The sequence below is a fragment of the Tubulanus polymorphus genome, chromosome 5, assembly GCF_964204645.1.
Source record: "Tubulanus polymorphus chromosome 5, tnTubPoly1.2, whole genome shotgun sequence".
Lineage (NCBI taxonomy): Eukaryota > Metazoa > Nemertea > Palaeonemertea > Tubulaniformes > Tubulanidae > Tubulanus > Tubulanus polymorphus.
In genome coordinates, this window is record NC_134029.1 from 8,771,425 (window position 1) to 8,843,513 (window position 72,089).

Genomic DNA, 72,089 nt, shown 5'->3' on the forward strand with positions numbered 1-72,089 from the left:
GCTTCGTGGTTCATCTTTCAAAATTCAATTTCCCTGTTCGTTAAAAGGATAACAAATCAATAAGAGCGAAATCCCGCAAATCAATTTTAAGTGGATATCAAATGATTGCTTATGAAATGGCAAAGGCGTATCAGCGCCAATAACCTTTGAATTTTTGGCGCTGTAAAAACAGTTACAATGTTTATAATCATTGATACCTATAGGATGCATTAAGGGGAGGTCGATATGCACTACGTCATCGATATTGGTTTTTGAAAATAACAACTGCAGTTGTGAATTTTGGCGTTAATTTTGTAATTAGATATACTTCATGACTCTAGTTTCATTTTTGATCAATTTTAATGATTGTTTTTGAGAGGATGTGTCTACTACGTCATCTATATCGGGGCTAGACTGGTTGCCGGTAAATTCAATTCAATTATCGATGTACTCAATCAAATCCACTATAAGTTTATTGATCCTTAGCATTATATGATTTATATTATGTCAATCATTGCCGACAATATAAAGCAACATATATGTGTGGTTTTTCTTGAGGCGTCAATAAACTTTCAAGTTAGTATTTTTGCAACTCTTCAACTCAACTCGTTACTTATACTTCGCACTGATTATTGTGTCTCAAGAACTTGTAAACGTGGCTCGCGTACTGAAATCTCAACATTTTGAACTCGATAAATAGTTATTGAAGTGGACAAAACACGAATAGATGAGATATAGAATAGACGAAAACTATTCATATTCCAAAATACACGAAACCTTGGGATATATCTATATATACGCTGTGTATAATGCGTATTGCCTTCGCTGCCCGTCTAGTGCATTTGATTACCCGGTATAGACCTAGCACATACCTTGTTTCCCCCCAGATTTTTCTATAAGATGTAAATTTCAACCGCAACTTATAAGTGTAACTCACATACATGTTATGTTTTTGTGGTGCGTACAACAATTAAATACAAGAATCTACGGAAGCTCGAATTCGACATAAAAATAAGTCGAATTTCGACATAGTTAACTCGAAATTCAGAATTCGACTTATTTTGTCGAATTTCGAGATAATAAGTAGAAATTCGACATAATAAGTCGAAATTGTGGAAAAATATCTCGTATGTCACCTAGGAGCTTCCGTAAGAATCTGTGTCTTCGATTTCGAAACAAAGGGTTCGAATGGCAAAAAAACCTTTAAAAAAGTGGTAAAACTTGGCATTTAGTGGGAGACACTTTTAGAGAATCATCGCGTAGTGACGATTACAAATAACCTCCTCTATAAACCCATTTCGTGGAAAAGCAGAATTTTAGATCATTAGGTAATGGATTATTTGCAGACTACGCCAGTCGCTTGTTCTTCATCGGCGTAAGAATTTTCCACTAGTATGGCCCATATTTTCGCATCAAGAGTAAATGAAACTCAGATGTAGTAATAGAGGTGAATAATCGAGATAACTGTTGCACGACTACATAATTATGTCGAGTGGGATCCAAAATACCGTAATGAGCACCATCGTGGTAGGAATAAATGATAATCTCCGAACTGTTCTCTAAGATATGATCATTCATAGAATCAATATGCTGTATAGTACAATGTCCAATTGATGGTTTGATCGATTGATTTAGTTTGATAGAACATAATTACGTATATCATCTTTACATATTATTTTGATGAACTTTTAAAGGATGTAGTGAGAGCCTGACGGCTGTTACAGCAATCATACCGTAACATAAAAACATATCTATTTTTTTTACTTGTTTCAGTCGTGGCAAATTGTATAATTCATGTATATATATATATATAATTATATATATATGTATATATTTATATATATATATAATTAATTCAACGAATACTATCATGCCCGTCAGTGTTTGGCCTTGGCACATCGCGTGATGATGTTATTCGGTTATATGGGAAATGATGATCGAGTGAAGATAATTTCCTTTTAAAAAAAGAGACATAATGATCAGGTCGTTTTAGGAAATGCGACATACATAGTCTAGCCTGATGCGGTTTGACACCTGAGAAAAATGAATGACCTGGCACATGTATGAACGTTTAGCCTGACGCAATAACCGTAATGATTGAATAGAAAAAGCAAACAATTTTAAAAGATAGCACAGAATATACATGATATTAAAAAATGATGGCTTGCCTGAGTTGGGAGTTTATCAAAACGCCAATGTAGACAAATGCATTTAGCACTAAAATAATTTCCTCTTCTGCATAAGAAACCATAATATTTTTGTGTTGTTGCAGATTTTTATTTACTCTCTTCGGATCGTGCGAAGCCTATTCATCATGTCCAGAAACAGGGGCACCAGTTTGGTTAATTCGTACTAGCTAACATTGTTCAGCAAATGCATTCGCATTCGTATTTCGGTTTCTATAGTCGATGCATATTTCATCATAGACAATTTATCAGCATTGGCTTGATATCTAGAGCAGTTAACTGTTAAAGCTAGAATACAATACGGAGGTGAAATTTCCAAAAAAAACAAACAAAATGAGGGTACCACTTTTTGCTACGACTCAGGTATCGATTTCTGAAAGACTGTCAGAATAGGGTGTTTATCGATGTTTATTTTTCTGAAGAGCATCAGCTTGCGTATCGATTACATACTTTTACATATCATCTTAATTATCGTTAACTGATTTGTTATTTTTTGCTATGTTTTGTTTATGGCCAGTTGCCGTCTAAATGAGTTCAAAACGGAAGGACGGCCTTTTCAAAATTACTTATCCTACGATTCGACTTACGTCGGTGTGGTTTCCGAGTCACTGTCATTTGAGTTTGATTGGGGATCGCGATACGCATTGAAACGCTTTTTATTTCACAAAGAAATCTCTACCAAAAACTTGGCCTAAGGTCGTTTTAAAACTGTTCCTTCTCTCTTGCATCATCAGTGCTCAGATGTTGAGGCGCGACATCAGTCCAAAAGTGTATCTAAAGACTAGTCTAACTTTAAGTTGTAAGATTGGCTTAAACCAAAAAGAAGTAGAATTCTTGCTTAAGCCTAAACTGTAACTGTGCAACTGGCACCTGGTATATGCTATTTTTGAGCATGCTGGCTTGGTAACAAATCTGTCCCTTTGAATTAAATTTTCGACAATTTTCTTATTTGCAGTTTATGTTCTTTGACGCCTACAAAATCGTTACAATAACGGTTTTATACGATGAGACCCCGCGTGTGTAAAGGATTCTGTGTGATTCAAGTGCACTACGTCATCAATACATCGGAGCTAGACTGGTTGCCGGTCAATTCAATTCAATTACTTGCATATGCGAATCCAAAATAATTTCATCGACCCTTAATATCACGTAGGCCTAATGTATATCATATCATGTATTGTAGACAAAATCAAAGCCGTATATGGATTGTTTTGAAGGCGTCAATAAGTTAGTATTCTTGTTCAGTTAATCCAGTGGGGATCTGAAATATTTTTTCATGTATCATCTTCCTGTTTTTTGTACTATATCATTCAGCTTTCACTACTGACTTCACTGGTAATGTGCAAAACACCGGCAGTATCATTCTGCCGGCTTCGAATCGTATGCAACTGTTTACTTTTCTTATTTATGATTCTCAATTCGAGACGAGCATAAACACTATGATCCGTTGTTTAGCATTTTTCAACGCCGTGTTTAACAGAGAAGTGTCTGCATTTTTCTGGCCTAGCGAGCAAGTTTTATCGTCAGTCGCGGGATCGTTTAACGGCGATTGACGCGAGAAACTGTCTAGGTATCCAGAACAAAATCTAACTAAAGATGCGCTTTCCCAAATACATGTAGCTTGCTTCTGAGAAATGATTGAACTGCCAGTCTTTGAAAGGGTGAAACAGGCAGGCAAGTAATAAAACTATCTGAAATAAGCAACACTTTTGGTTGAGACTTATCGACAACCGTTTATTGCGAGTTGTTGATATGATTTGCACCGGTGAAAAAGCGGGAACATAGATAATAAGATGTATAAGATATATAGGATGCTAGGCATGTATAGATATATAGGAAACGAGACTTCAAAGGTCCCGATTCGAGATTAGAAGAGATGATTTAAAAAGCTTATTTGCCACATCCACCATGGCAGCCCTTTCCACCTGAGCTACTGGACATCTGACCACTCCCCAGAGACATCATTTTTCCACTGCCCGATGACATCATTTGTCCACTGCCGGATGACATCATTTGTCCACTGCCGGATGACATCATTTGTCCACTCCCCGATGACATCATCTGACTGCTACCACCACTATAACTAAAACTACTCATCGCCATCCCACTTGAGCTTTGTACCATCCCAGCCCTCATCTGCATGGCCTGTTGCTTGACGCTGGCTAAAGAGTAACCTTTGGGATAGCAGATAAGCAATACTGCATTACCAACCTCTTCCTTGTATGACTCTAGTCCACTAGCACATGTACGCGCTGAAAGGACAAAGCGAAAGTCTTTACCACACGCTAGCATAAGCCTAGCACATTTTAAGTAATTAGCCTGTATAGGCCAAAAGGCTACCATGCTTTTCACCTTTAAGCGGTTGTGTCGGTGAAAGGTATGCAGATTTTCACTAAGTAGATAATCTTGTTGAAGTTCAAATAATCTTCTCAAATTCATATCTAAAAATTTGGGTCTTGGTCACCGACAAGGAGTGTCCACCCCTAGAATAACCCATGAGATCGTAATCGTTCAACAAATAAAGATCTCCCTACCTGCACCCTGTTTGAAGCATTGTCCACTGCCAACCTTCTGATATCCAGCCGGACAGCTTGCGGATTGGATTGTGGATGATTGGGACGTTGAAAATGAGCTCTTAACATAGACAGTCATCATGCCTATGAATTACATATAGATAATATTCAATGGTGATCCTTATAACGGGTTTGTTCAGTTCAACGAATCAATTCATCAATCCAATTCAGTTACAGATAAGACTTCCGTGGTCTCATGATACTCAATGAAATACGAATTATATCTTCAGTAGTACATACTTTGCGTAATCTGCATGAAGTGCTGAACGACGTTTGCGGGAATTGACACATACTTTACTGAAAATTGAGCATTCAATAGTTCACACTTGACTCTTGATATGTTATATCCAGAGATAAAACCGACGAAAAAGGCTAGGACATGTTGCAAATGTTTCAGTACCTTTGACGAAAATTGTTAATTTGCTGACAAGGAAAGTCACGAATGAACTCGGGGAATAAGAAGTCACTATGAACATGCTCGCAGGTTTTAGTGGCGCGATGACTTGCGTTTCAAGGACAGTTTTCGGCATCATGAACATAAACCCGAAATATTTCACGAGGTCTTGCATTGTAGTCTTCATCTGAAGCGATACAAGAATTGAAGCTAATTATTACTTTGAAATTTGACGTGTTTAATGTTAACCAGTTTTGTGTCCGCATTTTCATTATATATATTCATTAGAATTACTAAAAAACTACCACAATTTGATTCACCTTTGGAACAGTTGCTTGGGGAATGTTAAATTTCCCTGCAAATAGCAGTAGACGATTTGATCCAGGACGAAAGCCATTCGGTTGCTGCATCACATTGGCCAGAGTCGTGAATGCCAGTGCGAGATTCATCTGGTCATCTTTACCGGAATATACTATCTTTAATAAAGACAATCATTTTCAATCATTCGCAGTAGCCACTGATTACCAATTTAACAGTGCTCTGTTAGTATGTATTTATAAAAAAAATACAGTTGCTCTTTTTGGCAATTTTGGAAATGTTCCCTTTGTGCAAATATTATTATTATAGACTTTAGAACTGCCCTTTTCGGGTTTCTCTGCCCCCCTTAAAATTCTTATGCTAGGTACGGCCCTAAGGTAAGGAAATATTTATTTTCAGTAGATATTACGGATTGGCATGACGGATGGAAAATGAATATATGGTGGGTCCATGACTTCTTTTTATCATTGACAAGAAGAATACACGAATACATGTTCACCACCTGTATTCACACATTAAAATATGCAGGTTACCTCTTTCAGAGATGTGGTGACCATTTCTGTCAGTCCGCTTTGACCGTTAGCCATTGTTGGCAATGACACGTATTTTATTCCGCTGCCATCGCCGTATATGATATGAATCGTCATGAATTCTGGCGAGATTTCGTACTGTTTTACGATTTCGATAATGCCGGACTTATATCCATCGAACTCGGACTTTTTGGTGTCTTTCGACGTATCCATTATGTAAATCAGCTCCATTTTCACTTTATGCGCTACAAATATGTTTTTGTATAGGTTTTTGAATTCATACATGTGTTTATCGATAGCAAACACATTTACCCTACGGTATCATTGATAAGTTTTACTGTTCCCAATTTCCAAGGCTAAGCTTGAACAAAATAGATATTTCTCAATATTTCACTTGGTATTGACCTAATTGGTTCTTTCTATTAGCCAAAATATTAGTAGAATTAGTCATCATTTTAAGAATATACACTCCTACAAGCTAGACAAAATGTCTACCAAAAAATCAAAATAATTCCAGTAACTTTGAAGTAGCAAATAGCTTACTCACCTTTAGGTTTTTCTTGAGCTGTTGGGAAAAATGAGAAAAATGACTTAACATATCAAAGCAGGCCCTTTCAAAATTTTCAAATTGATTTATTCTCTCCAGATTTTCTGCCCCAAAGTAATATTTAATTCTTATTTATATATCTATATATCTCCTTATTAGAACAATCCTTTTTTGAGCTATTCACTGTTGACCTGACTCAATTGATGTGATTTACCTGTGAATCTTGATGGCAGAACCTTTGAAATAGCTTTAAAAATGAAATAAGAAAATATATTAGTAATTACTTCCTTTAGTTATCCTGTCAGCAGTTTTACCTATCGCTTAAATTTTTTGTTGACACTTACCAGAAGGGGTATACATCGTTTTGAATGTCGTTAAATCTTTTATATTTATCGGCTTCATTGCCAAAACTAAAATTGAAGGTAATCGATCAAGGAACAAAGCAACCATGTACTTGGCAAATTACTATCAAGAAAATTTCTTGAAGAAAAATGCATTTAATGTTCATAAAGATATGTTGAGGTCATTCATCTGGATTGACATAGTGACTCAATCAGCCGCTGGCAGGCATGGCAGTAGTGACTTAACAGCAGCAAAATGTTCTTGAGTAAAATATAGAGGAATCTACAAAGTGTGACTTACCACAAGATACTTAATGTTGGATTCACTTACCACGGTATGTTGGATTTCGAACGACCTTGATGAATGAAGTGAAAATCGATACTGGCGTCATGCTCGGTTTATACGAGATAGAATGAACGGACTTGCTGGTCGGAATTATGCGACTAAGATAGCCCGTATCATCGGGTGTCGTACCGGCTGGTACCGTAAACGTCAAGTACATTTGCGATAACTTTTGCAGCAGCGTTTTGAATTTCGGCTCGTCACTTTTCGGTCTAAACGAGCCGAAGAGGTAAAGGTTACTTAGTAGGTTTCCATTACTTCTCGGTTTCGACACCAACTAAGAGAAAAAGATCGTTGATGATAAGTTGGGTGATAAATTTGATAAATATGGATATGAACTTATATGAATGAGATAATCTCGGATACGAAGGAAGGTGGTGTCCTAAACGATATGGAAAGGCGTATCAAAATTTCTTACCGCGGCTACAACTTGAGTGAGCTCTGCTATATTCGGTTCTTGGTCCGTGTGTGGAAGATCGTTGATTTCTTTGATCATCTGCGCCACGGGTTTCACGCCATCGACATTGATGACCTTGACATTCGAGCCTCCAACATACACAATGATTATGGTGGTAGCAGACGGGCTGATTTCGTATCTGCGAGCGTAAAACAAAAGACCCCACTATGGAAAAAGGTGATCCAAGGTATTTCGGTTTCGGTGAAATGTATGGTAATACCGGATACCTGTTAATCATATCGATGACTAGTGTTTTGAAATTCGTAAACGTTTCTTTCGGAACTCTCTTCGATCCGTCGAGCAGAACGAAAAACTGATGAGGTCGTTTGTCTGTAAATGGAAATAAGTATGGGCAGCCCCATAATCGTATTCATTTTACCAAGCTAATCATCACGTTGGTTTTTATTATACCTTTGTTAGATTCAGTAGGTATCTCGTTGGCAGGACTGCCTTGTCCTGATGGCTGTTTCGGTGTTTTCCCACCTGTCTTGGACGGCTTTGGATTTGTCCCTATATGAAAGATAGGTCGTCTGTTCAAACCGAATTCGATTCGAGCAAAATATCAACAAATCGTCGAAGATTTTTGATGAATCATTAGACAAGTTATGAGAACAGCATTCATGAAATGGCGTACCGGGGGATCCATCAGGTTTGCTTGGATTACTGGGCGAACCCTTCGAAGGTGTATTGGGTTTTGTCGGGCTGCTTGGTTCTGATGGCTGTTTCGGTGTTTTCCCACCTGTCGTGGACGGCTTTGGATTTGTCCCTATATGAAAGATAGGTCGTCTGTTCAGACCGAATTCGATTCCAGCAAAATATCAACAAATTGTCGAAGATTTTTTATGAATCATTAGACAGGGTATGAGAACAGCATTCATGAAATGGCGTACCGGGGGATCCATCAGGTTTGCTTGGATTACTGGGCGAACCCTTCGAAGGTGTGTTGGGTTTTGTCGGGCTGCCTGGTTCTGATGGCTTTTTCGGTGTTTTCCCAGATGGCTTGGATGATTTTGGATTATTTCCTACAAGAAAAATCCGTCGAGTTTATCAGGCTGAATACGATTCGAGCAAAATATCCGCGCATTATCGAGGATATCCGAGAAATTACGTACCGGTAGATCCACTAGGTTTGCCTGGATTACTGGGTGAACCCTTTGATGGGGTTTCGGGTTTTGTCGGGCTGCTTGGTTTCGACGGCTTTTCTGGTGATTTCCCAGCTGGCTTAGATGGCTCAGATTTTCCTGTATGATATGAGATTCGTCATTTTATTCAGTTTGAATTCGATTCGAGGCAAAATATCCACTATCATCGAGTACATTGGATGAATCGTACGAATCGGCATAGTATTCAAGAAAATAATGTACCAGGTTTGTCGTTAGAACCATTTGGATTACTCGGTGAACCCTTCGAAGGAGTGTTGGGTTTTACTTTCCTTACAGTAAGTTTTGGATTAACCGATTTGACCTTTTTGTCCGTCGTATCTGAATAATTGAAAATATTTCTTTTGAAAAATCGTTAGATCGTGTCATTAAACTGAAATTCGTTCAACGCAAGATCTCACCAATGCTTTTCTTGACATCGACTGTAAAGAATAAAGAAAATGTTCATTGGTTTCAAATCATCACAGGAGTTAAGTATTGTGAAAACCAAAATGGCTAGAGGCGAAATACCTGTTACGGTTGTAGATGGTAGTAGATCGCCAGAAACCAAGCTGCCTGACTTTGGAATAGCCTTCGGAGTTTCTAAAAAACAAAGTAAAAAGTAGTGAATAAATGTCGAAAAGCGCTTTTACTTAAAACGACACACTTGGTTGAATATATTGAATTATAGAAGAGAAATGTGCTCAAACTAAATCAAATCAACTGTCAAAGTGAATTGAATTAGAGGAGTTGCCGGGCTACAAATGGTAGTCTACTAGCTCTAGTATGAGCAGTTTTGATATTTCTATTCATTTATTTATCTATTGATTCAATATAGTTTTAATATCTGCGTAAACCTTAATTTACAATCAGGGCTGTAAGCAGTAACTGAAATATATGGTGGCAAAATGTCGGAAAAGATGTTTCCGTAGCCCGAGTGGTATAGCACATATCTTGAAACTATCATAGATTTTACTTACTGGGTGCTTTTTTAACTATCGTAGAGACGTATGTGACGATGCTAGTGATTTCGGTTTTGGGCGCTAAACTTCCAGCTGGCACAATCGATGTATAAAAACTTTTATCAGCGGGTACAGATGCGATTGGTATCATTATGATATACACGTATTGCTGCAAGATAGTGAATATCTGTACTATCTTATCTTTTGGTTCACCTGAGCCAGGTTTGAAGGAACCTATAAGCATCGTGGGCCGAGGGGTGGGTGCATCGGTCCTCCAGATGTAGCCATTGACGTCTTGGATAATGGTGACGATGAATTTCATGCCAAGATACGTCGTCGGTTTCGAATTCGGGAATTTTACACTTTTCACCATCGATAGGTATGCACTCGTCCAGTCCATTTGATTCTGATCGGAATCGTCATTCGGTCCCAATGCACCGATAGGTAGAATCAATACACTGTTTCCTTGTAGGATGAAAACCCATATATTTGTGAATTTCGGCGATATCCAATACATGTTGATCAGTTTCACAATGATAGAAATCGATTCCTGGAAATTCTTCTGGCCAGTGTTCGATGAACCGTCAATGACGATGAGAAAATCGTAGCGTTCTTTCACTGTAAATGGATTGTGCCATTATAGATATTATATATTATAATAGATTATATTAATATAGATAGGACATTATAGATATGTCCTATGCATGTTTAGGATCATTGTAATATGACGACGGATAAAAGCCTAGTTTTCAAGAACGTCTTCTAGCCACGATAAAAACGCTCGTGAATTCAACATATTTGGCCTACGGGTAGAATCGCTGGCAAAGCAATCATACGGTGAGAAACCGCAGCGAAAATATTATCTCATAAAAACAAACAAAGCAACGGTTCCCTGTCTGACAATTGCCAGCATTTGCCGTAATGAAAAGGCTGCGTTATTGTAATTAGATAGTTGTGAGGCAACCTTCCGCAAAAAACGTGTGTCTCTAAGATCTGCTTTTTTCGATTTTGCGACATGTTTGTGTTGCGAGAAAAACCGCTACATATTCGCCGCTTAAGGAATCTTGTAAAACCATGTTGAGATAAATACATCCTCCCACGGCAGGGATTCGAACCTGATGGCATCGCTACACTCAGCCACGGCACAAACCCCTCAGTGCCACAGTAGACCGGGTGCGCAGGTACATGCGCAGCTTTGCCGCACTTGCGGCACCAAACAGATTGCTCGTTGTATAATCGCTGAGGTAAATTTCACGGAAGAACTATAAACACAACTTGCCTATAAATGGGTTGGCTGACAATGACGTCATCTAAGCAACGCGTGTAGCTGCGCACTCGGTCTAGTGTGGCAGGGTTTCGTACCGTGGTAGTCTCGTGGCAGTCTCCCTGTCGGGGGAGGATGAGATACATAATGAAATGGTATTTCTACATACCTTTCTTTGACACGTCAACTTGAGCACCATTGCTTCCTCCCGCACCTCCTTTCGTTATCGTTTTGGCGGTTGTATACTCCGATGGTAGACTCATTCGATCTCCAGTAATTATACCTAAATGAAGACTCAGTCAAAATAATGCTGCTTATTTTAATGATACGGACAGATCATCGTATTAATACATAGACAAGGCGATTTCAAATCAAAGTTAAGGACAGGAACTATCGAATATCAACGTTGATTTCAAAATATTTTCGATACCGGGGTTAGACTTAATCCATAACTGTGAAGCTTTACCAGAATTTGTTACCTGAATTTTTGAATGGTTGGACTGAAAACAGAGAAACAGATGAAATAAATTTCAGATATCAACGTATCCCATCAGTTATATCAGTCTAAGGCATCGGCTTTCTAAATAAACGATAAATCGCAGGCCCACTTACTTTGCATCACGAAATATCTCGAATCGATGAAATATTTGGGGGATTTCGGATACGGTTCTGAAACAGAGACATGTATTAGATATGAATCGACTCCGCGTTTAAACGTAAACGACAATGGATTTCGTTTCAAAGCGATATGATATATTACGAGATTTGTAAGTTGTGACGCTCGATTTGATGTTAGAAATGATAGCGTCCGGTGAACCAGCACTTAAAGTCGTCTTAACTCCTAGGGTTTTGAAGAAAGCCGCGTTATTCGTTTTGCCAAACGGGATGTATATCGGAAACATGTAGACGGATATGTATTTCGTCCACAGTTCGATCATCAGCGATCGCCACGACGGTTCTACCGGGGTACCGATATCACCTGCAAAAAATATACCGGTACATCGTTACCCAAAATGGAACATGTACTTCTTAATGAAAACAGTGTGCAGGCTAACTGACAGTTAGAACTCATTGCCGCAGCTATCAAGTCTTATAAAAAATCCCTAAAATACGCTGGCTTTAGGGGCCACATTTTCCCTGAAAAATCTGCTTCGAAATCAAGTTTTAGAGTGAAAAACGATTCATATCAAAGTTGTCTTGATGCTTGCCTTGTTGTTATTTGGTATGGGTTAGAAAATGCAGATAATGTCATAGGAAAAAGATTTCGCTATAGTTAAATGCTGCTTCATGACGAATTCCTGACCAAACGCTCTTCAATTTACCAGGTTTTATTTTGAACGAAAATGGTAACACTCACCAATAATGAAGAACAATTTCGTCACGTCCGTTTCCCTTGACAGAAAGCGTTGCAGTAACAGCATAGCCAGACTTTGCGTGGTAGCGTCAAAATTAGGCTCTGCGTTATCCTTGTAATGCAAATCCTTGTCTATTTGCTTAGTATACGCGTCAACGTAAGCTTTCTCTAACTTGTCTTCGGCTCCAAATTCTGGAATTAGTTGGACCATATTTCCGGACGCCTCAATGACAAGCAAATGAACGTAGTTTTTGGAGATGAAGAACGTTTGCAGCAATGCCTTCACGAAATCATGCGACTGTTCGTAGACCTTTTTACCGGTAGCTTTATTGTTGCCGATCAGAATAACTATATCAAGTTTCATCTTGGTACCATCGGCTACAAACAATATAATGGATATTACGAATGAAAAAAAAAGAAATTAGAAATTGATAGTTGAGATCTATTTGAAAATAGTGATGAATTATATTCTAAGTATGGAATGAATTATACGATCTGCACAGTGCCCAACTCATTCCTCGAATTACAACGAAACACTGAGCAAGACCAAATTTTCTTCTAAACGCAAATTGGACAGAAAAGAAACTATACCACCTTCAGTTTCCGCAGCTAAAATCCATTTCAAGGATCTTTGTCAGGAGGTCTTGGAAACCCCAATCAACATTGCATCTTTCCGAAGAACCTTAAAGCCAAGATGAGGCCTTCAAAAAGTCCCAGAAAAAGGCCTTGTTATAAGAGTAAGTGTAGAAGAGTTTGTTATTTAAACTGACGCAAATAAAGCGTATTGGTTATTATAGTATGATACTCATTTCAGTGCGAAATATAACTTTGGATAATTGGTTCCATTGGCAAAGATCATACACTTACCGGATCCACCACTGGATTCCCCTCCGCCGCAGCTGCCACCCATACACCCGCCAGGCCTTCCATCTACAACAAAAAAGTGATTTATCATTTCGATGGTTACCCTTTAACCTGCTTATCAAAAATTGAATATTTCACAATAATTTTGAACAGTTACATTCGTGTTCTTAAAAATAGCGCTATTGATTGCTATCGATAGTGTAGTTAGGCTGTTTATACGTATAGACTTCACTTACGGATGACGCTTGTTGTGATAATCAAAGTTAGTAATAACACAGTAACGTGCGACGCCATCGTTACTACAATACTGTGTCTGAAAGGAACGAGGTTAGATCGTTTTAAATTCGAGAATCTCAATTCAATAAGGTGGTTCCTAAAGTGTAGAAATGTTTTGGGAAATATATTTTCATTGAACAATGTCCAATGTTTATTCCGAGTAAGTTACTCGAAGTTCTCAGTTAAAAGTGATTTTGGAGGTGTATGCTACGGAAGCATCCCGGAGACATCATTAAGGAAAAAGGGGACATCATTAACGAACAAATTGAAATTTGATTTAATATCGAGATATGTCTTAACATGAAATCATTTACGATTGATAAATCGATTTCCCGATTATGTCGAGTTATCATCTCAACATGGAATCAGAAATTCTTTTATTTAATTCTAATTTCGACTTTTCGTCCGGATCCTCTGCCATCTAGGATACATAATTTACCATTAATAAAAAGTTTTGCCGTTTTCGTGTTGAGACAACACAACTCTCCTTATGAATTTGATGTTGAATTATTATCTCCACTTAAGAGGATTTACGAAAGGTTTGATTTTATGTCGAGATAATAACTCGAAATAAAAACAGAAAAACTTGTTGGTGAATCGTAAATGAATAAATGTCAAAATAAAAAACCATCTTAATTGCACTAAACATGTGGTTAATAGCTCTTGTCTTAAACAACTGTATGACAATTACGTTACCTCTTGCCTTAAGCAATTGTATGACAGGCCTCTTGCCTGAAACAACTGCATGACAGTTACGTTACATCTCGCCTTAAACAACTGTATGACAGCTACGAGCAATCATCTAAATAATAATTTAGATAATTGCTCGTAGATGACAGTTACGTTAAAAAAAGATTATCGTTAATCAAAATTTTCTTGATCGTAAACGACGTCTCTGAGACGGCAGTGGATCTCGACAAAAAAGTCGAATTTTGAAATTAAAGAAAATTTCTGATTTTATGTTGAGATAATAACTCAACCGTACATGATTGGGATACATCTCGACATAAAATACCATTTTCCTAGATTATGTCCCCAGGACGCTTCCGTAGTGCGCCGAGTTATCAACTCGAAATTAATTCAGTTTTCTCAGAACAGATTTTTAGAAGTTTATTAATTTGTTAATACACGTCTGTAACCTACGAAGGCCTCCTGGGCACATTGATTGATTTTTAAAACATTTTTTCAGCCATATCTATCCGCGTCTATATAAAAAGCACAGATAAGCATGGCGGACTTTTCTGCACCTTTATAAAGACGCATATAAATATGTCTCGGAAAATGTAAACAAAAAATAAATCAATGTCCCCAGCGCGCCGTCGTAGTAACCGAACATTAATGGAGTCTTTTAATCTCAAAAAACATTTTTATTTAAAGAGTTTTATAACTAGTCCCTGTTACAACAAAATGCATAAATCGTAAAGAGCTTTGAGATTGTTTTAATGTAAAGCGCTTTTAGAATGATCATTATCATTGTTATTAATTCCTAGATAGTAAGTCGTAATAAACCAGGTTTTTTCAGTTAAAAGTGATATTGGGGTGACGTATATGCCGAGTAAGCAACTCGAAATAAACTTCAAAAATTACTTTCTACCGAGAAAATATCATATTCCGAGTTGTTGCTAAGTTGAATAAACCTCAAATTGCTTTTCAGATTGCTGTTTGACTTAAAATATTTCTGTGGCCTCCGATGAATTTTTTTTTGAATAATTCAAAAAATGAAGCGCGTCAGATGACCAATGCGAATCTTATAGTAGATTCATTAAGTAATTTGGGCATATTTTGGACCGACATCATAATGCATTTATGTATCACATGAGATACTAATTCTGCAAAAATCATAAAGAATAAGATGAAAAAAGTAGAATAGTTCTTACCTGTAAACAACAGACCCCAACTTGGACTGATTGAACTACGTGTACGAATAACACTCTTATATAGACCAAGTAAGAGCTTAACTTTGCAATTACCTAACATAATTCTATTCAAATCTAGACATCGTTAAAATTGGTAAGGTAATTGCACAATTGAATTATCGTTCTTTTAAACCGCGTTACTCCAATTAATCTTTCTTCAACGGAAAGAATTAGCAGTAATCAATAGCTTTACAAAGCCGGCATCCAGAAATAAGTCGTATTTTTAGTTTGTAAGGCGGTTAATTCGAAGTACGTGAAATAAATCTATCATAGCCATCTGTCCGTTACGATATAGAATAAAAACCGTCTCAAGTAATTCGTACTAATTAATTTGTACATTGTCTGTAAATAGGATTTCTGTATTTATTTGTGTCCAGTAAAGATATTAATACAATAACAATAATAATAATAACAATGATGATAATGAAATTTCATATGATTCAATCTTATATAGCGCTCAATATCACGATGAGTCAAAGCACTGTACAGAAAAATATACCACATTACAGATCCATTGAGCTAAAACATTTCAGTTGTAAGATTCATTAAAAAATGTGTGATTTATTAAGTTTTTTCTTAAAAATTTGAACTGACCCAATCTCCCGAATATATTTTGGAAGTAAGTTCGATAGTATTGGAGGGATAAAACTAAAAAATTGGCTAACAATATTTCTCTTTCGGGTAGGAGGTTTATACGAAATAGATTTATCATGACCAGATCTAAGATGACGACTATAGGACCCAGGACCCAATTCAACAGTTGTGAGTTAGAGTTAACTCTGAGTTAAAGTTAGTTCATTTTAAATTAGTTAATTTCGAGTTGACCCAGTTCCACAGTTGTGAGTAAAGATTTAACTCAGTTAGCTAGGAGTATATTATACGGTAATAAAAGCTGAGACAGATAAGTTGTGGCAATGGGTTTTAGTCAAGGGAAACAAAGAGATCCGAACGATGTAAAGCAATATACAAACAGACAGGCATCATTATTTTCATTAATTTTGGATAACTCTGTATCTTCGATTCTGGTGCACGGTCTAACTGGGAATTCATTTCTTGTGAAGAAAATAGCATGCACGGTGTTCCTGAAAATTCAATTTCATTTTCAGCTAGAAATTTATCTCAGAAAATAAATTCACTTTAAATTTACTTTAAACAAATCTTTAATTATCTGCAAGAAAAAAGGACATTGCTACCAATTTCTTTCTCATATATTTCGTGATCAAAAAATCTTGGCGTGGCTCGAATCAGCCACTATAGTATGCCGACTGTAATACATTGACATACCTCGGCTACCTGCAAACGGAATACTGCTAGTTGAAAGAACTACTGCATTCGCTAGGACTCGCAAGCCTGTGAAAAACACTGGTGGCATCGTGGCATCTCCATTACCACTAAGCTGCAAATGCTGCTCTCATTGGCCCTCAAAGGTGTGCCGATATTGGAAAGCATATCGACGCCTCTGAGATAACTGTTATCGTATCGGCCATACAGCGCTGAAGCTATATGAGTGTGTTACTGACCTCCCAGACCCTTCCTTTCATCAGCATCAGAAAAAAACTGAATTGATTTGTGCATGTAAAGTGAGAAAAAACGGCTCTAATGTAAATCATCTTTGGTAGCATCACTCTTGAACGGCTTCACAAAATCATGGACCGCACTGGGGATGATGGCCTGGCGAGCTGAAAACATGGTGATAAAATGCTGTTGTCGGCTATTCCTCTTTTCTGTGAAATAGGACTAAACCGCTGTTGTCTCTTTAGTCGACATCCTGGGACAAGATGACAGGCTCTGAGACTGACGATGATTCTGACCGTAATAACTGCTGATGACGTGGCATTCACATCTGAACTATACATTGAACATGCTTTATAGATATAGATGTAGATGTCAAAAATCATGAAACAAATCTCTTTTATTTCATAAGATTTTAAGTATTGTGCATACACAATGTATAGAATGCATATTTTACAGGTTCAATCAGATGCATAGCGTGAAATACTCTAGTAAAAGAGAAAGTCATTTTACAGTAGAAAGCACCCTGTTAATATTCCGCACAATCAGAAAACAATTTACCACTGTGACAGGTATCTACGGGTTTAAGGGCCTGATTTTCATTTCAGCGCGTTTTAGTGAGTAAAAGTCCGATTGTTTTAACGTGTACCACACGGTACCGTCGGCAAACGTCTGTCCTCCTCTGGAGTACCAGGATGTATGATAGACCCCGTTCAGGTTGCTGAAATAACAACTATTGTACCACCATCCACCCTTGTTGTCCGTCGCGCAGTTTCTCGCGTGCAAATCGTTGTCCACGTCCTCGGCGCTGAACGCCATATTATCGTGGTAACTCAAAGAGTCGCCGGCGTTACCTTGGTAACCGTTCACGTGAATACGGTATTGGCTGACTTCATCGTCGATTAGGAAGTTCGTGTATTCCGCGTAAGCCCGATTTCCCTCCCAGTCCCACAGGTCGATGCGTAGCATATACTTCTTCTGGTTGGTCAACTTGTACAGCATCTCGTTACCGATCCAAAATTCGTCGTACGGGTTTCCGAAACCGAATTTGTATTCCAACCAGCGCCGGTTGAAATTCAGCGAACCGTGAATGCGTCTCTGCAGAACCAACCAACCTGTCTTGTTGAACATCTCGCAGTATACGCTCTCCCACGTCGTCGAACCTTTCGGTTTGATCTGATAGACAGCCGGAGTCTTGTATCCGAATCGGTAAACATCGTGACAATCTGCAAAGAGTTAAATAAGGAATACTGCGGAATCGGTATACACTCTGCCTCACGGAAAGAATGGGACCCGCTATTAGAGGTATTATACATCATATGGACGTCGAATAAGCAGTGAACTGTGAGCGTTTACTACAGTTAACTGCTTAACAGCCAATATGATGCGCTGTGACATCAGGCGCATTACCAATAGTCGACCTTAAAGAACTAAATGCAGCATAGTAGAGGCCAAATATACAAGTCCAATAAGAATGCCCGCTATCATAAATCGATAATCTGTAGACAAAATGAAATGACTGACGCATGAGATTATGTCACTTTTTATACCTGTTGCACAGTCATTTTCACCAGTCTAAGGCCGATTTAGTTCTATAGCCAATCTAACAACTCGCTATGTTTTGGACCACTTCTGGACTGAGTCGACTGGACTGTCACGATTGTGGCCTGTTTCAGTGAATACGTCGTAACGCGTTCTTAAATCGAGTTGATGAGTGATAATATACATTGATAGATCGTTGCCCTCGCCTGTTTGCACGACCTCCGACGATGATTCCCGAATCATATCTTACCTTGAGGTACATTTTCATCGGTAATATCCACAGCTGTTTTCGGCGCTCGTTTCTGGTTCGCATTCGGGTCTGAAATGAATAATGATCGTCGTTGGAAACACTGGAGTGCGCATTTCGGAAACTTCTATTAATCAAAGAAGATACGAATGGAAGATCAATTGAATAATGCCCACAAAGGGGAATTTCGTAGAATATTTTGAAGTACGAAAAAAAGGATTTCGAAAATCGGAGTTTGAATTGCTTGTTTGACACGGGAGAGCACGTATGATGCACGTAAGTGTATGAAGTAATAGGTTATACGCACTCGGCCGGTCAACGGGTATAGTCGTCATGTTGAAGTCGTTATCATTTCCTCCGATTTTGATGATAGCCCTTTGTAGGTACGAATTTTCGTAACGAAGCAACGCCAGCTGGTCTTGAATCTTCGAATTCGACATGCGAATCCGTGTTTGCAGTCCGCGAAGATCTTCGATTTCCATGCGCAGCAGGTTTATGTTTCGTTTGATCTCGTCGGTGATGCCTTGTTGTTCGCTCTGCTGCAACTTCATCGCCGTGCCTTGCGACAGTATCTCTTGTAGCGTCTCTTTGCCGGAATTTTTGAATTTCACCATGTCCGACTGCAGATCGCTGTGGGCCAGCGTAAGCTGTTGGATGCCGCGTTGAAGGTCTTGGATCTCCCGCTTGATCAGAAGCCATTCGGCTTTCAAGTCGCCTATCTCGTTACGGAGTGAGGCGAACTTCGTCTGCAGACTGTCGGACTGAACTTTGAGGTCGTCCCCTAACGAAATCAGCTGCTGTTGTCCGTCGGTGGTCAGGGTAGCACCGTCGCTACCTGGGCTAGTTGCTCGAGCCTTCAATTTTAACTTGTCTTGCTTGGTTTCTAAAGCGAGCAGCTAATTAATGGAAAACATATCATAAATATCCTGCCAAACATAATGCCATCTTATTCTCACGTTAGGAATTTACATGTCGAAGACGGACTGGCTATAGGAGCCAACGAACAATTCGTAAACCTACCTTAACTCGAAGTTCTTGCTGGTCGATTCTCATCTTTACCGATTCGAGTTTATGTTCGAGAACTTGCTTCTCGACGTGATGCGTCAAATTCTTCGACTGCAGCAATTCCCTGAGCAGCTCGTTCTTGAAGCGATATAGCTCCTGCGTAAAATACGAAGATATGTTGCGATCTCGGATGTCCATCGCTTCCAGGCGTCTGGTGACGTCTTCGTTCGGTTTCCACACGTGGAAACTGTACACGCAATGTTGCTGGTCGTTCGAAGTGACGGCTACGGCACCGGTAGGAGCCCACGCCACTAAGGCCCCCGAAAGAAATATCGGTATGATAGACAGTAGCATTTTCGTAGAAAGACCACACGTTACATCGTACTCCGAACTATCGGAGTTAAATGAGAACGCCAAGTATGATGAATGGTTTACATCCGGATAAGCAATTTAATGAATATAAACATGACCCCGATATCCCCTTCTAAACGAGTGAGGTCTGACGTAACCTGAAATCGATTCAAAACATTCAACTCGAATGCTTGTAAAGAACAAAGGCAAATTCCTTCGGCGCATCATTCATGCGCCATTAATTCGCCTATTATTGAATTCCGAACCCCAGATCCACAGTTGTGAGTAAGAGTTAAATTTAATTTTCCTGAATCTGGATCCTGGAGTCCAAGTTTGACACATTCAAAATTTGCCCTTGTCCGTCACAAGCTTTAGGGATTAAACCCTAGGAATAAATCCAGAAAGAAATCAACCAAATCAAAGAATTTTCGTTTAGGAAAAATTCAATTATTTTCTTCATGACAAATTATCAATCCATTATATTGAAATTAAGTATTATATGCGTTAAATGGTCCTTTAAAGACATCACATTTTGAATATTTAGCATACATTAATTTGGAACAAACAACTAAATGAAATATTTGCATTACACACATCAGCGAATTTCTGCGAAATAATAACCTACTGTTAAAAGCTGAAATTACGTCCTGACAACGAAAATAACAGACCAGCTGTTCAATGAAATGTATACAATCAACATTATCAACAATCAAAAATTATGTTTTAAGCGTCGGTGCCTAATGCATCAAGGTAAACGAACGACATTGCAATTAACAGCTTCGCAGGCCCGTATTTAGGGGGTGGTTCAGATGCCTACCTTAACAACATTTGAGCATTGATTTAAAACATTCACTCATTGGTAACACTTTTTTGTCATTCGTTTTCGCTCAAAACATGCAAATACTTCCAAACTTAGTTCATTTCGAAGCAAAATTGTAGGAAATAAGAAGCAAACTTCACCCCAAACAAGCTATAGGAGTTGTAATATAGCTTCTCTTTGCATCTCATTTGTCCAAAATTTTCTACGTGACATCTCCCATGACCCGATACAGCATGGCTACCTAACAAAAAGTTCCACTTTCTAGAAAAAAGTTCCACTTCCATGAAAAAGGTTCAACGTTCATGGAAATAAAACCCTCGTTTTGCCCGCAAACGATAAAACGTGTAACGCACACGGGACGAAAAACGTTTTCAAATCAAGCAGTGCTTGTTTCGCGAAAAACGTTTTTCAGTTCGGCGTTTTGTGTTTTGCCTCCCCCGCACACGGCATGGCAAAAAACATCGAAAACGTTTTTTTGACGAGGAAAAAACGTTTTTTCGGTGCCGTGTGCGTTGGGCTTAACGCGTCCATTCAATCAGTTTCACGATGATCTCAGAATCGAGCAAATCCGTTTCATAACATATCGTATATTCATTGGCCAAGGCACTGATGATCATAAGTGCTTACATCAGTTGAAGAACCTCTTCGGTTTTAGCACTAGTTCCGATCGAGGTCGGAAGTTTACTCTCATACGAACCCAATTGCGCAGTAAAGGCGTAGTCTTACGTTGCTGGTGAATTTCATTTGTATTCATGCAAACCCAAAACTGCGAGAAACATCTACGAATTAAAAGACCAGATCAGTTGAACGTTAAAATCACGACTTCGCATCAGGATCATGGGGCATACTTATGTGCAGTCATCGCTGCAAGGCGAGTATTTAAAACTGCGCAAGTATTCCGTGACTTCAGTACATATTCGTAGTCTTAAACGTTACCGAAACAAATAGAGAATATACTCACATTTAACCGAACATTTCATCTAATGGCTCAGAATTTGGGAGAATTTATCAATGAAAGTGCGTATAACCTTAATGGGATACTGGCAACAAAATACCGGGTTATCCGTAGTGAAAATCAGTTTGTTTTCGATGAAATTCGAACTTGATTTTGAAGATTCAAAATCCGAAAGTTCTCACTCAGTTTATCGTATTGATTTCACTGAAAATTGATTAACTAATCGGATAAGTTGACTTGAATTTATGTAGAAGAAATTGAAGCGCAGTGTCACTAGCGATCCTTCCGGATTATGGCCCAACCCTCGCTTCCCTCAGTAACCTTGCCGGTATCCCATTGTCTGTAATCTCAACCTGTGCCTTTATCTTATTTGTTATTCGTAGTGATGTACGCCTTGACTGCGCAAGCGACCAGCGATCGCATAAAATGTCACACTTGATTTTACAACCGAGAATCTAATATCACGCGATTTAATAAACACATCAGGGGTTTTGTTTTTCTGGCAAATGGCCAACTACAAGCATACAAGTATCATGTATATATTTCAGATATGCGTGGCTCAATATGTTGTTAGTGTAAAAAGCAGCATATCTGACTCTCAGCGAGGAATAAGAAAGAAGTGTTCAGCATTTCGTGAACCGCAAATCGGCTAACGGCAGAAAGTGCTGATATTACTTTCAAACACTACTTTAAAAGTTTATTCAAGTTACTCTATGTCATAAAATACTAGTTTAAATGTGACGTCTAGAAACAAAGTTACCTATATTACTACCATAAACATTATCAAACGTCTCTTAATATCTACCATATACACTAAACTCAAGCTTATTACTCATAATGGAGAAAGTTTCGACACCGTTAGGTATATATATATATATATATATATATATATATATATATATATATATATATATATATATATATATATATATATATATATATATATATATATATATATATATATATATATATATATATATATATATATATATATATATATATATATATATATATATATATATATATATATATATATATATATATATATATATATATATATATATATATATATATATATATATATATATATATATATATATATATATATATATATATACGTAGTGATATAGTCGTAAACAATTTTAAAAACGTTAAAATTGTCGCCGTATTTTCATCCCTGATAAATGAACGACCAGTCCTTCACGGATCCTCAGTCATCAGCACTTCTAAATAAATAAATAAATCTCCCTTTTTCGCCCACTCCCATCATCTTATTCGAAACTGGACTCATTTGTTTTCTGTTGTTTCTAAAATCATCGTTCACCCTTCCATAACTAGACTATTACGTATATGTTTACAGATCACAGACAAATCGGTAGGTTTTGAATTCAGCCGTCACCTACGGTCCCGTTTAAACCCGTTTGATTCCGACAAGACGATCGCCCGCCGTCCAACTCATAACTGCGTATACAAATGCGTGTGATACAGATCGGAGTTCATAGCCGGTAAATTCGTTCCCAAATGACACGGGCTGTTTTGTATGACGTGATTGTGATGAGGCGGTTGCGTTGGGACTACTTCGTGGATGAGATCGGCGATTTCCTGGCGTAAACCGGTCACGATTTCTCGTTTCAGGTACTCCAGTTCGGTCTGCGTGAGAAACGTACCGGACGTCGACGTGGGCATCGTATTTCCGATCTCGCTAGGCGGCGCCGGTCCCTGCATGTTGCTAGAGCGCAGATTTCGTAAAATGTCCCTCTTCAGATTGTCAAGGTGACCCGTAGCGCGTGCTGCCTCGCGCTTCCTGTCCTCCCTTAATTCGTACCTGCAATTAGATCCAGCATGATTTTCGGCATGATATTCCACGGACACGGTCAAAACACAATTTCAAGCTACGTGAAGTTCATTAATGAATCATTTTCACTTCTTTGTGTTATTAAGTCTACTAACACGACTTAAGAATATCTCAAGAGTTTGCTTTCTGTTCAAAAAAGCCTATGGGAAATCCAAGATATTACAACTTGGTTGTTTCATGTAGAATTACACCCATAATGTTATTCCCCGGAGTTTTGAAAATTATTTTCCTCTAAGAAATCAGTTCAACAACCGTTTTACCAGAAACTATGGTGGCTGATTCGGGCCATAATCGTAATATGTCACTTTTTCTTCTCCGTATTTAATTTTCTTTTCCTTTCTTTTATAGGACTGCTTTCTTGTACAAGCGAACATTCGCATCAAAGCAGTCCTTCGTCTATAACGTAGTATTACATTTCTAATGCATTTGTTTATTCACTTATTCCGTTAACATTTTACATGAGAATAAATGATATCGTATCATACCATATGATATCGTACGGTACCTTAAACTGGATATATCCTGTTTAATTTCCAGTAGATCGTCTTCATTGACGCCATCTTGTCGCAACTGTTTCTTCGTCTGGTGTATGTACCTGCTCACAAGGCGTCGCATTACCTCCTTTAAAGAAAAACAGCACGCGACGTTGAGCACCGATTCAATCATGCATATAGTTACAATGCGCCGGTGTGGTATCGATTATTTCGAAAAAAGAGCGCAGTACATAGGGGACCTATTAAGAGACACGTTTTTCCGAAAGAACGTTAGATACATTTATACATCTTAAGGATGGGTCAAACGTAATGACGGGGAAGCTTAAGATCGATACAACGAACTTTTCGAAAGAAAAGCTTGCCGATCGTCGATTGCCGTTGCCCAACTACGGGTAGTTGTGTGATCTTATGAGTATTTGTCAGAGCAATATACTGTGGATTCTATCAGTGTCTTTTACAAAAACAACAATAGAAAACATTGTAGATATGATTGGCCACCTTTTGAGTCTGCATCCGTCACAGCGATGCGATGTATACCGTTTGCCTACCGAGCCCCGGAGGTGAAATGATGGAAATATTCTTTTCTTTTCGTAGGAACGAAAACCACTACATTTTATATGGTGAAAAATATATTCCTTTCGTGCGAACGAAATAATCTATTCGCGGGAACGCATTGTATGACACGGTGAACTAATATTAGTCGTTTCATTAAAAATAGTTTTGTTTCCTGGGGAATGGTCATCATTTCAAAAATTCCAATGTAAAGATTATATCGTTCCGACGAAAATATACATTTTCACCCCACACGTCACCTACGCGGGGCTCCGTTTTTACCTGATATATTTGTCGTTCGTTTTCTTTCGCTTGCTCGGCCAGGTCTGAGTTCGGTGAGTTATTCGCCTGAGTCAGGTTGATCGCGCCGCGCGCTGCTGGTTGACTTTGTTGCGGATGCACAACGTGTCCATGGTGACTATCGCCATTGTAAGTTGGTCTCTGTAACAATAACAAATGGGGAATAATAAAATACGCTCAGAGACCACGATAACAGGAAATGATTATTTTCTCAATTACACCATTCGCTTTGATTTTCATTATATTTGCTATATTGCCGCGGGTACCAATGCCTAGTGGTGGAAAAATATCCCCGGTATAAAAGTTTCATGGCAGAAATCCCCGTCTAACATCTGACAGGTAAAAAAAAATCCAACTGGTAGAAAATCCCACAACTCCGTTATCTATCAAACCTAAAAGTTATTGATTCATAATCAATATACCCCGCCCAAGAAGCTCGTTTTTTGCTGCCGTTTATCTGTCTGCTTGTTTATACGTAAGGAATTTTTTCCGCACGTCAGCAAGTGCCCTTAAAATACAAGATTACTCTTGAGTAAAAATAATTTATTTTCAACGGCCATTCTTGGTTAGTAGTTCGATTCTACAGACCGAGTTTAAACGATCGAATTAAATCAACCAACTCGAAGAATCAAAATATTGTCGTTAGAGCAATTATTCCTTTAAATTTATTAATTTTGATAAGTATTCTTGCGAAATTCAACCTGGGGGATTTCTACCAAGGAGATATAACCTTGAGGCTCGCAGCGAAACGACGCACCGTAAACTTTTCAAAATACATTCGTAATTTATAGTCTAGTGTAGTCTAGTCTAGTCTAGTGTAGTCTAGTCTAGTCTAGTGTAGTCTAGTCTAGTCTAGTCTAGTCATAGTCTATACCCAGCTACGCAAAAAAATACCGACCAGTGACCGATCATCAGTACTTTCAAATCACATCCATAATAAATTGAACTAAAATAAACCACCAAGTTTAACTAAGTGTCGAGACCAGGGTTCACGGTTCCTCAGGTTAAACTGAACAGCGTCGTGTTGTTTAAACGGTTGCGTTTCAGAACTGACGAATCTTTTCGATAAGAATCTGTATCAAAAGTTTTTTGTTCTTCACACATCATTGGACTACGTAATTTTCGAAGGGGTAAACCCGAAGTTAGACGTCCATCTGGTGGAAATATATCGAAAGCGTTGAAGATAATACATATACGAAATATTTGGTGATATACAGATTATAGAAGATATCTGTTTGATACCGCATTGAACAGTTCAACGTGATATGACGGTGCAACACAGGTAACAAGCAAAACACAATATCATATAATGCAAACAAAAATATACAATAATTCAGCTATTAGAACAGATCGTTTTTGTAGAAGTATCATCATTATCAATAGCTGCTTAAATATGCTATGCATGCCTCGCGTCAATGTGGTTTTAGGTTCATTTTCGGAGCAAAGCTCGCTAGGCATAGAATAGTTGGTTATCTAGATTCGGTGTTAATTAATTGATTCGCGTTTCAAGCCAATCGGAATGAATAGAACGTCTCGTTGTACACGCATACAACAAAGTGTTTATCTAATGTATATGCGGATAATATCCGAGTTCAATCGGAGAGCAAAAGACTCTTTGATAGGGATGGTGATTTGCCGTGAGGAACGACTTCAGAACATTTCTACAGAAAGGTGATAAAAGTAATACACGGAGAAAGTTTTTGAGGCTGGTGGCTATTTTCAATTTATTGACAAAGACAACGAGTCCCACACCTCTATATCAAAAATGACGACGAACATACAAATCTTTGCTGGAATGTAAATAGTCATAGCATAGCTAGAAAGCAATTCATGTACAATAAGAGCTTAGTAGTTTCATAAAGGGGAGGGGAAGATAATCGATATAACACAGTAACGTTACCGAACCGAAACCAGTCCCTGTCTTCATATCAGCTTGGAGTACTCAGTCTGATTACTCCAGGATATGAGTGAATGAATGGAAGTGTAACCTGGATGACACGTCCATGTTCCTGATCACCTTCTCAGTGAAAGAGTGACAGGGAGACACTGCCATCATCGTGATCTTCACTCCCGAATACGGAATAAAAGAATACAAGTGATAAGCGTATGTCGGCGGTGTCTTTTATAGAATTAGACAGATGGAATAGAAGTTGCGTATATCTTGTTGAAACAAAAAGAAATATCAATAGCGTTAAGCCCAAACCGAACAGCAATCTGCCACGACGTTAGATAGAGAAAAATAGCATCCGCAATGTGTTAGAGAAGCGAGAAAGTAGTGCAAAATATAAATATATACATCTATTACCTGGATCTCTACATCTTTACAATTCGTTATCCCATCAGCTGTGTTCGCCTAAACATAGTTTAAATTGTTCACGTTTACCATTTAAATTTAATTTATTACAGTTTCCAAATAACACCCCGATCAATTCAGTAAATCCGCGCCAGGACTCGAACCCAAACCTAGGATATAACGTGATGGTTAGAGTGAAAACGAGATTGTCGTCTGTTTGGCCAATTATTCCCAAATGACAGTTACGATATCAAAGATAAATAATTAGCTGTCACCGTTGTTTTCTGGCAATTGTGAAAACGTACCACACGTTTACGGCAAAACCTTGCATATATTTGCACACTACCATGAAAACAAACAGCTTCATTCGTCAAAATCTATGATCTGGTTACACCATCACGAAAATGGAAATCAACGTGCGCGGGAAATGTTAAATGTTTTGCTAAGATAGTGAAACTTTCGATAGATCGCTCGGATCAAAGTAAACAGAGGCAAGTTTAATAGACTGTTTATCTTAAACCCGGGGTTAACTCCTTCATTTTCAATCGAGTTAACCCCAGGTTAAAGTTGATTAGACAGTCTATAATACCAGTCCACGGGATTTTATGGAGTCTACGATCTTTTACGGAAGCTTCGTGTAGAACTAGGGGGACTGTCCACGTTTTAGACCGTTGCAAAAAAGCTCACCTTAATCGTGGCTTCGTGAGATTTCCGACGAGCTTTCTTGCGTTTCTTTTTGCCCGTCATACATTTACAGAGCAGTCTCTTGAACGCGCGCAGCATGTAATAGACGGACTTAGGACTGATGATAATGTTGAACGGAGACGGCAGCGTTGAACCTTCGTCGAAGTATCCCATCCATAACTTCGATCTGGCGAACTTCCACTCGCGATCAGCGTGGTCCTGTGTTGGTATAGCAGCGTAAGGAGGATAAATTTCGTAAGAAAAAATTGTGTAGGAATAAAATCGATTTCACTGCTGGTCGTTCATATGTATTGTGTATTATCATCGGATGAAAAATACAATGCTCATATATACATATGGATCTGTAAGATTTATAATTTGATAATTTATAGTATTGTGATTGATAGCGATCCAAAATACTCGAAGATATCAAGGAAGAATAATCATATGAAATCTGAAATAGATAATTAACGATTAACATTTTCTATATAGTCAATCTATAAAGTAACGACACGGTACAACAATCCCACGTACATGCAAACATGCTTCTATCATATATAATTTTGTCCTCGACTATAGGTTAATATTTCTGAGTATATCTCATCGCAAGGTATACGTTGCCAAATATTGTTGCATTTGCAGCATGCTAAGTGCAGAATAGTGTTATCATGAAGTTATCATATTTGGAATAGATGTATAGAATATGCGCTTCGTGCAGAATCTTAGCCGTCCGTCCGTGGAACTGTCGAAGAATGTTTTCTAATTTGTTTTTTCCGGAATATTCACGACGAATAGGAAACGATTTAGAATATATACAAGTATTACATATAACATATTTGTTAATCAATATTACGGTATACACGTATTTAGGTAAATTAATCGTTCTCGATGTATTTCCAAATACACATGTACGTTCGAATATCCCGAGGGTAGAGTTATATTTTTTGTTATGAATATTCCGGATTATGGTCTTACTATGGCCGCATTTTACCTCGATCGCCTGGAACGAATCGCTCATCATGGCGATTAGCATATTAGTAAGGACCGTGATACCGATCACGTGGTATGAGCCGAGTAACAACTGGCCAACCGTTTTAACGTACACTGATTCGCTAATATCTAAACTGCTTAGATGAGTAATACCGAATATTGACCAGAACAGCTGTAGAAATGTGGAGTCTAATCTGTAAAGAGAATTTTAAGCTTACGTACTACACACACAGAAAGCCCAAGACGACAAGTACATACACAATGTTTGGTGCATATCCTCGCTGACCAATGTTTATCTCGGTCTGATGTTTCGTATGAACACTATAATGGTCACGCAACTATGTGCTTTTGTCAACCCGTGATGACGTCATTTGTCATCCCGCGATGACGTCATATCGCTGCCAAACACACTGTCAGAGTAATTTCATCAGATCTATACGGAATTTCTAAATCCCTAATGATGACGTCACATACAGCAGTGATCTGATGTTGTGCAAGAGCCGTTTATTTTGACCCCTACTATGGTTATCACGTGACAAGAGCACATGGCAGAACAACCGACTTATTTTGAAGATAATATCGAAATTTCAACCATGGTCGAACGAGGTAAGCAAAAAACAAGCTGGGACCGAAACCTGCCAAACAATCGGAAAGCCTGATTGAGTGAGTTATGTAATGAATGTCGAGACAAATTTCGTCTCGGGGTTATTCTATACAGATTATCGTGAGGACCCTATAGTTGTGGCGTGGCCACATTGAGAAACCATGGCGTTAACTGAAAAAGATTTGAAATATATGTTCCCTGTAGATAAGGCTTGTACCTATCCGTGAAACGAGGCATTATGAATTATAGACATCATCACATAACAGGTCGTCCAGCATCGCGTTGCATGTCGAATGAAATGCCTTCTCTTTCGATAACTCATCAATCAGACAGAGTACGTAAAATCATTCATTCACCGAGAAAAGTCAATGACATCGAAACAAGTATATATACATATCTAGACACCGCCTAGGGCTAGGAAGCGAGTGTTATATCACCATCAAGCTACATAAAACAACAGGAGGGTAAACGTTCTTTTAAAGGCACTTAATCGTTCGTTATAGCCGGGGTATTTCAAAAACGATAATATCGTCAATTGTTGGAGCTAGAATGTTATAAGTATACGTGTGACCTCTCGTATTGAAAACAAAGTTAATGAAGCCTATTGATGACGCTGCAATGTTTCTGTTGTAGTCACTCTATACGCGAACAAAATTGTGAAACACGTTTTGAGGGGATAAAGCTGGGCATTGATACACTTACGTTGTTGCTCGCAAGCAAGCGATCTCAAGGGGTTAACTTCCGAATGTAGCAAATGAAATCGGCTAATCCTATAAAAGAATATATTGCTGCGACGGTGTACTATAGCTTTTTCAAAAAATATCCCCCAGAAACAGCGCTATCGGGAACCGAGTGAACCACGAGAGCAGAAAGTTTTAGAATCAACATTACGGTAGACCTATCATTGATTTACTTCCTATTCTGACGAAAAACATTGTTTCTATAGGCGATTCATTTGAAATGTGCAACTCATGCTGCTTCGGTTATCAACATAACGGAGAAGGAGTAAACAGTGTGCATGCATTTTACGGATAGACAGAGAGTTAACCCCCGGGTAAGATAGCTATTTGAATAATTATTTTGTGTACATTTTCTCTTCCTTTAAAGAAAATGTCTCTAAAGTCATTAAGGAGACACTGTGGATAGATAGATAGATAGAGAAAGAGAGGGCCGATTATATTTTTGTAAATTGGCTTAGAGAGTTCGGACGGGCGACTTTTGATAGGACACCTTGCGGGTAACAACATCTTTAGAATATGCATCGGCGCCCTTGCCTGCCAGAAAGTAAGACGCAGAAGTACTCCGGTGTGCAAAACGGATATTCAAATCATACCTTACATACAAATGAGGAAACTGGCAGGCGAGGAGGCAAATCTACGTCTAAGATATAATATGCCAATATAGTATATTGATTATCGACCTTCAATCCAGGAATCCCATCAGTGTAGCTAATGAAACTTTTAACCAGGAACTTTTTTCAGAAAAAAATAGGCCATGACGAACACATCTGGTGAAGATCGATAGAACCTACATCTACCATAGAATATAAACGTGTAATATCGCTCAGTTTTAGATGTGTTGCTATATACCTCTATGGTTTGGAAGGAATTTGACATCATAGCTATTAACATATTTATGAGGACGATGATGGTCATTCCGTGATACAGTATGAACATAAGCTCCCCGATGAATTCCGGGAATTTTCCGTACGACGACGGGTATTTGTTTGGGTTGTTGTTGATCTTCACTTCCGAGCGATGGGCCAAACCAAACAGTGCCCAAAATAAAGTATGGAAACTCGATGTCAGTCTGTATAAATACAAAGAAGGTTGCGGTGTTTACATATATATAATATAGAATATATGAAAAATGGGTGGTTAGTGTGTGGGTCAATGGCTAGCGTCGAGCTTTCTATGTTATTTTGCTAGGCTTTGTCAGTCTCGAATGAGTTTGTCAAAAAGGATGGCTGATGAGGGTCGAACGAATATTGCCTGCATAATTAAATGACTGTACTATAAAGAGAATCCCACAATAATGACGAAAAAAGTCCGAAAATGTTTCCTTGAGCTAGTAGTTTATACAACGTTTCGACTATAACCTTAAAGCCATCTTCAGGAATACTGGGTGTTTCTGAGCATCTGAAGATGACTATAGGTCATAGTCGCTTCGTTGAATAGACTACTAGCCCAAGGAAACATATCTTCGGACTTCAATTTTTCGTCATTATTGTGTGCATCTCTTTAAAAATTATCGTCATAACACTGATATAGTGTAGTGTTTTATCAATCCTAAAAAAATGGTTGTACGTTTCTAAAAAAGAACGGTTCCGTCTGCCACGAATCAGCCACTCTATATTTGCTAGAGATTACCACTTTAATCGCTGGGACAGAAAATACGAAAAGTCTCTATTTGAATTGCATGCTTAGATAGAAAATTGAACCCTGAATTTATCAATGTACCGTTCTAGAAAAACAAACACGAGCGTTCGCAGTTTCCACGATTTAAAGTAAACACAAAAGCCCGACGTGCGTCACGTTATGTACAAGCGTTGATCGATGAAAGAAAAAAGTGCATGCAATGTTCGGTTTATACTGAAAAACAACACTGACCGTCTCTGAAAATAATAATAAAAAGTACACATATAAGAGTCTGTTTCTGAGTCTGATTTTTGGGCGTCGAAATATCATAGAACGAACAAAACGAACTCGTTTTCAGAGCGTTGCACTTGTATGAATACATAATACACGAAAATACGCGTCACTCGCTGTGGATCCTAGCCCTATAGTGTCTGAACAGAGTAACATACCTCGATCGACTGAAATGAATTGGACATCATTGCTATCAACATGTTGAGCAGCACGATAATTGCCATACCGTGATACACGATAAACAACGTTTCCCCGACCTTTTCCGGGAAATCGTAAACTTTCTGGTGCTGTGAGCGGTCCGGCGTGATATAAATATCTTTGCGCAGTCCCAGTCCAAACAGCGACCAGAACAGCGTCACGAAACTGGAATCCAAACTGTGGATGCAAAACATAACACACACCGTCATGTAGATAGATTGCACGAAAATCGAAAATCATTATTACACTTGTTTGAAATATTTTTGGCCAGTTTTGTAAGAATGGTAACCTTAGATTCAAACAGGGGGCTAAATCAATTCATTTTCAATTGAGTTAGCCCCTGGGTTAAAGTTATTACCAGTCTATGAAACCGGAACCGGGAATATTTGGTTCAGTCACGCGCGCGCATATCAACCAATCACGTGATCCCCGGTGACTAGTTGAGTCCAGATGCAGGGCGAACCTCGGTTTTCGTAGCTAGTCGACTAGTATGTTCGGAACTAATAACCGAACGCACTATAGTTCGGTCGTAACGCATTTCACAGTGTCGGCCATCTTGGAAATATGTCCGAACTACAGCGACCGTGCTCAATCCCGCCGTCGACATTCTGAATCTGCCATTCGGTTTCACTTAGTTCGACTATAGTCCGATAACCGAAGTTCGCACTGAGCCCAAGTTATTCAATCACCTGACGCCACTATATCAACTAGTTTGGAGTCAAACTGCCTCAATTAGCATTCGAATTGATTATATTCTAACTCTACACCAAAGATTCGCGTTGAAATCGGATAGAATAACCATTTCCATGAATGATGCACGTTTGTTAACATTGAGTCGTAAAAACTGACTAAGTCACCGTTGAAATGCGTTGTATGATATTGCGTTTAATGAACACAATATCGCGATGTATAAAAGAGAAGAGGAACGTTTCAAGGTTTTGTTTTCATTTGGTTGAACGGTTGACGTTTGATTGGTCATCGTCAGATACTAAAGGTTTAACGTTTAGGGACACTCGTGGGGAAGATAGCCTTCTTGATATACACATCAAATCCCAAATATCTGTCTTCTAAACAAATTGCATTTGTTAAAAATATCAGATTACCTGGCTGAGTCTATTCGCTAAACTGATTGGAGTTATCAGTGGAATAATATTAGTCGAATTGAGTGAAAACTGGTCCCAACGTGTTAATGTCACCGATATTTAGAATGTTTGTTTCCGCGTGGTATTTTAGCACGCATTCTATTTCAATTTGATATTTCGGTTACATACTATTTGCTCGTGTTTTTGATGAAATATGGTACAGCCGCCCTTATTATACAGGGATATATCACTGCAACACGAATACATCCAACGTCAGCTTCTCTATCGAAAACTGATCAGTCACTTGAAAGAAGTGATTCATTTAATACTGAAGTAGCAGAGATGTCACTTTTAATTCTAAGTTAAGAGCCGTTAAATCGCATGCAAGGGATTCATAAAACCCTCGACGTTTTAAGTCCCTCATCAGCATATCGATTTATTCAGTTATCTACATTTCGAAAACGCTTCGAAATTATTATCTTGATTTTGACACTATTTAACATGATATGGATTCATCTATTCTGTCAAAACGAATGCAAAAGAAGCCGAAAAAACCTATGAGAGGATAAAACTGTGATACAGCAGCATCTGACATTGGGTATAGACGCCAGTGTGCAAACTATTCAATTCGAATCTAAATCCATTTACTAAATCTATCATAATAGGGGCAATAAAGCTAGCCTGTAGTATTCACTTTTCATCGAAATCAAATGATACAATTTATCGGTTATATTACGGATTATATGTCATTTCATAAGATTTCCGCTTCAATACAAGTAAAATGTGTTTGTTAATTGTAAAATAAACTTGTGTTTTTAATGTACCATAACAGTTTACGGGAACCAATATTTCCTCAATGATTTGCGAGATTCATGGCGGAAACAATTTGAATTGGATTTGATAATGTTTTGCTTAATTTCATAGGATTTGATATTTTCTTGCTGAATAAAATCTAATTGAATTTGCAATCAAAGCGCATGGCTAATTAGCATATCACACTCATCCGCTCCTACGTTGCCGACATGAAAGAAAAGTGCCTCCGTGGTTCTGATTGGCTGGTTGCCTATGAACTCAAGGGCGGCACCACCAGATGGACAACCGGGAATCGCCTTTTATTTTCTGTTCCAAAAATGTCGATGGGTAACATTCGCACATCTTTGTTTTACACAACCCTTGCATTAATTTTCAAAAACAAAATTTCTATGGTAAAATCAGTAAAGTCATACTCCCAAGAACCAGATCAAATTAGTATTTCACGACAATCGAACTTGAAATAAAATTCTCAAGGAGTGAAGAAGTAGACCGCCGTGGGATTGCATGAACACCTGCTGATACGTGAAGCTTACCCAATCAGAGAGGAGACATCGCTCTCCGATTGGATTTTGGAACTGGTATTTTCTAGATTCAGATTTTCGTGAAAACCCCCAGTGCAATATAGCCTTGGCCTTTTTCAAAATTCGGAATTGATCTAGGAATTGGAGTATAGATAATGATGAAATGAATGATTTCAGCGCATGATATTGGACGTCAGGCGCCGTAGTTTACTAGTCCAATATGACGCACGTGGAACAATTCGTGTGACGCCCATGCACTATCCCTATAGCAATAGACTCAATCCATGGCCTAATAGAATGGTATTAAATCGCTTACTGAATGTGCAGCTAAAAGATAAACAAAACCTAAGAAAATACTCATTGAAAAAGGTTGGGCGGAAACCTTTTAAAAAATGATTTGAAGATAGTGCTCAAAATGTCACGCATGCGGCTGACTGCGGAAATGAGAAATGGCCACGACTGCCCGGTATCAAAGAGTAATCTCCTTACTGATAGGATTCATTTTTAGAAAAAAAAATGTTAACTCCAATTTGTGATTAAACACGAAATTGACGCGGTCTTATCACCCGTCGCGTGATACTGGTATTACTTACTCGACGAAACTTGAGTCGGTTGAGCTGACGTAGTAGAAATACAGTTGGTTTAATCCACAGGCGAAAGACGTCAAAACAAGGAAAAATATCAACAGAAACTTGATAATGTCGATGAGCATGCAACCTAACGATATTTGCAGTGGACCCAAATGTGGATTCGCTTGGAACAGGTAGATAATCCGCGCGAAGCTGAACACGTTCGCTACGGCGAACAGACCCTCGGAGATGATCGTCGGGTCCATGTCGGGCCATTCGGATCGGGGCATCTCTCCGCGTCCGAAATCTGCATCCATGTAGTGAAGTTGTATGTAGGCTACGATCCGCAACGAGAACGTACATAAATAGAGCGATAACATGATAAAATCCATCCAGTTCCACCACTGTCTGATGTACGCTCGCAGGCCTTCTTCCCATAGTTGTTTCACTTCGGCCCACACAAAACCTTCAAAAGGAAAATAAGAAATGCATTGTCACATCATTCAAAACACGTTTCTTTTAACTACGGAAGAATCCTGGAAAATGACTAGAAATATTTCGAGTTTGGTTGTAATTCGGAACGGAACGAAAATCTCGTTGGTTTTATGAACTATTTTTTCAACAAACTGTCCCTAAAACTGCGGCACTCCAGAAATAAACACGAAAGAGCATTTCTTATTTCAGGAAATTTGTTTTGGTTGTAATTCGGAACGGAACGAAAATCTCGTTGGTTTTATGAACTATTTTTTCAACAAACTGTCCCTAAAACTGCGGCACTCCAGAAATAAACACGAAAGAGCATTTCTTATTTCAGGAAATTTGTACGAATGAATGTACAAATCCGTCTATAAAACAGCCTAGATCGAAGGCATACACATAACAAAATATGTCAGTTAATCCAATGTCAATTACAATATATTTCAAAACCTTTGCTATATAACAAAAAGTACATGTGTACATAATCATAATGGAATGAGGGTGAAGCAGTTTCTATCCTTTTGTTACACAGAAACTTAATTTGTACTTACTGCATGACATATATTTTTGTGTTAACAAGTTGCAGAACTGAGTGTACACAACTTAAAATGATTTTTTTGGAGGTCGCAGAAATCCTTCAATTTTCGACAATCCTTGTGTTAGACAACCAAACATTTTGATACCTTTACATGGAAATTAATAATATGAATTACTTAAGACAAAATTTACTTACCTAGCACCCATAAGACAATAAGCCACTCTAACGCATTGGGCCACGGTCCTCTTATTTTAGAGCGAGCTTGGATATCTCCGTTTTTTACGGCCACGGTGGTTGACATCAATAACAACAACACTAAGAACACGGCAAACGACGCACTATGGTACATAAACTTCATGAATGGACTTCGCAGAAGTTGGCCTACGCGACTTCTTGGAACGGTAAGATATATCAATACTAGAAATGGTAATATACACGGCAGTCCGATACATATGGCTACTTTCATCACGGTGTTACGAGTTCTCCAGCCAGGCAAACCTTCGTACCAGATCGACGTTAAAAGCTGTTGACAGTGCGGGTGAGCTACAAACTAACGAGAAAGTCATATGTACAAACATTGCATACTTATTTGCAGTTTAGGACATGTCGAGTTTGCATGGAGTTATTTCAAGCGAAAGAAAGACAAACCCTTTTCAGAGCAAGGACACCACCAGAATCTTTAAGTGGGGTCCAATATCCTGAATTCGAGAGGGGGTTGAGGAGCAAATGGCATCAAAATTGTACTTTTCGTGATAACTTAACCAGATGAAACATTATTATATATATTATGACCTGAGATCTGACTGATCGAAAAAAGTATCTCTTATTAGCCGTAAATTAGTCACTTATTCATCCTTCACCACGTGTATGAAGTTTGCATACAACCCGCAGTGGTGCTATTTATGATGTTATACCTACAATATTTGTATACGTTGTTCAAGTTTGTATCAATTTTTCTTTTATATGCTGATTTAATTTTTGTAAATCCTCTTTGTACCAAACGTTTTGGTTAGAGTGTAATAAACTATCTTATCCTATCTTATCTCATCTTATCTTATCTATTCCTTCAGGATGTCCAAAACATTTGAAATGGCTATGTTCCTTTAACGTGCCTCTACGAAACACCAGAAGGGTTTGGCATACGGAATGGTCATAATCATATTGCAAATCAATTATATCACTCAGACTGATTTCGAATTGGAAATTTAGGTCTTCCATTCTGCGGCTTATGATACATTAATATTCATGTCTGCGCAACGCTTCCGTAATCTAGGAGATTTTCTCAACTCAATCCTTAGCCTTCCATCCTAAAATTTGCAAATTATCACAATATCGTATGCCTTTATTTAGACGTTAATTTTTAAGGATACCGAACTTAAGATACGAATATGGATATTGACACCAAATATCGGTAAATCATGAAGTTTCGAAAATACGTTGAACCACGGCCATTACGATGATTAGATATCGGTGCTAAAACATCAGAAAAAAATGTATAGCCGGTTTTCAGACATCGACTTGATATTTAATCCAAAAAGCCGGCAAATCGAGAGAATTCATATCCGGTTTCCATAGCTACGTCAAAATAAACCTCTTAGCAAATTTGCGCAAGAGCTTCTGACGGACGTAAAACTTAGCCACCGACATCCGGATTTTTAACACGAGTTAGGCTATTCGAACGTGCCACCGCGAATCACTGTTCGAATCCTTAATGCGTCAAGGGATGACGCTTTGCAAACGACAAGGATGATATGTAAGAAAGCGTTATTCAAAATAGGTTGCTACATAATGAGATAAAAACCCACTACGTACACATAAAAAGATTTTTTTTAAAATCGAGAAATAATTTAATCAAAAAAAAGAACAGGATGTTTCGATCTCACCCTAGAGATCATCGTCAGGTGTTGGATCTCTGGGGTGAGATCGAGACGTCGTGTTCTTTTAATAATTTTATTATAGATTTTCGATTTTTATTTGTACATAGTGGGTTTATTAATCTTATTATTCGTTTACTAATAGGTTGCTACGTAGGGTGAATGTGATTTGGTTTTATAGTTATTTGGTGTTATTCTCTGATAGTGTTAAGACCAACGTGAAAATAGAAACAAAGATAGTTAAATTGAACTAGGCCTACAGTGCACCATAAGGTTCATTATGTGGCGTCACAGGGCCGAATTTCTAGATGGAGCCATACGTTCAGACCATATAAATCGACTAAGGTTTTGAAACCGAAGACCGCTCGATGATGGTGCGTCCTCCCTCGACAAGGATTCGAACCTAATAGTATCGCTACACTCAGCCACGGCACGAAACCCCTACACCAGACCTGGAACACAGAAACATGGGCAGCTTTGCCACAGGAAAAGTTGCCGCACTAATCAGATTACGCGTTGTATAATCGCTGAGGCAAATTTCACGGATAAACTATAAATGGAAAAACCCGGGCTAAAATGAAACGGGATATCTGATTGGCTAATAATGACATTGTTTAAGCTGCGCATGTAGCTGCGCACTCTGGCTACTATGTGCATCCTCGCGTTTGCAAGGCGTCATCCCTCGACGCGAGGTTTCGTACCGCGGTGAGTCTCGATACCCGTCCCCATGCCATCAGGTTCGAATCGCTGCGTCGGGGAGGTTGTGTCAGCACCTGTTCTATAGCGTATACCGACAGTAAATATACGTATGACGAATCAAGTATATATCAGTATCTTATTTCGTTAGAGCATGGACGTTAAAAATCTATAGTTTATACGTCCATGATTAGAGTTATTATCGTCTTGTATCCTGGATTCGAATGAATTATTTCGAGTCGAAAATGAATAAAAAAGAAAAACGAGGCAAATATTCGTTTTAATGAATTTTTGATTGGGCGAGCGTTTGCGCGATCATTTCCGTGTCGGCGCTTGCGTTTGTTGCATTTTATTCCGATCGGTAAAAACGGTCGATGAAAAGGTAATTAAGAGCGAAACTACGATAGAATTTTCCTATAAAACACGCATACGCGGGTCGCATCGATCGCTTAGATAATCTCCAAAATAAATCTCCAAAACAGACCTAACGATATACGACTCGCGGGAAACGAGATTATAGCTCACGAGTCTCCGACGGATCAATCGTCGCTGCGCGCGGACGTGACAGGTTTCCTATAATGCACCGAACATCCACGAGATCAGCTCAATAAACACAGAATACGCACAAACCTGATGGCGAAATAGTCATTTTTTTTCTCGCTGGTAATCAGAGATACTATATACGTCATAATAACATTTGATGCGCGAATGGTGATCACATTCGTCGTGTTTACCTAGACCCTAATCACCGACAAACCCAGTAGATTTTCTTTTCATTTTACATATTCCAAACACGCGTCATGAGTGCAGGGTTTGTCGCTTTATTCCTTTACGGTGATCACATATTGAAACGTGACATCGGTTATCCCCGTCAGATCAATGAGGACTACGTTCGACTGTGGCAATCGAGGATTCCACTTGTGACAAGCGAGGATCCACCAGGTTCGCTAGTGTGCATTCAGACAACAACTCTTGGATTTCTTCTCAGATTCAATTAAAATCTATCCATAATCTCTAATTCTTTGAATGATGATTAGTAAAATCCACCTTATTTATGAACCTTAAGATCATCTGAGTTTATCAAGAGGAGTAATATAACTAATTTCTGACAAGGGAGGCTAAAAATCTAGATGAAAGTTCATCGAAAATGAATTATATTTTGACAGGGTTGTCGTACTGATACGCCCGCCATCTAGCGGGATAGCTGGTGGCACGGAGTCCTCATTGTATGCAAAAACATTGCTAAGAGCTGTTTGGTGCAACCAAGGAGGTTTATGCTTTAGTTTAGTATAATTGTTTCTCAACTGATTATCTAAAGGGGCGAATCCGAGGGTAGGGTGTAGAGGGTGCGCATTCCCTTTTACAAAGTCGAGTTGCCCTGAAATTTTACAGGAAAATGAAGAAAAAAAAAACGAAACACTGACTATGATAGCAACAGTACCCTTTTAAATGATATGCCCTAATTTTCGGGATGCTACCCTCACTGAAATAGAATCTATAGATTCACCCCGGCCTGTTTAAAAGAGTTTGTAACATAAATTTCGCAAATGTTATAAGATTCATTTTTGACGACTGCAATCGAATTAAATCGGAAACCTGACCCGATGGTGATTAACAATCTGGTTAAAGTGAAATCCCTTCTCCTCAAGAACTGAACGTCTATACATCCACATCTACGAACTGTAGAAAGGCTACCATTTTTAATGCTCGTTTTTCTATTCAAATTCTAGCAATACACTCATTGAAATAAATCAAATCATACTCAAAGATGCAAATTCATCTTCAGCGTAAACTGTTTCATTCTCACGATAACTAATTCAGAACATGTTGAATATAGTGCTTACAAAACTAACGGTTATAACGTTTAGCGGAACTGCTGAGAAGGAAGTCCGACCATCAATGTAACGCAGTGTCTATGCGTGGTTTCGGTCCTCACTATTTACGATAATTACCCGTTATGTACAGCGATCCTGTTTCAATTGTGAAAAATATTTGAGCGGTCTATCAGAGCCGAAAGGAAAAATCAGTTTGGTTATTCGAATGTACACGTAGCACTATATGTAGGAAGGCGTTACTCAAAATAGGTTGCTACGTATAGTAAGTGAATTGGACATGGTTTTCATTATTGTTTGATAGTCTCTAGATCAACCTGGAAATATCGAACGTGTTGCCTGGCAATGCTGTTCGTATATTTTTTGAAAGAGTTGAGACCAGACATCAGGATCCAGGGTCCAGTTCCACAGTTCTGAGTTTAGATTTGACTCCGAGTTAAAACATTGAAAATGAACTAACTACTCTAACTCACAAATGTGGAACTGGGTCCAGACTTTAAACTTAAACTACAGTCGATCGTACGGTTAATGATGTGACGTCACAGTGTCGAATTTTGAATTGAACCATAAGTTTTGACCATTAGTTGACTAAGGTCTAAAAACTGAGGACCGCCGAGTAATGGTGTATGGAATAAGAATGACCAATATCGATATCATGGATATCCAAATAAATCATCGATATTCATGGAATAACTCATAAGAATGTTGTGTCAGCGCATACGTACCTGTTTTTGTTCATATTTCAAAGCCAATTTCAGGCGTGCCAACGTCAACTTATCGGTATCACCATCTTCCTCGTCGTCGTCCTCGTCATCTGACTTGTCGAGAACGGCTATAACCTCTTCGCTGCTGCGACACTGATCCAAAAGATCGCACGCGTACTTTTTACACGATTCGGCGAGTTCCGTGTACGTATCTTTGAATTCGTTTTCTTTCATCGCCAAGCGCTGGAGTTCCCAGGATAGTCTGAAAGCGGTGAGGATAGGGTCGGCGCTTGTCAGCGAGATCCACGCCGGACTGGCCAAAGCCCTGAACGTGTGGATGCGCAGCAGCGAATGTCGCAAACTGTCCTCATTCACCTGGTCCAAGCAGCGTTGGCAGGCGCACGACAAAGTGTGCGGATTTTCTATCTTCGCCCCGCGAGAAAGGAGAAGTTGCAATATTTCGAATTGGTTACAAGTGGCGGCTAGAATAACCGGCGAGATATCCGGGGAATATTCGTTACTTTGCTCGGATAGCGGTTTGGATTTCGACCATTCGAACCCTAACATTCCTCGACTTATACTGGGGTGGTCAATCAACATCTCAACGATTCTATACACGCCTTCTCGTATGGCGTACAAAATGGCGTCGCCAATTTTAACACCCTCTTGTTTGAGTAACAGTTCGACGATTTCTGTATTTTCATTATCGACGGCGATTTGTATGGCAGACCGGCCGAGTATATTTGTACAGTTGACATTGACGGGACTCGGGCCTTGTAAACACCTGATCATCGTGTGCTTGTCTCCCTTCTCTGCAGCCTCCAGGAAAAGCCGCTCGTGCGGATCCATCCTGTGGCCTTCTTTCAACGGTTCCAACGGAATGGGAACTGCCCGTCCCGAGCTTTTAGAGCTTGAACGCATTGGGCGATTTCTTTTGCTCCCGCGGAAGTCAGGAGCTAGATTATCCATGGTGGCAGACAGCCCACCGACGCCTGTTCGCGGGCTGACGAACTACCTACAAAATATAATAATCGTTGGTTTTTCAATACAAACATCAATTTGAATTCCAAGACTGTTCAGATAAATACCTTCATATAACGCTTTAGTGCATAGTTTCATAACTAGCATATGACGATATATCTCGCCACATGTAACATTATCTAAATATTAATGGTTGTCGTTGTATACATGCCGAATTTGTGCCTCGAAAATAAACATGTACATCCGGAATGCCGCATAATTTGAACACGAAAAATAGCTTATAGAAAAAAGAACGTTGATTGAATTTAAAGTTAATATTGCCTAATACTGTCCACAACGAATCATATATTAATGAAATGATATCAAGAGCAACGCATTCCTTACTTGAAGTTACTTTGAATATAAGTACATTGATTTTAATTGAATTGACCGGCAACCAGTCAAGCGTGACGTAGTGCACATTCCCGCAAAAAATGAATATAAAAAATGGAAACATCCATTTAACAGAAAATAAGGCTCATGAAAAATGTTTGATTACAAAACAAATGCCAGAATTCACAATTGTAATTCTTATTTTGGAACGCCAATATTGATGACGCAGTACACATCGACTCACACAGATCCCCTGAATAAGGCATAGTAGTAAGCAACGTGTAATAACATTATTGTAACGGTTTTACGGCGTCTAAAGATTCTGTGCAACTAGTTACGAGAGTATATAAGGGAATTACTTCCCGGGAATACCATTCGGTCAGGTGAAGATCACTTTGCACTAACATGACCAGTGAGGCCCTGCGACCACACCCTTTTATGACACATGCCCGGCTTTCACGAGCAGTTTCAAGCTAGCTGGAAAAAGCTACTGCAAAATTTCTCGGCAATTGCTGACTGGAACCTGCTACGTTACCTACGCATATACAGCTGAAGACGTTTTCGCGTAGAAGGAAAAACCATAGAAAAAAGTTACATTGAAACTGGTCGTCAAAACCAGGGGCAGTTGCTCAAAAGTTGGTTGAAAAAAGCTAGAGGATGAATACCATCACAACGCACACAAATTGTTACTATGTCAACTATCCGCTACTATTACCACTTTCTGTGCAATTAGACCAGCCTTAAAGGTCACCAACGTCACTGGTGAGTCTAGCGGTACCGACCTGAACCCGACACCCTTTATAATTAATTGTGTATCTTCTTGATCAACGATATCCATGTATATAATCTGCGTAAAGTCAGTTTCAGGTGCGATTTCACAAATCTATTTCGAGCATCTTTCACGCGTAAGTCTTGTATCAAGGAAATGCACGGGTTGTAAACTGTCACTCAGTTGACATTTGCGTGACGTAGTCTTATCGCCTAAGACTTTCGCTACTGGGGGCGGATCTAGGAAAATTGGAAGGCCCGCGTCGAAAAGAAAAGAAAAGGAATTTCTCGAACTTAGCAGGCATGTCAAAGGCCACTAGCGGGGTTCGCCATCGCTGTTCAGATTCGCTCAGTTCGCTTTTTTTAGATGAAATACGTCCTAAGAGCAAATTTAAAGAGGATAAGCGTCAATTATGCAGGTTTTGATCTTAAAATAGCTTTTGATTTTTTTCTGACAACGATCTCTGTCTTGACGAAAAGGGCAACCTCCATGGGAAGGCAAGCGTCTGGACCCATGAGACCGCCCCGCGCACAGTATGATTCTTACCCGTCTATTTTCTATATATCATTTTTTAAACCTTGCGTTAAAATGCGTAATTTCGATAAAGACCACAAAGCGATCGGTACACACATGCAAGGTGCGTGAATATAAGGTAATTAGCTAAGAGATTTTTACTCTGACTATTAAATTGAATAAATACTTATCACTAGTAACGAATCTCCATCTGGTATTCCTTTCACTGAGCGCCGAATCAGCCCAGGGTTAACTGTGGCACTATAAGCGCAAAGACACTCGACGTGTGACGCTACGGTTTTTCTAGACAGAAAGATGCAGTAACCACGGCAACGGGATACATCAACTACTCAGACTCTTGAAACCCCTGATAATCTGACCTCGCTGCTATAATAAATGACAGATCTGAATTCATTTTCGCAACTTATAAATGTCTATTTGCGACTAACGAACGATTTGCGGGATCGCCTATACAAACGTGCGCTCCGGGAAATTGATTTGACTCGAAACGAACGTTTGTATCGTCCACGATTGTCAGTTCAGTCATAATATTCCGGTATCTAGGCCTACCACCGAGACATTCGGAAGCCTATAACTCGTGTTCCATTCTTCGTCATTTGAAAGAAATACGCTCAAAACTTTAGAAATTATCTTTACATTTCCAAGGTATTTCTACTGTACTGAATATTTATTTCTAAATCCAATTCTTGTAACTATCAATTCATGCAGAAACATTCTTTTGTATTTGTGGCGTTAGGTAATTATTTCATAATAAGTGATTTACGTGTGAGTCTAAATTAGGCCCGGGTACTATATTTATATCTGAGTGTGAACGTTTATCATAAACCTCCTTCTAATATTTAAGCATGTGAATTCTTTCTGCTACGTGTATTAGTTACGATTATCACAAATGCCTTAACGATATTTTGATCTAAACATAACGCATAATATTCTAGTAATAAAAACACTGTGCTGGATATCTATATCTTCTATTCATGTACATTTTACTATAATAGATAAATAAATAATGAAAAAAAATGTATAAGAACTCAATTTCCTTGATCGGATGACATCGTTCGATTTAATGCGCAATATGAATCTATATGAGGGGTTTCTGTGGATGTTTGGATCCGCACCATAAATTCAGAAATTCAAGATTGCAGACCGGGATAAGCGGGCATGCGTGAGTTACGATTAGCTTATCTGGAAACTATAATATACGCTAGACTTGTTTTTAAATTGAAATTTCTAAACGATAGTAAAGCGATTTCTTCTCACTACAGGTGCTCTAGTGAAAGAATAAACTCATTCATCCATCCTGCTTCGTAAGATATCGTTACTAGTTTGTGGGGCCAGTTACACAGTCGCGACTTGAGCCCAAAAGTAGTCTTAAATCTTATAACTGGTCTTAAGTTGTTAGATTGGCTATAGCACTGAGTTGATCTTAGACTTGTCTTAAGTCTAAGCCAGCCATGACTATGCAACGGGCCCCAGGGGCCAGTTGCACAGTTGTGACTTGAGCCCAAAATTGGTCTTAAATCCTAAGACTGGTCTTAAGTTGTTAGATTGGCTATAGCAAGTTGGTCTTAGACTTGTCTTAAGTCTAAGACCAACTTAGTTCTAAAGCCAATCTAACAATTTAAGACCAGTCTTAAGAATCCAGACCACTTTTGGTCTTAAGTCTTGACTATGGAACCGGCCCTGAAGTCTTATGATGTCTGATTCGTATTGTGCCGGTGTGGGTAATAACCGGTTCACGTCATTTCGCTACACCACACCCGGTTACGAATGATCTTATACTTCACTTATCTTAGATATGAAATGTCAGCGCGTGGTCTTTGCTGGATATAATGATGTAGCTAGTTATCGCATCTGAGAAATTATCCTATTTAGTGTCCTCCCCTGTGAATGAGGTAAGTTTAGGTTACAAATACCGCAGATAGACAGTTCTACCGTGGGCGTCGTTTGTTGAACTACATGCTGGCAAACATCCGACAACAATCAGGCTACCAGTAACCCCAGGAAATCATTGTACGATTCGCCGACTATGAAACGTATCACTCCCGAGACGATTAGATGTATCGGCTGAAACCAGCAGCCCAGCTTATTGTTGACAAGTAAACAGTGCCACGTATATATGTATGCCACTTCGGAACATCGCGAGGAGATGAGAAATGATGGACTTTATATGAAAAGTAGAGATATATTCACGTTGAGGGACAACGTTATCAAACAAAGCATTGATAAACGATTCCATAGTCGAAACCATTGACAAACATGATTAATATCGCGGAGTCGTGACCTTATCGCATTAATTTCCAACCTGCTGGGCGGGCGCTGATTATTACTGGTCCCACCTGAAATCTATGAATCGTATCAATAATTCTAACGTATCACAATCATTCAACATTTTTTAGTGAAAATATCATACCTAAAAAAATGGAAATTGGGGACATTAAATCTATCAATCTAATTAGGTTTTCAATTTTTCAACTCTCAAACGAGCTTCAGACTTACGACCTGTAACAACTTAGCCCAAGCGCTAACAAGCGGTGAACATTGGTAACGATGAAATAGGCGCTTTACAAATATCACTGTTTATTATTTTACTATCGCTGTTTATCATTCTATCAGAAGTATACCCCTTGGGGTCCCTTTTTGTTATTTCTCTTTATTGAACTAGGTAAATTTCCTTTGACGCTGTAAAAACCGTTACAATAATGTTTATACACATTGATACCGAGTATACGTTACATAAGGGTTATGTGTGATTCGGTGTGCACTACGTCATCAATTCTGGCGTTTCAAAATGGTAACCGGTAAATTCAATTAACTGATCCTGGATAATGAATAAATTACAAGATAATATCTATTGTCGACAACATTCGCCAATAGGTCTAAATACGTTATTTATCGAGGCGCCAGTAAACTTTCAAGTTAGTTTGCTTGTTCGTATTGTGATGTGACCGTGTTACTGTATCTTTATTTTTTAGTAAAAGAGTGAACTTTTAGTGATAGTAATGAAAATAATGATAATAATAATTATTATTACTACAATCATCACATAAATGTAGCTCCTTGGTTACAGTGGTTGCCCGTACGTGGGACAATGTTTGTTGTAGTTACGTTGAATAAAGTTGGTCGTTTATCCTAATTCGCTCTCGAATCCCCGAGGAGAGCGTCACCATAAATATACCCATTGTCAACGTGATCATCGTCATATCGTCGTCCCTATAAATTCTGATTATATTCAAGCCCCTGATAGGAATCTATTGATTGCAGCAATAACGCGTGTATCGCGCAATCGGAGTATTAACACGAGGACCCGGTAAGCGCATCCCCGTCATCGACGGCGTTCACCCCATTACGTCGTTATATAGAAAAAAAGATCTGCGCACAAGAGCAAGTTCGAGGTAACTGATGGCGGATTCGAAGTGGAAACCTAGATTGCTCAATAGTAGCGTTGGCGACAAACGCATTGCTTAAACCATCGAACTATAAGCGAAAGGGAAGGCCAACTCCGACACGTCACTATACATTAAATGTATGAAATATTTTCGATTATATTAATCTCTGCGAGCATTGAACATAACCGTTTTTCAAGATTTGGTATTAAGAATTAAACAAATCAATGAAAAACGTTAAATTAAGAATAGAAACCGGCAACCAGTCTACAACATATATTGTCTATCGCCACGGGCGAGGGCGCTGAACAGAACGCAAGATTACTAGCGGTGCCTAGCGGATTTTTGAGGAGTCGGCCTTCCCTTTCGCTTATAGGTTTATGCTTAAACGCAACGCGGACGGTCAAATATTTTGGCCGAACATTCGTAAAAATATTGAGCCGGTTAAATTGTTCGTCTGTCAGCGCATTACGCATAAATTTTCTCTTCGATCGAACCAATTAGATAGTCTAAAATCGTTACCACCCGAACATTCTTATGACTGTGTTTGTGTTCTGCATTGGATACTCAAATTCACGGATGTCATGACGTATCCTATAGGATAAATATTCCGTACACTTTGACGTGGGGAATAGATAATATATGTAGAAAACCCAATATACACACAATTTAAAAGATTAATTAAAAGCGGATTTTATTCATCAAAAATTAGAATCAAAATACAAGACATTTCGAACTCTCACAAGAGATCGTTGTCAGATGTCTTTGGTCAGGTGGGTTTAGTTTGAGAGATAACTTAAACATGAATTCCACCTATGGCTGCTCGGCCAGCATCTTATCTACACGAAGTGGCTTTCGCCCACAAAGTCAGCCTAACTTTCGAAATAATCAAACCATTAGCGAAGAGGGGCATCCCAGTACAAGTTTACCAGTACGTCTGGACCGAATATCACAGGGAATCCCCACCATGTTTGGTACTCTAACTCAAGACAAGTATAATCCGGGGAATCTTGTATTTCATTATCAATATGTCCCTCCGGACCCACGGATTTCATACATTTTAAGAATTCTTCATCACCTTTCCTATTTCTAGAACTATGGCAACTTTAACGGGGTTTAATTTTTCGGGTCCTGGCCTACTAACATAATTGTGGTGTCGTGCCATCACTATTGGACAGCGCAATTTTCAAATCATTTAGCCACGCCAGCGTTTTGTTCGAGTAAAATTGCGGGAAAGTAAAAGAAAAACAATTTGTAGGAAATATCCTGTATTTTTGTTCATCGATGCTCCGCCATATAGATTTGATTCATATTCACAAGTAGACTCATCTGAATTTCATGATAAAGTAACATATCCCGATGCCATGTGAGAAAGGCAGTTCGAAAGAAGTAAAGTCACGGACAGTAACGAAAAACCTAACCACCTCAAAACGCGCACAACACTGGAGTGGCGGTACACCCTGTTAGCTTAACCGTGGATAGTAGCTTATCCGTGGTTGTAAGCACTAACCACCACGATTTGGTGCGGTCTCACTAAATTTGAGCCTAACAATGGTAAGGCTAAAAAATTTGATACCTTGTTTCTCCTTTCTGCTGGAGCTTTTAAGTGGACCCGGACGGCCGCCTGTCTAACATGTACATTACTTCTTTAAGATCATTATCAAGCTAACCATAACGACAGCTATAGAAATGAACTCACTATAAATTCTATAACGATTTACAAAATGATCCGGCCGATTAGGAGAAATAAGTTACCATATTCTTTGCTTAAAACTTACAGGATTTTCCTGTGGCAGTAAAAAAGAAAGCTGTTATGTAACATAATCCGCGGTATCTACTTTATATGGGCGATTTCTTTAAGGTTATCATAGTTTACACGTATTAATTAATTCTGACTCACTGCAGATAAATAAATAACTAATCAGCCTCACGTCCGTTGTCACCAGTTGATCCTGTCTACAGATTAGACACACCCATATACGAAAATATGATCAAAACAAGCTCAACGTGCGTCGTTATAGGTGTCACACCCGTGGCATGTAGAATTACCGGCCGTTTACTTAGTAGAAAAAATAATGTCTTCTAAGCAAGGAAGTGTCTGTCTATCCTTGCCGGAAATAGATTAAGTCTGTTTCATCGTTCGCAAAAGTAGAAACAAATTTCTTAATGCGGGATGGATGCCACAAGCTCATTCGATATCGATATCGTATTTAGACTATGTTATTCATTGACGCAAGACGATGTTGGGAATTATATAAAATTTGCTGAAGGCCAACAGGTCGCTGATATCATCCGACGATCGGCTTTATTAGAATACAATTTACCGCGGCATTCGTCGTGATATCTTCAATTATGTCATATATACGTGGTGTGAATGATACGCTTACCTAATTGGGTATGGACGGTGTGAAATATTGGTGGATCTAGGCATCAGAAAGAGGCATTCAACGTGGGCTTGAAAAACCTTGTCTGTCATCCGGGTGCGCAGGTTTGCCGCGCAAAAACTTGCCGCACCAGTCCGATGGCCAGTTTTATGATCGCTGAGACAAATTTCACGGAAAGACTATAAATGGATGAATATGGCAGGGTCCCGCACCGAGGCGAGACTCGATGTCATCAGGTTCGAGAGGATGTCATTCAGTAGAGGATACATTTACGCGAGACGACTTGTCGCCGGTGCAAACACCGTAAATCTGTAAATGATGAATCTGTCACTCAGTCTGACGCCGGTTTGGAAAATATGGTAGATAACCGAGTTTCTTGGTTGAAAGTGCGTCAATGGATTCTTCGAAATTGTTTAATTTCTTTATCGCTTCACATTAGAAAAAAGGAGCCCCAAAATCTTCGAATAAGGATAACAAATTGATACCTTGTTCCTCGTTTCTACTGAGCCTAAAAATGCCTAACCTTTACATCTGAAAAAATCTAACCTGTACATTACTTTCTGAATCATGGTCAGGCTAACCATAACATACCCGGCAGCCAAAGAACTGATTAGAAATTTCATTGCAGTTTACAAAAGTGCTCTAGCGACCAGGAGAAACAAGGTATCGTTTTAGCCAAATACCTTGAATGTCTATAGCGCTCGGCGGGTTGAGAAATCTAGAAATATTAATATTGTGTATAAAGATAACTTCATTGGTGATATACGGGTACAGTTCAGTTCAATAAAACCACGATTTCAGAATTTTACTCTGTAATAAGCGAACAAATCTAAATAGGCTTAAAGAAGATCCGTGCCAGTTTTCGGACTGAAATCATTATCATCGAACCCCGGACACTTCAAGCCGCCGTTAATCACACTGTACCACTATTCATACGTTCATTATACGTATTGCGGTGAACACGACAATATTTCAAGGAGATGCTTTCAATTGAGTTTTAGTTGAAGCGGTGAGAAGTGATAATCTGGATAACTAGCGGCATTCGTTGTTACTGGTCCACGTCCAATAGCGCATCGAATATGCCGCAGATCAATATAATTCAATAACGTTGCGAATCCGCATTCCAATCAGAACTTCGTTGAACATGTTAGAATTATTCAAATATGGATTTAATTTAGCCCGATGACAATATTCAACGGACCTGTTTCGTAATATGCTAATGCTCTGAATACCTTAAACTTTGAAATCGATATCAGCTTATAATGATATAACGATACGGACACAGCTCCACGGTTTTCTGGGTAAATTTGACTCTAAAACATCGATTTCAATTCAGGAGTTAACTCTATCTCAAAACCGTGGAACTGGGTGTATGCTAACTATTCACCCAGTCCTGGAAGTGGTTGTCTCCACATTGACCTCCAACACGATTATGCGTGTAACTGTAGTACATCAGACAGTGAAGTTCTTGGTGAAGTTAACTAATGACGAATATGAGTTTAACTGTTACACGAAAGTTGACCCTTTATGTTACATTCTAGAATTTATTTCTTGATTCAGCAATGATTTACATGTCGAAATTAACAAAAGTGATGGATGATGTGGATTTTCGATCTATTCCCTTCCTAATACTTAATCATTAGTAGTATTCGCTATGACTTCACTACGTAATACGTGGTGGTGATAATTGTTTTAGATGCGTACTGTTAATTAGTATTCCCACAGAGTGCTTTTGTCGACTTTATCCGCGCAAGCGCTGAACAATCCATTCTGTTCGCCTTTGATGTATTTTTCATTTCCTGCTTTGATGGCGAATCTCGCTTGCTCGTGGAACTCCAAACTGAACGGAACCGCGGTCGGACTGTTTGCCAATATCGCTCCGTCATCGGATGCCGCTAAATATTTCCCGTTCGATGCTCGTATCGCGTACTTTCCTCCTTCCACATGCTCCAAATGGAAAACGTCAAAGTCGCCTCGGTTGCATTCGATCTTGTCGCTATCCGAACTTTTGAAACCCACGAAGCCGAATTCACTTTTCAACACTAGAATCGGTCGATTCAACAGTACGACGACGAAACGTTCCTTTTCGGTCGGATCGGTTACGTTAGCTGTAAGATGTCCGGTCATTTTAGCCGTTACGAACTTTCCATTGGACCCCTTCAAACCAACCGTACTGGATGAATCGTTGTTCCAAACGAATTCGAACAGCGTCTCTGGACTTTCGCTCGAACCAGCGGCTTGGACTCCACCGCCTTCGGAGACAATCCAGAATTTGTCATCGCACGTACGCACTCTCCATTTCTTCTCGGTTTTGACATACTCTAGCTGAAATATTTCCTTTTCGCTTATATCATCCTGATTAGCGCTTATGTCAATGCCTTGCTTTACAGATGCTCGGCGTCCGTTATGCGCAATCAACGTGATTTGTGGGCGACTTTTTTCGATTGTGAATAATTCATCTTTGCCGATTGTCTTCGCTTTGCCGCTCAGCGTTCCAGTACTGCCGCTTGCACCGGATAGATATGTGCCGTTGACGTCTTTCAACGCGAAACTTCCATAAACTTGCGCGGACGGATTCAGTTCCATCGTGAAAAAAACCTTATCGTCAAGTTTGTCGACTAATTTACCGGAGCAATCGAGGTATCTGTCATCGGCTACGCGTAATGCGTATTTGCCGTCTTTGAATTCAAGAGTTACTAATGTATCGTCACCCCATGGCGTCACTTTGGTGCAGTGGATTTCCCCGACATTTTGCACAAGGTGTGCGTACCTTTTACGGTTTACATTACGGAGGTTGATTTGAGGATGTACGGCTAACTTTGGCATCCAATATTCGGGTGTTTTACTTTTACAATTCAATGCATCGCCTGTTCCAACAAAATAGTCGTTGTACTTAACACTTTTCAACGCCCATCCGGGTCCATTTGCATCGTATTCTATGTGGAACTTAGCCTCTTCTTCCATTTCTTCGGCATCGCCGCGTATAGCACCGCATTTGTCAGCGGCAACGTAACGGCCAATGTGACTTTTCAAATACACTACTCCATCTGATCCTTCGCCGTAAACCAAAGTCCAAACCTGTTTCTTGCGGAGCGATGTTGCCGAGGCATTTATCTGATATCCAAAGGTTTCGGCGGTCAGAAACTTTTTGTCTGAATTCATAAAACCCAACTGCCATTGAGTAAACCCCCCTTTCCCCTGGGCCATGTTGCTGTTTCTTTCAGCAGCTGTGTATCTACCAACAATCAGTGTCGCTGTCATTGGTTGTTAAGGACAGGTGAACATCAACATAGACCCATCCATTATTAGTTGATAAAACTGAAGAAGATACGTTTCGACTCTACGAGCCATTTCCAACTTTCTCAGTTTTTGAAAATGGCTCACAGAATTGAGTCAAAACGTCAGACTATACTTCAGTTTTTTTTTTCTTACAGTGGGTTTTATCAAAAAATTGACATTAATAGACAGTCACCTGCCTATGGACACCAAGATAGACCCATGACCCCTACATGCGGATTCTCAATAACCCCTGTCAACATCAGCATTTGCTTTTTTGTGAGCATTGGTCTGATAAGAAATTAAACAATACAATAAAAACCAAAGTTAAACTCATGAAGAAATTGAAATCAATTGTTGTGAAAGATGAAAAATGATTACCTGCTGAGAGTCCCCCATTATGTCTATATCCTTGGTTAACACCAGAATGAATGAATACGCATCGCGCGTGTAATAACGAAAACGTTGAACAGCCACGCAAACTGATGGCGAGGGAGTTGAGTTGCTCACTGGCTCATCAGATAGAAACGGCTACAAATCAACCTCTCAGAATATGATGCGCGAATAACAAATCGTAGTGCCGTCCACATAGTTTCCGCAGTAGCGTCGACGTCTGTTTACTGTGACATTCGCGTCCGTTTGCGCCACCATGTCAAGCGACGATATACCAACAGTCCGATATCAAACTATCAGTAATAACCCAAGCAGTATGCATCTAACCCACGCAGTACGCAGTAACTATCTCAGACGGCGGTGTGAAACCAGGGCTTAATTCCAAAGATTTAATAGCTCTCGTATCATTCGACTGATTACTATTTAATTCCTCACTCAAGCGGCTGACGCAGTACTGGCTAATCGGTAAGCCGTTTAATTCGCTGCCATTAAAGCCGGTAGTTTATGCTAATTCGTTCTACTTCAAAGACAAATTGAACGTAACACGATTATCATAGGCTTCGTACAAATAGTTTCTTCGTCCAATCTTAGCACATATCGCTATTTCAAAACTAATTTCACAGCTGACGATTAAAAAAGCTCAGACAGAAAGAACGGGTCTATCGATACACAGTGGTGGATTCAGGGGGTCCGTGGGGGTCTGGACACCCCCTAGAACGTTGAAATCTTAAATTCCCATCTTAAAATATGGACTGAACATTTTCTGAAGAAATGTCACAAAATTGATATTGAACAACTGGAAAAAAGTACCCACATTTTGTTTGGTGTGGCAAATAGCTTTTTTACCATGAAATAAGAAGATCTATAAAACCTGTGTTTATGAACAACGAAATTGCTGCGAGGTTTAGAAACAGTCCCGTTGGAGTGGACAGACACCCCTTCCTTTGACGCCGGGATCTGTCCCGGCTACATGTATGAGTTAAATGGAACTCTACCCGTTAATATTGAACTTGGAAAATACCGAAACATGTAAGGATATACACTGCAAATCTAGAAACAAATGAATTTATTTTGATGCAGATTCCTATGAGTCCAGGTAACTGCAATTTGAAATACAATTTCATCCTATGATTATGACTGTCATATTGGGATTCCCGCTTACGTACTAATTTCAATCAACCACATCCAATCGCATACAAATTATGGAGAACGAATTACGCTGAATGAACTTATTTCGCGGTAATAAAAGAGGACTCAGTACTACCGAGAGTTCAGGGTGGGAATAGACGCGCGGAGCGAGCTCACGCCCATATTATGGAATGACTCTGTACATGTGAGATAAGAGAAAAATCGTGTTGCAAGATGAATGATTATGGAGTCATTAGCATTGTCAGTTATCTATCCATCGAAGCGGGCAATGTGACTATTGTCCAAGGAAATTAGGCGCTTTGCGTTTAGAGATGGAGCTGAATAGCTTCTCCGCTGGCATATTTTCGTGCAAATGTTGATATGTGTGATGCAAAAGATGGCGATTGCAATATTTTCGCACCCCGCATAACGAGGATAACTTAACCTATTAATCATCGAGCCGTTCAAATCCGCCCTTACTTTTTTCGTCTACTATACGCAAAAATGCTTACAGTGGGATTCAAACCCAATAGCGATGGATAAACTAGACACCTAAAACTCCATATAGAATTTCACGTCTTTCTATTTGAGATTCTCGAGTATTTGGAGTATGAACATGACTGATCCGAGCACTCTCTTATATCCAAGTCTGGATGAACCTCGGGGGCAACAGGACACGGTTTTTGTGGCCGACCTGATCAAATCTTATATCATATGAAATACGAAAGCCTTGACTATTTACTACAAAATAACGCGCACTTGTAGTACATGAGAATCAACTGAAAATGAGCTGTTCGTATATCGTTATATAAATGCGAATTTTCCCTGAAATTATCCGAGGATTAATAGACACAAAATCCATTAAAGCTAATGGGTTAAAAACATGGTAACACGCGAGTTGTTATGATGGATTAAGTATGACATACGAGTATATGAAAGGTTCCCAGAAACCGATGACTTGAGCTAGCCATGATGATCAGGTACTAATGCCGATACACAACTGTTTTCAAATTGCTTATTCAAAGCATCTATACAGTACTGTCGTTTTAATAAATTGCTTGAAATGGCAATGATGTTTGCAGAAGGTGTGCCGGAAATTAGCCTAAAGACTCAGTTGAGCCAATAACGTAGATTTTTTAGGTAATGCGTGTACTGTAGCACACACTAGATGACTGTGAGCTTGTGCGCGCGCAACAGACAAGTAGATCGGATTACGTTACGAGGAGGGAGTTTGTCAAGAAAGCAAAGCCTGATAGTAAAATCATTAAGGTGCAACCCACGGAAGATACGACAGCACATTCAATTCTACGAAATTTCGTTATCATGTCTTATAACGGACGTGATCTTTATCCTTCACTGGCGCGATTACTTTTAAGAGCGATATCTATTTTTTGAGTGTGGGAGAACGATATCCAAATAAACAAGTGAAGGATTTGTGTCCTCTCTTCATTCTGATCGCAATCAGTTCAAGTGCGATCTGACCCTGTCGAATGTCATCAAAAGAGAGTTTGCGAGTGGTTTACCAACCTTAAGCTGCATATCCATCACCCTGGTATACTGGTTCTCGCAGCCTCCGCTATACGGATAAGCCGATATAGAATATGCGCGGAGAGACGGATGTGACATTTTGTTATGACATTATCGAAATTGTTGCCAAATGTAATTTCTTTTCCTTCCTATCGAAAAGTAACCCGAGTATTTCTCGCTGAAACCGAATCGAACCTCATAAACAGGCAATACGCCAGTTTATCGGCGATGAAGGCGTCGATTAAATCGTGTTTGACGAACGCGCGTCACTTCCGTTCGGGTGTTCGTAAAACTCGAGAGCGCACATCATAAATTCAACGGCTACTGTGGCAATCGAGGATTCGCGAAGTGAACTAACAGGGTTCACTGTGTGATAGCATGATCTAGGAAAATAGGAAGGCCGCGCGGGGTCCAGAAGAAAATAAGGCATATCTCGGAAAAAGCAGCCATGTCAAAGCCCACTAGCCCGGGTCTAAAACTCTCGGTGTTAAGATACTTTAGAAGAAATTCACTTTAAAAAAATGGAAATCGCGAGGTTTGCAGATTTTAACTAACTCTGTCCTGATGAAAAGGACAACCCCAATAGGAAGGCAGGGGTCAGTACCCCCGAGACCATCACCCACTAAATCTGCCCGTGGATAAATGCCTTCTTAATCCAACATCCCCTTGGTTCAAAAAACCACTCTTGCAGCAGACACTTATGTGCTGAAGTCTTGTATAGAGGTCGACAAAAAGATTTCAAAACTTTGGAAAATTGAGGGCCCAAACTGCCCACTATACTGTCGTAATTAATTCGCTAAAAGGTGAAGTAAAAAAGCAGATAAATCATTTTGAAAAATTACTTTGGAAAAAAGTTCAGTCGCCGATGAATTTGTCCCCGTCTTTTTTAAATCATCACTATTGACGTCATGTTGCAAGTGATGTCAGCTGAGTTGAAGCCTGATTAATCTTGATGAATTGATTAAATGCATCGGCCGAAACTTGCTTTTTGTGAATTCGGTTGACGCTTAAGCCTTGTGTAGGGTAGAAAAAATGATTTCAAAACTCTGGAGACAGGATGTCCCAGTGTTATTTTCGGATCATCGCAAAATAGTAACGGGTGAATTCATTCCTAGACTTTTAATCTAATTTCTGTCGGACAATGCTTATTTGTTATTTTACGTAAATTACTTCTCATCGATTTCTTTCAAAAGATTATTTAACTTAAATTTCTTGAAACGATAGATCTGCGACTTGATTAATTCTTGATTCATCCGCTCGATTCATCCGGAATGCATGCATACTACGTATGGATTGTTTACACATCAGGGGCCGACATTCACATACACATTCACGAAGCACCCGTAGGCCTACGTGTCGCATAAGTCTGCCCGTAAGTTCACACGCAGAGAAAAGTCCGTCTTCACGAAGCACCCGTAACTTACGTGTCAGGTAAGTCTGCCCGTAGATCTAGCAAGAATTTACGGTCATACTCGCCTACCTGTACCCGTAAGTTCCCTCGTACGTTCACCCGTAAATCTTACGTGACACGTAACTTACGGGTGCTTCGTGAATACGGTCCTAGCGCGTGGTAAAATACGGGGCTCGGTCTCGGGTATTTCTATGGGTCATGGGTATTTCTAACCCATGCGCAAGGGCTGCATTCTTTAGAGGGGATCAGAATTAATACAGGCGTTTTCTGTTAACTTAAAGGCATGTTTATGAAATTTCCGGAATATGAAATTTTGGAACTTAAAAAGTGCAGAACTTAAGTTTTAAAATGGGGGTCGTCCACACACTCCGAGCTCCTCGGGTGGTGCTCATGACCAGGGCCAGTTAATCAAACCGTTTTTGACTCAATTAGTTGACGCCATCAACCGAACGAGTCAAAGTTAAAATTAGACTATAAAACTGGCCCAAACAGTTTCAACACTTGGTATCTATATGAATTTACCCTCAACAACCCGAGAAAAACTACAAAAAAATGTTTGAATGGACAAAATAATCTTCAATCTAGTAGTATAGTTATTTCCAAAATCTCGATGCACAGAATTAGGAAGCCAATCACTTCGATTTAATAAAAAAATTCTGTAATTTCGACCGCCGATCACTATATCTGTACTTTGATTTTTGATTTCAAATCAAACCCCCTGTTTCACTCCCGGCAGATGTGACTGGTTTGTAAGGGATACCAAATCAAACGAAAAAAAAATCAAACGAAATCTACCAATAAAATAAACAATAGGGTCAACCCCTTTTTCAAGATCAAAAGGATGAATTAACCATATATTTATTACTGACACCACAGTATTACTGCGCACGACATTTCCAAAAACATTGTCGAATTAAAACGATCTTTTCTAGCACATCATGATCAAACATTCGCTCGAGACGAAGATAGGGGGACAATAAAAGGCAATATATGATATTTTGGGGGGATACAGGAGGCTCTCCGAAACCGTGCATCGATACTAGACAATTCAACACATTGTCTATCCTCGGAGTAACTACTCCATGGACTATCGCGCCTTAACTGCCTCATTTACTATCGTAATTCATTCGCTAAAATAGCGAAGTCGCATAAAATCATTTTGGAAAAACTTCGGTTGACGATGAATTGGTCCCTGTTTTTATATTATCACTATTGACTTCATGTTCCAAGTGATGTCAGCCGAGTTCAAGCTTGATTAATCTTGATGAATTGATTAAACACATCCCTCAGCCGAAACGTGTTTTTGGAATTTGGTTGACGCTTAATCGATTAAAAAAGTACGAAGCTCGCCTTCCCGAGAACCAATGGAATATTGTCGATCTGTTGAGGATATTGCGAAGATCTAGTAGCCACATCATCGAACAGCACAGATACCCCAGCTCATATTGTTCCCTTATAGGTGGACTCTCTAACATAACCGTTTTATGGAAGGCTTTTACTGTATATGACGAGAAGTTACGTTGAGAAACATCTGTTCATTGACCCGGTTCGGCAGTTTCAATTTGCGATACGCGACGCGTCGAGATGCATATACTCTGCTCGTACGTACAATTCCTGCTGGAATCTGTAACAGGAAACTGATCACTTGCTGCGACGATGTAACTTCCGCGACTTGATCGATCGAGCGATCTATACGTCGATAAATCGATTCAGTTTTAAGAGTCGGCTATTAATTCGCTTGGACTCTCGAGATAACGGCATAAAGCGGCCAATCCAATTAAACGCATCGGGAAACGATATCAAACGCTCCCGGACTCAAAGCATTAACATACATACACATGAACATGCAATAATTGATAGAAAATATGCGCAAGTATTCGGGAATTTGAAGAGCACGCCGCAACAAGGAATCGTTAGTTCATACGAGTCCGCTAAAACCACCAAATCGGTTCAGGCTGTTTGGACGGTTGTTCGCACCGGAACCGATATTTCCAATTATGTAGCCTACTTCGATTTAAACAAAAATGTCTGTAAATTCGACCGCCGATCACACAACTATATTTGTACTTCGAACCCCCTGTTTCGCTCCCGGCAGGTGTGGTGGACTTGAAAGGGACACCAAATCAAGCCAAACCATACAAAATCTACCGATCAAATAGGTAACAGCGTCAATCCTTATTCAAAGATCGAAAATCATCTAATGTTGGTTTCCTATTGACAAACTCCGTCCGTTGGTGATTTATTCTAGACTATTGACATTCGCCTCTCGTTCTTGTGAAATATCAGCCAAAATGAATTATTCTTATCTCGATGTGTTGTTTCTTTTTCCCAAAATGAGAAGGAGGAGTGCCCCTTATAAACACGTGGCTCACATGGTCTAAAACATTTCTTCAACCATTCGTCAACAACACTAGGGGAATGTATCGACCACGGTAGGAAAATCGGCCATCAGAAAAACTGTATCTATTGGCAACTGCGCAAATTCTAAAACCACCTAGGGAAATTTCGCAACATTTTTTTCATATCCTGTATAATTTCAAGAATATAAATGAAAATGGGAATACGCAAAAGAATTTTATCGATTTGTGCATCTTCACGGTACAAACATAATAATTTAAAATTGAAAATGACTAATATTTCGTCGACATAAGTGGTAAAATTACACTAATTCAAAAGGCACCGATATCGATTGAGATAATTACTAACGCTAATGATTGCCAATGTCCCCAGTTACTCGAACGAATTCTTCGTCTTCCATAGCAAATTATAGTACCAGCTCCTTCGAGTTGAGCTGGGATCGCAACACTGCAGGATCCGGTTCCACAGTTGCGAGTTGGAATAAACTCTGACTTAAGATTAGTTCATTTTCAATGAGTTTGACACCGAGTAAAATCTTAACTCTGTGGAACTGGGTCTAGATTATATCCTACCCATAACCGTAACTTCTGCTAGGGACTGCTCAAACATTGAAAACCGTATTTCAATTTCAAAATCTTCTCAGCGGATCGAGGAAAATTGAAGGCCGGGGCCCAGAAGAAAACAAAAGGCATTCATCGACTGCTCTAATCGAGCATGTCAATATAGTCACCAGTTAGGTGCCTTCCTCGATTTTAGATGTTATTAAGAAATGTAGCCAAAAAGATGCAATTTCGTATAGGATGAGCGACAAATATGCAGGTTTATATTCTCAGTCTTGATGAAAAAGGTAACATTGGAGAGGCACGGCCCACAGACCACCCTAAACCACCCCCGCAATGTTCAACGAAATTCTGCAGCCACCATGTGTTGACCTTATGAACCCTGATGTCGATAAGACGCGCGTTCTAGTGTAAAAAATGTCGCTGCTGCATTTTGATGCCACACGCCATCCGCCATGATTTATAACATCATTATCAGTGACATTGGTACATGATCAAAAACCCATAAAACAACCTGTGCAAGCAATCAGCGGGCACCGGTGGTGAAAGCCTACACGAAATCTGTACGGTTTTTTTCTGTTATCTCTCGAACAACGGATAGAATAAATGATACCACTGTCCGCATAAAAATCTACATCTCTCAACATAGTCTATTCGAAGTATTCCAAGTCGTGAAATCATCTACGATATCTAAAGCTTGATAGGATAATCATCGTGATTCGAGTATACGTTTTAAATCCAAATAACGTATTATCTAACGACTGTAGATACACCGTTGCATGTGCACGATTGAATTAGGCTGTCGAATGCGAATATCTACGTGTTTGGCCAGGCCATTAAGAATTATCTCTGGTGTAATGCAGACGTATAAGTTTTCCGATGATGTTACCGGACAAACCATTATCGTTAAACGGATTGTATGGGTCTTGCAAAATTGGTAGTCATATTTCCAGCCTCTGTGATATAGATGTTCAATCTATCTATTATTCTGTATGTTCAACAAGGCTAATTCAAGAAACTACGTATACCTTCTTTTTTCAGCCATTGTTAGATAAAAACTATTCACGAGACTCGATATTAAAACTTAAATGGCTTTCTTACTTGCGTGTGTGAATGATGAACTCGTATCAGAAATAGACGCTTGATTATATACTTTATTACGTACGTACGTGCGTATGTGAGAAAAACAACATGGTTTTTTTTGTACGGATTCGGAGCATTCGTTTGTCCGTTGCCAGTCTTATTTCGTGATCGATATTTTCTCTGGCGAGAATTGCCGTAGTTTATAGCTCAACGCAGATAAGGCTGTGGTCCGCGATATCCTCGTTAGGAAATCTAATTTGCAGCAAAATAAAGTGCACCGTCGTAACTCAACCCGGGGTCGTCTTTAATGAAAGTGCGTCAGCGATAGCATATTCTTCTATGATCCAATCTCTGACATGTAAATCAGCCATCGTCGAAAACGCTTTCACGTGATGACGCCATATTGACGGTTATTGAGAGATTTACTTCTTCTTAATTTGTAAACGACCGAGCTATCTTCCGTTGTTACGCACGCGATGTATTTGCACGGCTAGTCTTCTGTGCATGGTGCATACGAATGGCGGGCGATAACCACCAAAATATAGATGTGACCAAACTACAAGAGCTCTGAAATTGGCTTCACCGCAGACGTACAACTGGGGAATAGGCCTAAATATACACTGAACAAAAAAGTCAGGTAACACAAATTTTGTCGAACGGCGCCGTATTTTCAGACGGCTCATATCTCAGCTAATGTTTTTGTTTACTGTTAAGCCGAGATATGCTGACCTGAAAAGAGGGTATCGTTTAACAAAATTTGTGTTACCTAACTTTTTTGTTCAGTGTTGCAGTTGCAATTGCCCGCCCCCCCCAAGAAATCTTGGAAAAATGCCCTTTTTACAAATGTTGTTATATCCTGTATAGAAGAGCCCTTTTTCGGGTTGCTCGCCCCCCCCCCCCCCCTAAAATTCACATGCTACGGCCCTGTATTGTTTAGTCGCTTGCGAATGCATAATATTCAATGTAATCTGGACCTTCTTCGAAGTATGATAATACGATATGCTTATTGATCAAAACACAGTTTCAATTGTTTTGATTTAGTCTCGAACGGATGTCGCCTGCGATTTCGACTACAACCTTTGGGAATCTGTTTCACTATAACACTACACGAGATCGTCGATGACGTATACGATGTTCGATGTTTAGCGATAAATATTTAAGACGTGATCGGGATGATTTTCTATTGATCGAGGAGTAGTAATTATTCGATACAACCAGCGTATAGCGATTGTTGACTTAATCTCCCATCGTAACCTAGAATTTCGATTACGGTGTCGGTATACCCGATACCAGTCTTTCTCCCAGGCATCCATGGCGATAATGACAGACGAGGGCGATACAGAATGCAAATTTTTCAGAACCTGAAACCTTGTATTAATCTGTACAACTACCCGCCCCGATATGACAGAACATCCACTGTGGTTTTGACTATTTTTAGCATTTCGTTAAGCACATCCTCCCTCGGCAGGGATTCGAACCTGATGGCATCGCTACACTCAGCCACGACACGAACCCCTGCCACAGTAGACCGGGTGCGCAGCTACATGCGCAGCATAGATGATGTCATTATTAGCCAATCAGATATCCCGTTTTATCAGTGCTCTCTCGAATATCTTTCGTCAACTCAACCGATTCATGCGTGCAAACCGCATTCGCTCTCTCAGTGGCAGATCCACAGGGGTTGAATCCTCCTTTCTGACCAAGAACCCCTTCTGACCAAAAATCCACTCGAGGCGCCTTATCCCCTGTTCTGATATTGATGTAATATGCATAAAAATGTACCTAATCTTTCAGAATTTTTCCGGGGCACTCCCTGCGACGAAAAAGTGCCCTTTTCATATAACGACCTCCTTCCTTCCATCCTGGTCTGGATACGCCCTGCTCTCTACAATGTGCTCCTTAAGTAGAGGACAGGTTTCGTGCGTTGACACGATGATATTTATAGTTTTACACTATATGCTATTACGCGCACAATTACCTTCAACAATATCTGTAGGATTCAGCAGCACGTAAACGACGTGTCCACGGCAACACTTAGGACCATTTCCGATCGCTGATTGCTAGAGATAATTAGCAATTCCTGCCACTGATTGCAACGGAGACCGAGACGTCCTTCTTAAGTGCAATCCAGTAGTCGAGACGAATCAATTCATTTTGTTATAACTATATTTGTACTTGTATAAATATACCTTCAGGGGTGGGTCCTAGAGGGGCTAAGCGGCCCGGGCAACCCTATATTTTTACCGAGATAACATAAACATTTTCACAAACTGGCTTTAGGAAGTATCTTATACAGTGACAAACTATTAACGGTCATTTTGTTGTTTTAGAACAATTCTAGACGCTCAGAAATTGATCAATTTTCTTGAGGGAGAACCTCCAAACCCCCTTAAGAGGCTTTGTGGCGCTTATACGTTGTATACAACTAGGTCTCGGATGTTTTGCCCCACCCCCCATTCAAAATTCCCCTGACCTTCAATTCCTAATGATATGTCGTTTACAAAATGGAATTAGCTCGCCAATTTGATTATACATTAAAGATAGAAACAACGGGACAATAAGTCAATATTAGAATTTACACGAATCAATTGAATGGCTTATTATTTTTGGATGTGATAAGAAAAACTACACTGATGTAATGCTCCTAATGTTGGGAATTATTGTAAGTCCCTTACCCAAACGAATCCCCCTTTTATCCCCTCGTTATGAAATTCTCGTCATCTTTGCCGTGATTTGAAAATAAACTGGTTTTTTTACAGGCAATATATTATCATCGGCCGGAGTGCAAAACTGATAAGGAAATCTAAGAAAAAACGAATTACAGTTCACGCCGTTGGTACGTACCTTACTCTAAAGGTCCTGCAGGGGGACGTGTGAGTGGGCGAGTCTGTCATCTCCAATTGGTTCAATTTTCCTCCGAACGGATCCGGCCTCGTTCGTACCGTGCATCACCGTCGTCGTTCATAACGCCCGTGGTGTGCATCAGGGAACTCAAAATCAAGGAATACAGATCTTTACGTTACCATGGAGATGGAAAATGTGTCGTCAGCCTGACGCGTCTTCGTCGAACCGTCGTCTCCGTTCGTGTAGAGACCTGGCCAACGCCACCAACCACCAACACGATCGTATAGTGGCTTTCGATGAAGAACTAACTCTCTCCTGTCTCAGTTGCGGATGCAGTTTTGTCGTCTGAGAATGATTTATCGGCTCATCGTGCATTCAACAGACGTGTATAGGGACGACCGGGACTCTCCACATCGATTTTAATGTCGTATGCCATGTTCATCTATATGTAAACTGCTACATGTGAATTTCTATATTTCTGTCAGGGCAATGGCTTTCCGTGTAAATACGGATGTTGATTAATTTTAGCTTCTGGGCGATGCAATCTATTCAGTTGCATCCATGTAGCGTAAAACACTGAGAGAAAAAAGAGACACCAAGCCATTGTGGGACCGTGATGAAAGGGTTCCTGATGTCTGTCGTAGAACTCTTAATATAAGACTAAAAAATGAAAACTAAAGAAATTCAAAATAAAACGGGTTTTCTGCTTTGTTTAATTTCATTTTTATTCTTTTAAGGTTGTATGATATATACGTATGATCCATGTTTACAAGTTAATATCATTAACATGTTTACATACGAAAATTCAAATTTGTACCGGAAGTACTAAAACCTAGCACACAAGACATAAACCCTTGACACAAGAAGCAGATTTTAATGTCTATGTGATAGCGCTAAACACCCGAACGAGAAACGCTAAAACCAACCTGCAGCGCCGCAAGCGGCGAGGAACGTAGTCGCTATCAGAATGACGTATTTCGTGAAGTCAACATGTTGATTTTGCGACTTTTTCGAAACACTTTATTCGTGGTTGCGTGATTGCGTCACTCAGTATAACACAAAACACAGTTTACAGTCGTGTATCAGATGTCTGTTTGCTTGTACCTCAAAGGCTAATTCACACGACAGAGGGAACCACAGAACACAGGACACAGAACACAGAAACCAGAACACAGAACCAAACATGTTTGATTTCGGAAACATTGTCTACAGTGAGAGCTCAAACGTCGTGTATTTTGATTTCATTTCTTATTTAATGAATAAAATTCGTTTTTAATGTTTTGAACTCTGTATAGAGTTTATTTTTAACTCTGTATAGAGTGTATTGTAAACCTACATTTGTACGAAAATGATCTGCGCGTTCAATCGATCCTTAACGGGAAGATGCTTCAAGGCGCGTATAATCATAAGAAACGTTTCAGGAAGCAGTTGAGAATTTAAAAAAATTTATTTGAGAATTAGAAATATTACGGGTGGTAGCTACCACCACCCTTCTTCAGTCTTAATGCCAAAAATGAAATTTTTGGTTTTTTAATAGACTTTTTAGATCCACCCATTTATTGCGGGATTTTTACTCAAGTTCATTCTTCGATGAGATCTTTGAAGAAACGACTATAACATCATTGATGATCATTTTGAGCTACAACCGTTATCATACGTCTGCCGGCAGATGGCTAGCTCTATTCCAATGGACGCACCGCGAATATAGATTGATATGGCGCAAATCTCCGAGTTCTCGAATAGATGGCGCATAGAATAAAACGTTCGACATGTCGCTTCGAGAAACGTGACGCGTCGGATTAACCGAATGAAAACTGATAAATCTTTCGGAATTGGATGACTGATTCTATGCACTTAGGGTATTGAGCGCGGTGTCAAATAGATTTTCAAGGTCGAAGAAGGCAATACGGAATAAAGTGGATTGGATTTATGGAATTGTAACCATGCCAAACCGGATGTATTCTGTTTGACTGTGTTGCTTTTGTGTGCGCTGTATGATTGATGGTTATTAACGACATAAAGCTAATAGGATTTGAAGGCTTTCGGTGAATCCGATCATTGTCCATTTCATCGGCCGTTTACAATAGGAAAATGAGTCTGTCCACGATATGATAATCGCTTCTAAGCCGTTCGATTCACACTTCAAACATACTCTAACGGCTGTGTAGGCCAAAGAAGTCCAGCGAACATAGCCTTTTCGACGTGGCCGCCGCCATATCTGTTAAACACAAGTGACGATTAACGTGACCCTCGAAGTTTGTAAATCCCCTGATTATCTTTTGTTGTTATGTACGTACGGCAAATGTTCAAGTACTGATGGCGTCACGTGCGAAACCTCTTAAAGGACTTCACTGGGCGGAAATATTCAGCGTAAGGGAGAAGAACTAGCATTTAGTCAAAGTTTCGGACGCAAAACGTATATTGATAGCGCAGATCAATCGCGGCTTGATAATATCGCCTGCGGGGCAATCGGAGCAGGAAATCGTTTGGTAAAACGTAGAATTAGGAAAACCAAGACCCAAGTACACGTTTCATGGAACTTGAAGGGTCGGTAATTGTAACACATTTAAGGTTATATTAAGACAATACTTAAGTAACACACTTCCACGGTTTGACTTTAAGAGATATAAAACATTGAAAGTAAACTCCATCCGAGTCTAGATCTAGAGAATGATCTAGAGTTTATGCAAAGCTAGGAGTTAGTCGGAAGTTTATACGTGATTTAAAAGTTTGATTCAGACGTTTTTATTTTGTAGATATATTTTTTCTCTGTACAAAGGTTACCGACAGACGTCGGCGTAGAACGAAAACAAGTGACCCCCGGAAACTGAATTCGCTCCATTCGAATCTGCTTTAATCGAATTACATCGACGCTGGCTATCGATGTTCTCTCTGCGCAGTTGCGTCGAGACGTAACTTGTAATGAGATTATGCCGAATATGTTTGGTGCTAATCAGAAACGTGCTGGGATAAATCGAGTAATTTGTTTATCAGCGCGAAAGCTGTAGCAATAACGACAGTTTCATAATGAAAGTACGGAAGGTAGAATTTGCGCCGACGTCGTTTTCAATTGGCCCCGAGTGTTTCACGGCGCGGATGTATATAGCATCCCGGCTAATAAACATCGAAAATCTACTTAAGAAGTTCTGAAATTCTCGTGACTGCCACTTCGTCCGTGTATATAATTCGTATGGCACCTCGATATCTAAGTGGTCTCGAACGTGGTGTGCTTTGTTTCCCCCGCAATGAGAGCTGTATTGAATGCCATTTATATGATCCATTATATCATGATGAGATGCAAACGAAAAATTTACCTGGTTCCATGTTGTCGATATTTGCGGTGAGCGTCAGCCACTTATGGCCTAGCTTTTAAACCAACGTCAGGATTTCTTCAAAAGATGAGATGAAGTAAAGCGCAACTTTACGTCATAGACGACGCTGTACGAGAACCGACAGGAATTTTCGAAAATCTCGACTTATTTTAGCGACTTTTCAGGGGGTCTGATCTCGTTTTTTTTACGTTATGGCAATTTTGAAACGATAAATGTATTTGTAAACGTATCGAAAAAATTGGGGCTAGAAAGAATTTAAAGGCACTCGGAAAATTTCGCACCCCGCAGCCTGGATCCACACATGCACCAAGTGAAATAAGTTCATCTCACGTGAGTCAAAATCTGGGAGGTTGTAATCCACGGGAAGTAAACAGGGAGAAAGAGAGGAGAACCTTTGGTGGAAATTTGACTTAAGTTGAAAGAGTTAAGAGTTTAACATTTAATTTTCAATTTTCTTCAATTAGGTCAACTCCTTTTTTTTAATTACACATAACAACTGTGGAAATGGATTTTTTTGATTACACGTAACAACTGTGGAAATGGATATAAATTCCCCATTCTGACAATTGAAATATTTAGATTAGATTGGACTGGCTTGCGTGTCATCAGCTAGACCTTAATGCTTGATTAGCATTCAAGTCCTGTGGCTTGTTTTCAGTAAATCCTACAATTTCCATTCGAGTCGCGATAAGAGATCAAACGACATCACGTACGCGTGAGTGTTTTCAAGGGACGCAGACACACATTCACTCTTATGAGGACTCTACGTTCGACTGTGGCAATCCAGGATTCCACTTGTGACAAGCGAGGATTCACCAGGTTCGCTAGTGTGCATTCAGACAACAACTCTCGGATTCTCAGATTCGATTACTAAAGCTATCCATTCTCAAATTATTTGAATAGCGATTAGAAAAATTCACCCTATATATGAACCTAAAGATCGTCTGAGGAGTGATTTGCCTAATTTCTGACGAGGGAGGCTAAAAATCTACGTAGATAAAAACTACCAAACCAGATTTTGGCAGGGATAAGATAAGATAAGATAAGATAAGATATAACTTTATTCTCCTGACTAAAATTGATAGTATAAGCAGGGTTGTCGTACAGATACGGCCGCCATCTAGCGGGATAGCTGGTGGCTCGGAGTCCTCATTGAACGCCGACTTCGTTTATTGATTTGAAAAATGGACATGAACGCTGACTTCGTTTATTGATTTGAAAGAGAGACACTTCATTACAACCAGTGAGCGAAACTAGGTGCAAACTACTAATCCTTTTTATTGCGTGATTCGGGCTACATTGCGGATTTCCAGTAGCGTTCGTTATAAATGCGCGCTTTCCATTTAAAATAACTAATCACCGGGAAATGCGTCGATTTCGAACGATATCACGTTTCGAAATCGTCAGGGGATGAATTTAGTTCGATTTACCCCTCGCCGAAACAGTTGCGTTGTTTCAGCAGCTGTAATTAAACGCCGAAGCTTGTATGTACGTATACGTACAATGCAAACGTTTGAACGTCGCGTCCGTATGCGCTATAACTAACAAACGCCGTAATATCCAACATCGTTGATTGGCTGCGGTATGATCTCGAACTCTCAAAGGCTGGTACGTGCACGCGCGCGGTCGATATAGTACTTGTCTTCCATTGGTCTCCGGTGAGGTTCGGCTGCAGTAGAAGAAATATTGAAACTGAATATTTTCAACACCGGCGTTTTATGTTTTCGCGCCGAAGACAGTCGGAAAAAATGATCGCTTTGCTTTTGGATTTGAATTAACATCGAGTTATTATAGCTACTACACAGATCGCCTTGAGGCGTTTCGGGGGCGTTTAAGGTGAAGCCACTCGGGCTTCTCTTAATTTAAAGGATATCTAATAGCCCGGCGACGAGTATCAGATTTTTTTCAAATCAAAACAAACATTTACGATGTATGTCCGAATAGCATCAGCAGCGGCCGCACCAGAAGCAGACGCAGGCTCGAGACTGTAACTCTGAACCAGTTTAATCGTCTGCTCAACTCGGATTTCGGCACGTCGCATTTGTCAACGCGTTTTAAAAATGAAATAGAGGATTAAGAGGATTATCTTGATTATGATTCTGAGGTGGATTAGTGACTATTTTATACGAGGAACATGCGTTTGATTTGTACATTATTAGGAATCAGTATTTTATTCACGTTCTCACAAGAAACCCCGAGGTAAGAGCATTATAGTATGATCTTAAACATCTGGATCCAGTTCCACAGTTGTGAGTTAGAGTTAACTCTGAGTTAAAATCAGTTAATTTTCAATGAGTTAACTCAGAGTTAAATCTTAACTGACAACGGTGGAACTGGGTCCTGATCTCTTAGGATTGACGATGATTATGTACACATAGTTCACGATGTTTCAATTGGTCGTTTATTAGTCGACAAAGAAGGTATAATTTTTTGTTAGAAATGTGTATAACTGTAAACTATCAACTTCCTATATCTATCTATACTTTTATATCTTGGGTCAAAGGAATTAAGGAAACAATAAAGGAAAAACAAACAAAAATCTAGCCAATTTCTTGTGGGTTTAACCAAAAATCTAAATCCACGGATCCTCGTGATAACTGTTTTGATATAGGGGAGCGTGGTTACAGAACAGGCGAAATATTCACGAGACGCTCGTGACAAAATCATATTACCGGTTGATGTAATTCGGGAGGGTGGTCGGAAAGATGACGAAGCATTTATCTTAGTCTAGCTGGCCGATCTTTTACCTCACGATTCTAAATGGTCGTTTATAGATCACGACGCTCACACGAACGTCGGTCGCAGTATCAACTCACTCGTTTGTTGAACCACACGGACTCGATTTTCAACGATTTTCGTTTTGGATTCCATGGTCGAATTCCTGATGAACATGACGTAATCAATCTAACTTTCCTTCGAAATTGTCAGTCTGGTCGGATGCGGCCAATGTTGCGATAGGCCTGCCGGTGTCATTTTTTTGCTCATAAGGTTGAGAGAGAAGGGAATTGCTACGATGCATTGCTAAGGTTATCCCGATCACGAAAAATTCCCGCAGCAGGATACCGCGATTCGATACGCGTACAAAAATCTAATGAAATTCAACAAATTCGACGGTCACGTGGACAGTATTGATTAGCATGTACATCGTATCGGCAATGGCCCCTATAGATCCGCATAATAAAATACTCTACGCAATCTTAGTCAATACAAATCCAAAGACGATTCCGGTTACTCGAAGGTATATTGACGGTGTGCAACGCACGCGGGTTAAGGCGAGTTCACCGCGACCACAAATGACAGTCATCGTCACCTCGGTGAAAACGGAAAGGAAATCGATACAAGCCGAGTATCAGGTATGATGAGGTGAAGAAATCGTCTGAAATCGTCCGATTTTGATCAACTTTTTATTATTCGTAATTAGAAACATTGATCGAGGTGAACGCAAAATTGATTGATTCGCTCGGTTCCGGTATCTTTAGACAAATCTTCAGGCAGAAGTGGAATCGTATTCGATATAGGCCTAGATCGGAATTGTTCAAGGAAATATTCAGATTTAAGTAACACGGAAAATGAAGAAATGTATAATAGACCTAAAAATCTAAGAGCTCTTCCAGCACTGAACAAAAAGATCTTCAAATAGACAGCGTCTTATCTCGAGATTATGTAACCCCTTCCATAGTCGATGATGCTGTTGTTAGTGTTCAAGAATGCGCAAACTATTCGCGTTGCTTTTATATTAAACAGCGCTATTATTTCGGTGTTCACAAGAGGTACGCTTGCAAAATGCTGTCGCCTGACAACATCGTTCCATAACGCATGCGTCGAATCAGAATCGAATGGATGTTTATCGGACGTAAAAATGGATCGAAAACGATTGACACGTGTTACTTGAAGAGTATTGATGTTGAATCGAACTCGATATTCTACATCAACGATTTCTACTAAAGCGTTTTCGATCAGCATAGATCAAATAATTTACAGGTCGATTTGCCTTCGATAACGATTAGTCAAATATACACAGCTAAGAGGGGCTACGCGCAGAATGACAACCCCAAAACAAGCAATTTGTTTTGCGTTCCAATGCTTAAACCAGCCGCAAAGAAACAAGAAACAGAGTTTTTTTTTAACGAACCGGAACCGAAATTTCCAATCATG

The 72,089-nt window shown here is 39.4% G+C and overlaps 4 protein-coding genes across 4 annotated transcripts; all 4 read right to left on the reverse strand.

Moving 5' to 3' along the window:
• Positions 1-3,903: 3,903 nt before the first annotated feature.
• LOC141906203 (uncharacterized) lies at positions 3,904-7,906 on the reverse strand. The gene is made up of 12 exons (XM_074795444.1): positions 7,896-7,906; positions 7,630-7,807; positions 7,200-7,488; positions 6,872-6,937; positions 6,742-6,774; positions 6,528-6,545; positions 5,984-6,225; positions 5,453-5,608; positions 5,139-5,319; positions 4,979-5,035; positions 4,700-4,822; positions 3,904-4,417 (listed from the first exon to the last, which is right to left on the reverse strand). The coding sequence occupies exons 1-12, from the start codon at positions 7,904-7,906 to the stop codon at positions 4,056-4,058; spliced, it is 1,716 nt and encodes a 571-aa protein (XP_074651545.1). The 3' UTR covers positions 3,904-4,055.
• A 9,433-nt stretch (positions 7,907-17,339) lies between these two features.
• On the reverse strand, positions 17,340-20,135 carry LOC141905031 (angiopoietin-1-like). Its single transcript, XM_074793744.1, has 4 exons — positions 19,765-20,135; positions 19,052-19,640; positions 18,748-18,816; positions 17,340-18,181 (listed from the first exon to the last, which is right to left on the reverse strand). The coding sequence occupies exons 1-4, from the start codon at positions 20,101-20,103 to the stop codon at positions 17,532-17,534; spliced, it is 1,647 nt and encodes a 548-aa protein (XP_074649845.1). The 5' UTR covers positions 20,104-20,135; the 3' UTR covers positions 17,340-17,531.
• A 3,053-nt stretch (positions 20,136-23,188) lies between these two features.
• Positions 23,189-42,568, reverse strand: LOC141905030 (transient-receptor-potential-like protein). Its single transcript, XM_074793743.1, has 9 exons — positions 41,621-42,568; positions 36,689-37,043; positions 35,503-35,944; positions 32,454-32,670; positions 28,057-28,272; positions 27,382-27,429; positions 25,059-25,217; positions 24,236-24,351; positions 23,189-23,700 (listed from the first exon to the last, which is right to left on the reverse strand). Exons 1-9 carry the CDS (start codon positions 42,566-42,568, stop codon positions 23,331-23,333), a joined length of 2,871 nt encoding a protein of 956 aa, XP_074649844.1. The 3' UTR covers positions 23,189-23,330.
• A 9,164-nt stretch (positions 42,569-51,732) lies between these two features.
• On the reverse strand, positions 51,733-53,229 carry LOC141906204 (protein singed-like). Its single transcript, XM_074795445.1, has one exon. The coding sequence runs from the start codon at positions 53,227-53,229 to the stop codon at positions 51,733-51,735; it is 1,497 nt and encodes a 498-aa protein (XP_074651546.1).
• Positions 53,230-72,089: the final 18,860 nt, after the last annotated feature.

Coding starts and splice junctions, on each gene's coding strand:
- LOC141906203 (XM_074795444.1), bottom strand. Junction 5,609..5,983: donor TCACCACATCTCTGAAAGAG/GTAACCTGCATA, acceptor TCTTTATTAAAG/ATAGTATATTCCGGTAAAGA. Junction 4,823..4,978: donor CTTCATGCAGATTACGCAAA/GTATGTACTACT, acceptor TGTAATTCATAG/GCATGATGACTGTCTATGTT.
- LOC141905031 (XM_074793744.1), bottom strand. CDS start 20,103: ATGCTACTGTCTATCATACCGATATTTCTTTCGGGGGCCTTAGTGGCG. Junction 18,817..19,051: donor TATACCCGTTGACCGGCCGA/GTGCGTATAACC, acceptor TATTCATTTCAG/ACCCGAATGCGAACCAGAAA. Junction 18,182..18,747: donor CGATGAAAATGTACCTCAAG/GTAAGATATGAT, acceptor AACTCTTTGCAG/ATTGTCACGATGTTTACCGA.
- LOC141905030 (XM_074793743.1), bottom strand. CDS start 42,568: ATGGATAATCTAGCTCCTGACTTCCGCGGGAGCAAAAGAAATCGCCCA. Junction 32,671..35,502: donor ACCGACTCAAGTTTCGTCGA/GTAAGTAATACC, acceptor TTGCATCCACAG/TTTGGATTCCAGTTTCGTGA. Junction 25,218..27,381: donor GTAAAGATGTAGAGATCCAG/GTAATAGATGTA, acceptor TTATTGTTACAG/AGACCAACTTACAATGGCGA.
- LOC141906204 (XM_074795445.1), bottom strand. CDS start 53,229: ATGGCCCAGGGGAAAGGGGGGTTTACTCAATGGCAGTTGGGTTTTATG.